This window comes from Triticum aestivum, chromosome 3D, assembly GCF_018294505.1.
Source record: "Triticum aestivum cultivar Chinese Spring chromosome 3D, IWGSC CS RefSeq v2.1, whole genome shotgun sequence".
In the NCBI taxonomy this organism is placed as follows: domain Eukaryota; kingdom Viridiplantae; phylum Streptophyta; class Magnoliopsida; order Poales; family Poaceae; genus Triticum; species Triticum aestivum.
Genome location: NC_057802.1, coordinates 25102081 through 25173495, shown reverse-complemented (window position 1 = coordinate 25173495; position 71415 = coordinate 25102081). Strand labels below are relative to the sequence as shown.

General features: G+C 46.3%; 2 protein-coding genes, 1 long non-coding RNA gene and 1 other non-coding gene across 7 annotated transcripts; 2 read left to right on the top strand and 2 right to left on the bottom strand.

The window, feature by feature from the left end:
* Positions 1-28504: 28504 nt before the first annotated feature.
* On the bottom strand, positions 28505-31907 carry LOC123077029 (uncharacterized). Its single transcript, XR_006436352.1, has 3 exons — positions 31368-31907; positions 31106-31263; positions 28505-29786 (listed from the first exon to the last, which is right to left on the bottom strand). It is a non-coding gene; the product is annotated as an uncharacterized lncRNA (long non-coding RNA).
* A 7190-nt stretch (positions 31908-39097) lies between these two features.
* Positions 39098-42239, top strand: LOC123077028 (mitochondrial substrate carrier family protein B). Of its 2 annotated transcripts, none has more exons than XM_044499208.1 (7): positions 39098-39444; positions 40163-40339; positions 40434-40571; positions 41225-41326; positions 41394-41464; positions 41571-41638; positions 41725-42239. In XM_044499208.1, exons 1-7 carry the CDS (start codon positions 39259-39261, stop codon positions 41970-41972), a joined length of 990 nt encoding a protein of 329 aa, XP_044355143.1. In that variant the 5' UTR covers positions 39098-39258; the 3' UTR covers positions 41973-42239. The 2 variants fall into 2 exon arrangements, with proteins under 2 accessions (XP_044355143.1, XP_044355144.1); XM_044499209.1 differs by having other exon boundaries at positions 39214-39444; positions 40170-40339.
* A 1396-nt stretch (positions 42240-43635) lies between these two features.
* Positions 43636-43738, top strand: LOC123081129 (U6 spliceosomal RNA). The gene has a single exon (XR_006438642.1). It is a non-coding gene; the product is annotated as a U6 spliceosomal RNA (small nuclear RNA).
* Positions 43739-46825: 3087 nt separating this feature from the next.
* On the bottom strand, positions 46826-51886 carry LOC123077027 (myosin-17). 3 transcript variants are annotated; one of them, XM_044499207.1, is made up of 20 exons: positions 51578-51886; positions 51197-51469; positions 50930-51057; positions 50587-50828; positions 50393-50512; positions 50091-50312; positions 49812-49951; positions 49591-49708; positions 49437-49514; positions 49297-49353; positions 49052-49213; positions 48819-48962; positions 48521-48724; positions 48300-48437; positions 48147-48217; positions 47946-48045; positions 47754-47867; positions 47573-47653; positions 47378-47472; positions 46826-47257 (listed from the first exon to the last, which is right to left on the bottom strand). In XM_044499207.1, exons 3-20 carry the CDS (start codon positions 51030-51032, stop codon positions 47146-47148), a joined length of 2301 nt encoding a protein of 766 aa, XP_044355142.1. In that variant the 5' UTR covers positions 51033-51057; positions 51197-51469; positions 51578-51886; the 3' UTR covers positions 46826-47145. The 3 variants fall into 3 exon arrangements, with proteins under 3 accessions (XP_044355142.1, XP_044355141.1, XP_044355140.1); XM_044499206.1 differs by having other exon boundaries at positions 50930-51103; positions 51197-51491; positions 51578-51885; XM_044499205.1 differs by having other exon boundaries at positions 50930-51103; positions 51578-51885.
* Positions 51887-71415: the final 19529 nt, after the last annotated feature.

Below are 71415 nucleotides of genomic sequence, written 5' to 3'. Positions count from 1 at the left end.
GTTCAAACTAGTTACTGTGGCGAATTCTATAACAAGGGCTAAGTATGTTGACGCTTTAGAAGCGACAAAGAAGATGTTGAATCATATAGTTCATTCATGAACTTAGTATGGTTCCAAGATGGCTTTTGACAATGGGACACTACTGCAGGTAGTTGCTCCATAACTCAGTCTGAGGAATCCAGGTTCGACCTGTGATTCACATACATACAAAGCCAAGTCCACACAAAATATGAATTTTGTGAAAACGTGAAAACGCGAGGACATGCAAAGATACACACGGAGCTGAAGTCGTCAGATCCGTTGGACATCAGGCTATACCACAAGCGAAGCATATTTACACCGGTGTGCCACAGGTGTGAAGTGCATTAGCATTAACTAGATTATTGACTCTAGTGCAAGTGGGAGTCTGTAGGAGATATGCCCTAGAGGCAATAATAAATGATATTATTTATCTCCGAGTTCATAATTATGTTTATGTTCCATGCTATAACTGCTATGATTCTCGAGTCTGCAATAACCACGAGGCTCGGAGGAAGACTCATATGCACGTGTGGAATAATAAACGGTAAGAAGTATTCCTAGTCTGGCCTCTAAGACTAGCTCAAGTGTTGCATGATGGTTCTGTTTTCCTGATCATGGGCATGTCTATGCCAGCAACTTTGAGGGCACAATGTTAAGAGAACATTTGTGTTGAATCGACCCGGATTGATGTTATGCTATGAGATTCATTCGTCACAAGTTTATTGGTACATAACACAGAGATGGTTAACGTTTGCATGATTCCTTAGACCATGAGAGTATCGAGTTTCTTCATGCTTGCTTCATGAACTTTGGGGTTTGTTAAACGTCATCCGTAAATGGGTGGCTATTACGGCGGCTTACGGGTTCATGGAAAAGTGTGTCAAGTAACTTGATAGCTCAAGATTGGGATTTGCTCCTCCGACGATGGAGAGATATACTCGGGCCCTCTCGGTGTTACGGTGTCCATCATCGTCTGGCCAGACACTTTGTGATTTGATCACGGGGATGCCGGAACACGAAACGAGAAAAGAGAACAAAACCGGTAACGAGGTAACTAGCATAGTGGACAAGTTGTTGATCCACGGGAATGCCAACATGTCTCACCTCGGGTATTTGTAACATATCGCGAAGCAACAGGAATAGCACACGGCAACTGGAGGTTCACTCGAATATTTATTCGTGTGGGTATAGGGGTCAATATGGGTGTCCACGGCTCCGATGTTGATCATTGATCGGAAGGGGTTCCGGGTCATGTCTATACTTCACCGAACCTATAGGGTCACACGCTTAAGGGTCATCTATCTGCTGAATACTAGACAGGGAGTCTGAGAGAAAATCACCGAAAAAGTTTCGGACAGCGGAATCGTACCGCAGAGAGAGGTCATCGGATAAGTTTCGATGATACCGAAAAGTTGTTTCGGGATACACCATTAAGTCAAATTGGTTTCGGCACATGCCTGATAATTCTTGGAGGATGCCAGAATCATTCTGGAAGCTTTTTGGAATTTTCTGAGATAAAAACCGGAAATGTTCCGGAGCTGCCGGAGCCACTTCAGATGCGTTTCGCAGATGAAAATCACTAAAACCGGAATTGTTTCGGAACGCGTTGAAAATCATTTTAGTGGGTACTGGAAATGTTCTTAGCCCACATAAATATTTTCAGTTCGATCAGACGCTGAAAAATGTCGTCGTGAATAGTGAAAATCAGCTTTATGGTTACTTTATGGAAAGCCACCTTTTGGGGCTTTGCTCCAAAAGATCTTGGGGATGACATGGATGGATAGGAGCCATTTTTTGGGCCCCTCATGGGGGTGTGGCCGGCCACATGGGGTATCCCCCTTGGGGACCCTCTTGTTCATTGGTTTCACTCCTAGGTCCTTGTGGAAGGACTTCATTCATGTGCATTTTGGGTTTTTTGTGAAACTACCCTACCCCCTTGGGATTTTCTATAAATAGAGGTGGAGGGGCAGCCCTCCACACTCATCCCTTCTCACATACAAGTGTCATGCATGATCTGGCTTCTCTCTCCCTCCCAGCGAAACAGTTTCGTAGGGCCGAAAGGCTATCTGGGTTCCGGCAGGAACTAGTTCTGGACGGCGAAGCCCTGCCGGATAGATGACACCGTATGTGTGCAACTCTGTAGAGAGATCGTAGTTTCGGTCTTAGTTCGTGAGTGCCTCCCGAAGGGCTGTCCGTGTGACCGTCCGAGTTTCGAAGGTCCTCCCGAAGGGCTGTCCGAGTGACCGCTCGAGTTTCGAAGGTCCTCCCGAAGGGCTATCCGCGACACCGTCTGGGGGGGGCTGTTCGACCGCCTCCCGGAGGGTTGTCTGAGGAGCAGATGAGGGTATACATCCTCGCGGTTGGGAGGTTGTAAATCCTAGCTACGGGGATCTGCACTGCCGATCGTCATCGACTCTACTTCCCGCTGCGCTACGAGTCCGTAACGAAAAGATCAAACCATGTATGCAGTCTCCATAGTGGTCCTGGGATGGTGCGTAGGTCGGAAATTTTTTGTTTTCTGCTGCGTTACCCTACAGTGGCATCAAGAGCCGTGCTATGCGTAGATGCAGGTTTCGATCTAGAATACATAGAGATGTATGGGTATTGCATAATATAATTAGGTAGTAGATGAGATCTATTGCTGAAAATTATTTATGCGGGTGACAGATGAAATCTGTTACCCGACGTTCTTGTTGCTTCCCTAGAATTTGCGTTTGCTCAATCTCGAGACAGCATGGTGGAATTTGACAAAGTTCTGGCAGTCCGTGATCCTGATTGATCATGGAAGTGCTATCAGTTCTTTGGGTTCTGCCGTAGTCAAAAGAAAGATGAAATTCACAGATGAAAGGGCATTGCAGATATGATCTGCACGGGGGTCATGCGTATGACGAAGTTTAGTATGGGGCTCGAGATTTAATTATCTCGTGTTTCATACACCCCGAGATGTTAATCTAGCAACTTGAATAATCATACTTGATGATAAAACGTTGGTAGCTGCGGTTTAAGTCAAAACCTTAGAAGCCACGGAAAATAAATTTTGCATAAACCGATTAGAGGCGTCTAACTTGGTTTTGCAGGATGTGCATGTGATGTGGTATAGCAATGCTCATATTCAATTTGATTATGTATGAGATGACTATATGATGTAATTAACATGACCTGCGTGTCATGATTCGGCATGATGGCTGGAGCCATATGATTGTCACTTTAATGACCTGCGTGTCAACCTTAAGTAATGCACTTATTTTATTAGCTATAGAGATAGCAATATTATCTGGTGCATCGACAAGGTGGTGGCAATCTTCGCGAAGGTGAACACCGACGCGAATGCCGAAGACGAAGAAATGAAAGACTTCTCCGTCAGAAAGGGCTATACCATATCATGCTATTATGAATTGCCTGAGATGTTTATCCCTTATGATGCACCCTTCTTGATTGTGCGGTAGTCGCTTTTTATTAGGGTGATCTCTCACTTAAAATATCAAAGTAGTTAGTGTTCACCCAAGTGTAGCACCGTCTGAAATTCGTATCTTTTCGGGGTGTGCCATGTACACATGAGCACGAACGAAACGAGAGGAATGAGGCGGGTGAGGTCAGACCTCGCAGCAAGATCACTTGGTTGTCTTTGACGTTCAGGCAGGAGAGTCCTGAGCTCGGAACACGCCCATCGAAAGATGAACAAGAATCACATAGAGATGTGATCGGCAAGTTGGCCTACCGATTGAAATTCATGTCATCAGTGATGAACCCGTCAATGGCATCGAATAGAAATATGGATCTTGAATCACTCTAAATCAATTATGAGAGATATTGATTTGAGTGGGAGCGCACTGTTGAATTAACATGTTTAATTCTCAGTGCAGTTAATTATGAACACTGTCTAAGTGTTTCTTGCAAAATAGTTGTAGAATAAATGGCTCGCGATTCCACTTTCCCTGTTAAAATTGAATAGCTGTTAAATATCTGGTTAAAACTTTACGATTGGTAACGTAATATGAGGATAAGTGCCGAGAAGGACTTTGTCCTATCGCATGCTTTCCGTATCCTCCCGCTAATGCTATGGATCATGTGACTCTCGTCCTTCGATCCAAAAGCTAGAATTCTGTTATGGTCAAGTGGAATATGTTTGCTTCCATGAAACCCAAACTTCGAAAGTTGGGATAGTTATATGATATTCATGGAACTGAAAATTATTTTCAGATACAAACAAAGCAATGTTTGTTTGCAAGTATTAGTAAAAGTGTTTACTATGCATTTGACTGTTGGGAAAGGGATCCAGAAGAACGCCTGTCATATAATGAAAGGTGAATAAAACAACAACTTAAAGAGAAAGGAAGTGTCCAAAGGGTGTTAGTATGACTTACACGCCTAGGAAGTCCGGGGCTAACGCCACTCTTAAGTTGGGTGCTTCTTTTGCGAGTAGGAGAAATACTAAAAGTTAAACTGTTAGAAGTATAAAGGCAGAAAGAAAGATGACTGGAATATCCAGCTCATGTATGAATGTCATACAAGTTTTTGATGTATAGTAGGCTGGTCAAAGATATAGTTCTTGGGAATTATGGTTAAACATGTTAATCACTAATTCTTGGGTATTGTGAGTTAATCACAAAGATACCCGCTCGATTGCATTCATTGCGAATCACTGTAAGAGCTACTATGGCCTAAAAAGACTAGCCAGAAATGAGGTTAAGGTATACACAGGGAACATAGTAAATGTTACTATACCTTCCATCGGTGTATTGCCGTCTGTATTTATTTTCATAATTCATTTAGAGTTTTACAAACTCTAGCCCATTGCATAAGGTATCTTGCAAGAAGGTTGTTCATAAGAGAACTTTTTATGTTCGATGTTATGAATAACACAAGGGCCATACTTTCATTATGAATGAGATGTATGTTATGAATATTGATAATAATACAATACCTCTGGGTTTACTTTCATAATTCATTTTAGAGTTTCATACACTCTAGCCCATTGCACAATGTTTGTTGCAAAAGAGTTGTTCATAAAAACAACAATTGTTGTTAAGTATTATGAATAACATAAGGGCCATACTTCCATCATCGATGGGACGTATGTTATGAATGTTGAGGGTAATATGATACATCCATAACACTGACGCTAAATGTCGCAAGACTAAAAGAATACCACACAAGTGTGGCACTACATTTGGTCACATTGGAGAAACCCGCATGGAAAATTCCATTATGATGGATTTTGAAGTCTTTTTGATTTTGAATCATCTGACACTTGCAACTTTCCTCCGAAAAGTGAAGTGACTAAAATACCGTTCACAAGCCATAAGGAACGAACAACAAACTTATTAGTAATCATACATTTGATGTGTGTAGTCCGATAAGTGTTGTTAGTGGTGGATTTATTTATCTTCAGAAATGACTCAAGTAGATATATGGATATTTACTTGATGAGGCGTAAGTCTGGATCTTTTGAAATCATTTGAAAGGTTCTCAAAAATGAAGTAGAAGTTATTGTAACAAGAAAATTATGTTTCTGCAATTTGATTGCACAAAGGAATATTTGAGTTACATGTTTAGCGAATTTCTGATGAGTTGTGAAAGGGGATTCATAACTTGCACCTCCCGGAACACCACTGCAAGTGGAAAGTCCGTGGAGATGTAATCAAACCATTTATGACATGGTAAGGTCAAAGATGACATAAATAAATTTGCCATTATCCCTTTTAAAGAGTGATGCTTTAGAGACTACGGCTTTTACACTGAAAAGAGCTTCATCAGGTCTGTTGAAATGAAGCCATGGTATGGTACGCCCAACCATGTTGTATATTTTCTTAACATTTGGAATATGGGGCTTGTGTAAAAGGTTACAAACCTATTCCAAATCAGACAAGTGCTACTTTGTAGGTTATCCCAAGTCATTGGGTATTCCTCCCTCACTATACCGAGGCAAATAGGTTTGCCACAAAGAACGGTATGCTTTAAAAAGAGAATGGTTCTTTCTAAAGGGTGAGTGGGAGAATAGGGCAACTCGACGAGATAAACAGTATCTTCATCAGATCAAAGGAAAGAGACCTTGGAAGAAATTCCAGAGTTTCCTACTGCGACTGATACGGAAGTCTCTACAATAAAATGTATGAACTTCAGTCGAACTTGCAGCTGAACCACGTAGGCAAGGCTCGTGCAAACCTCTCAGGTGCGCAAACGAGATATTGTTGTTAGACAACATTATACCTACGATACACAAGGAAGTGTTGATAGGCCCTGACTCCGGAATTGGCTAAATGCCAATACAACCCGAGTTAGTTTCCATATAAGTGATTCAAGATTAAAACCTTGATACACCTTTCGGAAGACTTAGAGTCTAAGGAATATTTATGGAACTTAAAACTGATACAGATAAAAATGTTTTATCCATAAAGCTCGACTTGTTGAAATAAGTTCAAGAGTTGACTACGATGAGGTTGTTTTCATCATAGCGATGCTTAAAGTCGGTTCGGGTTGAACTAGCAATTAATACATATTTCAATCATGACATATGAAACATGGATGACAATAGGATTTCCATCTGATGGAAATGAAACCAAGGACTTGCATGTGTTACAGTCCAAGGCATTTTGTCTATCCAGAGGATGCTAGTAAGGGTGCAAACTTCAGAGTTCCAGCGATGGACAGAAGAGAGCAAAATGGAGTTGGAATCTTCGTGCTTTGATGAAATGGTCAAAGGGGTTGACTTCATCAATGGGTAACGAAGATGCTTGTAATTCAAGAAAGTAAGTGGGAGCATAATAATATTTCTAAAAACCTTGTGTGCTTGACACATTGTTAATTGGAAATAAATTTCTTGACACGAATTAGGACTTCATTTGAAAATAGTTTTTTGATGAAGTGCTTAGGCTAAATAGCCTCAATATTAGGCATAATGATCTATGGAGATAGATTTACCTAATAGGGCTAAGCAATGAATACATATTGCCAAGGTGCTAAAACCTTTTAGCATTTAAAACCGCCAGGGAGTGATTCTTGCCGGAGTCACATGGAAGAGTTTTTTTTGCAAGACTCGGTGTCCCAAAACACTGATGAGCAAAATACATGATGCAGATTCCACACACTTTTGTGTTTGGATTAATCATGTATTCCATGGTATGTAAAACAACCAGATATGTCCGATACTCCCAAGGTGTTGCGAGTATGGATACCAAAGTGATCAAATTACTGATCATGGGACAACAGTGAAAGATGTCACAGAGTACTAGAGTAAGTACTGATGACATGGTTTCCTCGCAAGCAGAGATCATGAAGAGTTCGTTGTAAAATGTTACATCGATACAGTCTTCATCTTTTCTCCATGCGATTTTCGATTTAAATTAAGGGTTTTGTGTAACACACAATGTGGTGGCACAGTTAGTTGGAATTTGTTCAAACTAGTTACTGTGGTGTATTCTATAACAAGGGCTAAGTATGTTGACGCTTTAGAAGCGACAAAGAAGATGTTGAATCATATAGTTCATTCATGAACTTAGTATGGTTCCAAGATGGCTTCTGACAATGGGACACTACTCCAGGTAGTTGTTCCATAACTCAGTCTGAGGAATTCAGGTTCGACCTATGATTCACATACATACAAAGCCAAGTCCACACAAAATATGAATTTTGTGAAAACGTGAAAACGCGAGGACATGCAAAGATACACACGGAGCTGAAGTCGTCAAATCCGCTGGACATCAGGCTATACCACAAGCGAAGCATATTTACACCGGTGTGCCACAGGTGTGAAGTGCATTAGCATTAACTAGATTATTGACTCTAGTGCAAGTGGGGGTCTGTAGGAGATATGCCCTAGAGGCAATGATAAATGATATTATTTATCTCCGAGTTCATATTTATGTTTATGTTCCATGCTATAACTGCAATGATTCTCGAGTCTGCAATATCCACGAGGCTCGGAGGAAGACTCATATGCACGTGTGGAATAATAAATGGTAAGAAGTATTCCTAGTCTGGCCTCTAAGACTAGCTCAAGTGTTGCATGATGATTCTGTTTTCCTGGTCATGGGCATGTCTATGCCAGCAACTTTGAGGGCACAATGTTAAGAGAACATTTGTGTTGAATCGACCCGGATTGATGTTATGCTATGAGATTCATTCGTCACAAGTTTATTGGTACATAACACAGAGATGGTTAACGTTTGCATGATTCCTTAGACCATGAGAGTATCGAGTTTCTTCATGCTTGCTTCATGAACTTTGGGGTTTGTTAATCGTCATCCGTAAATGGGTGGCTATTACGGCGGCATACGGGTTCATGGAAAAGTGTGTCAAGTAACTTGATAGCTCAAGATTGGGATTTGCTCCTCCGACGATGGAGAGATATACTCGGGCCCTCTCGGTGTTACGGTGTCCATCATCGTCTGGCCAGACACTTTGTGATTTGATCACGGGGATGCCGGAACACGAAACGAGAAAAGAGAACAAAACTGGTAACGAGGTAACTAGCATAGTGGACAAGTTGTTGATCCACGGGAATGCCAACATGTATCACCTCGGGTATTTGTAACATATCGTGAAGCAACAGGAATAGCACACGGCAACTGGAGGTTCACTCGAATATTTATTCGTGTGCGTATAGGGGTCAATATGGGTGTCCACGGCTCCGATGTTGATCATTGATCGGAAGGGGTTCCGGGTCATGTCTATACTTCACCGAACCTATAGGGTCACACGCTTAAGGGTCATCTATCTGCTGAATACTAGACAGGGACTGAGAGAAAATCACCGAAAAAGTTTCGGACACCGAAAAGTTTCGGACAGTGGAATCGTACCGCAGAGAGAGGTCATCGGATAAGTTTTGATGATACCGAAAAGTTGTTTCGGGATACACCATTAAGTCAAATTGGTTTCGGCACATGCCTGATAATTCTTGGAGGATGCCAGAATCATTCTGGAAGCTTTTTGGAATTTTCTGAGATAAAAACCGGAAATGTTCCGGAGCTGCCGGAGCCACTTCAGATGCGTTTCGCAGATGAAAATCAGTAAAACCGGAATTGTTTCGGAACGCGTTGAAAATCATTTTAGTGGGTACTGGAAATGTTCTTAGCCCACATAAATATTTTCAGTTCGATTAGACGCTGAAAAATGTCGTCGTGAATAGTGAAAATCAGCTTTATGGTTACTTTATGGAAAGCCACCTTTTGGGGCTTTGCTCCAAAAGATCTTGGGAATGACATGGATGGATAGGAGCCATTTTTTGGGCCCCTCATGGGGGTGTGGCCGGCCACATGGGGTATCCCCCCTTGGGGACCCTCTTGTTCATTGGTTTCACTCCTAGGTCCTTGTGGAAGGACTTCATTCATGTGCATTTTGGGTTTTTTGTGAAACTACCCTACCCCCTTGGGATTTCCTATAAATAGAGGTGGAGGGGCAGTCCTCCACACTCATCCCTTCTCACATACAAGTGCCATGCATGATCTGGCTTCTCTCTCCCTCCCAGCGAAACAGTTTCGTAGAGCCGAAAGGCTGTCTGGGTTCCGGCAGGAACTAGTTCTGGACGGCGAAGCCCTGCCGGATAGATGACACCGTATGTGTGCAACTCTGTAGAGAGATCGTAGTTTCGGTCTTAGTTCGTGAGTGCCTCCCAAAGGGCTGTCCGTGTGACCGCCCGAGTTTCGAAGGTCCTCCCGAAGGGCTGTCCGAGTGACCGCTCGAGTTTCGAAGGTCCTCCCGAAGGGCTATCCGCGACACCGTCCGGGGGGCTGTTCGACTGCCTCCCGGAGGGTTGTCTAAGGAGCAGATGAGGGTATACATCCTCGCGGTTGGGAGGTTGTAAATCCTAGCTGCGGGGATCTGCACCGCCGATGGTAATCGACTCTACTTCCCGCTGCGCTACGAGTCCGTAACGAAAAGATCAAACCATGTATGCAGTCTCCATAGTGGTCCTGGGCTGGTGCGTAGGTCAGAAATTTTTTGTTTTCTGCTGCGTTACCCTACAGTTATGAAGGTAGATTTTGGTTGGGTCAACCGAAATGGCATTGGCTCCTCCAATTCAGAAAGATGTTCACTGGGCCCTCTCGACTGAACAGATTCAGAATGCCATGTGACTTGGGTTTAAGTGTTAATCTAGTTCTAGAATTTGTATCACACTTTCGATAAGAGAGGTTGAGCTACCAACAAGGGTGCCAAGTACTGGCCTTAAGCTTGATAACACATATTGAGAGACAAAAAAATGTTGCACATGACACATTGTCAAGGTTCGTCAATATTACTTTGCGCGGAGTTGGCACGTTCTGCTAGGAGCCGCTACTAGTTATCGACTCTAGTCGTGTCCATCTAGTTTAGAAAATCTGCTGGAAACTGAATGGAAATTCAGTCTACAAAATCGACGAAACAAAAAAATATACAAACCTATCAATCTAGTGTTGTGGTTTTCTTGTCTTCAAACCATAGACCAATAGCACAAGTGAACATGGTTAGTTAGTTGTAACGACGTCCGAGAAACTTACAACAAATTTCATTTATTTTGAATGAATGCTCAAGACAAGTCTTGCTTCCAATTAACAAAGCCATCAATCAGCCAAGAAATTACAACATAAAAGTGCTTGTGTGTGTGGGGGGGGGGGGTCCGGGGATACCCTTTGAACTATGTTGCAATGAACAAGTAACAATGTGATGAATTGCTGATATATATGTCGTTATGTCGCCATGAAGTATTGACATATACGTTGAGTTGTTGTTGTGAACAACTTGTGATATATACGTCGAATTGTTGTTGTCATCAATTTCTGATAAACCCCTAGACCCTAACCTTACACTAAAAGCCTTGCCTTCGAAGACTCAAATATTATAGAACCTAACCTTAACCTAAAAGCTCCGTCTTCGACGACTTGACTACCCTAGACCCTAACCCTACCCTAAAAGCCCCAACGTTTGATGACTTGACAACCCTAGATTGTAACCCTAACCTAAAAGGCTTCCCTTCGATGACTTGACACCCTAGATCCTAACACTATCTTAAAAGCATCATCTTTGACGACCGGCAATCCTAGACAGTTAACATCTCACATAACTACACCACTAATAGATCACCTATAAATGGATGCAAACATTAGTAAATCTGTCCGTTCCAGCATTGAGATAATTAAACATGCACTGGAATCTAAATTTAGGACTTGGGTAATTTTCCATTTGTATTGTACTCAGAGTGCACCTGCTTCCGTGGTTTGTATCAATGAATGTATGCGGATGATCCCTCGGTCTTCTATATTATGCCTTCTAGTCAACTTGCGCCACCTTAACATGATCCTTGCCATGTAGGCCTTGGTCTTTGGCACTTCAACTCCATAATTTACCTTAGTATTTTCCATGATTTTATCAACCCCATCTGAATGTATGCTCACATGCTCCAACCTTTATGCTTTCTCTCCATGCACACCACAAGTGTGCTCCGGGTTTATCTTCCTGATGCAAATGGTCTTCTTATGGGCAACCTTAAAATCAAAGAGTGAAATGGACACCCTTCCTCTGTGAACTTGACAATGACCCTATCTCTACATTTCATGTGATACTCAAAGTTTCTCAAAAGCTTTATTTGGTAATCCCTAAGTGGTCATCTAAACTGATGGACACCGCCAAAGCAGAACTTCTTGAAAAGTTGTTCGTGTGCATCAGGCAATGTCTAATCATAGCACCTCATATCATTCATCTTCTTTGCCCTGCTCTTCCTTCCACTAGGTAGTGGAAAAGGAATTACGCTATCATCTTCATCACTGCACTCCAAGTCACTAGGAAAGCACTCCTTGTCTGGTGATGGACAAAAAATCATGCTCTTTGCCATAGTTAGCATCAATGTGTGATCTTGTTGTTGGGCCAGGATTTTTGATTGGCTTAAACTTATGTGGAAGTGTAGGCTGATGTCCATGTCCAAAATCTAGGTTCTCTTCATGTGTGCACATCTCTTCCACTTATGCATCTCCTTCAAAGTGAAACAAAGTATCACCCCTTCGCCTCTTGATTTCTTTAAGCCTCTCAACGATTTCCATTTCTTATTCCCTTTGTTTTTCACATTCTTCTTCTCAGTATCCACACATGTCATTGTGAAAATCTTCTCCATATCCAATATCTTGAGAGATAACATGCTCCGATATAGTATTTTCTTTCTAAACGTTGCTACTTTGTGTGTGCTGAGATAAAGGAAACTGATTTAATATATACTACCCATTCCCTGAACCTATAGTAACATGTGTCTCAATGATGTTTGCTTAAATTCGGGGGCTCATTTGCTTTAATCGTAGTAATATTCAATATTTTCTCCTCCTCAAAATGCATAAACCATCTCTTCAACTATTCCATCACCATCTATAAGCTCCATCCCTTCCTCCTACACATAATACATGTAATCATTTCTTCCCTATCCCTATGTTTCAATAAGTGCCAACATATATTAACGAAACTTATATATGAGAGGGACATAGTTCATTCCAAACTGTCCCAGCCTTGGGATGAAACCTTATTTCACACATATCACATTCCAAACTACATAGAATTATCAGTTTAAAAAATATTTCATAAACCTTAATTCCCAAAGTGACTTACATGATAAATAACAAAATTCTAAGAAACCCTGAATTACCAAATTGATGCACAAACCCTAATTATACAAACCCCTAATACCAAATGGCATAGAAACCCTGATTCTTGATTACTAATTTGCCTTAAACCCTAAACCCTCAAATGGAACCCTGGATTCCTAAATCAGAGGGGAAATTGCTAGCTGAGAAGGACAAAGGAGGAGGACTCACTCGACGCCATCGAAGTGGGAGGCCCAGCGATGGCCTTGCGTAAGATTGGCCACCACCGCACGTGCGAGAGTTGCTGCCTTCGCATGCACCGGAGACCGCAGACGTGGTTGTCCGGGGAAGATTGCGCTCCCGAGTCCTAAGTTAGTCATCCACCTTGTAGTCATTTCCCTAGCCAGTGGTCCCTCCTTTGGCGATTAAGTCCCGCCGCTACCATCGCCGAGCGCGAGAGCGGGCGGGGGAGGGGGGGGGAGAAAGCAAGACAAAGGTGAGGTGGGAGATGTGTGAAATGAAACAGTAGCTTCCGATCGAGCTAGGTAACAGTTGTAACCGCGCAGCATGCGGCACACGCCCTATGCTACGCAGCATGACACATGGGGCGAACTGGCTAGAATCACCGTTAAAATGTGCTTACTGCCTCACTAGAGTTTCTGAGAAAAATTACGTGGATGCCGGTTATTTCTGTAGTGAAACCCAATTGTGGTGGCATTCGGTAACCCTAAACCCTCACTAGCGGTTTAGAAAAAAAATGAACCCTCACTAGAATTGCCCACACGCATATTTGACCACCTTAGTTGTGCCATCACGCTGCCGAGCGCGTCGCCAGTGCGCAACAGTGAGAGCTTGCACCCGCACCTCCACCATTAGTCGCGTGGATTATTTTCATAAAATGTACAAGAGGAGCTGTCTACTTGTCCTTGGTCTTGAACTGCAGTGAAGCCAACTTCCCAGTTTTCCAGGCGATTGTCCCCTAAAGTGTCATCGGAATCTGCCGCACCTTGAGAGAGGCTGCTGCATGTGCCTCCACACTTCCTGCTACAGGTGCCCCCAACATCTCGTAAGCTTTTTATACTTGCAAGTAGGAAAAGATGTGAGGATGATGCCAGAGTAGTTTGTCTTTTGTGCCATTTGCCATTTGGCCATGCCGTACCCTTCCTATATAAGCATGGCAATGCCAAAGCAGAGGCAGAGCAATCCAGTATAGCAGCAGTGGAAGAGCGGAGCAGGGAGCCTTTCTTCCAGCTCACCAGCTAGCTCAACCACCACCTTCTTGTTCAGCCAGGATGAACAAGGTGAAGAGCCATGGCGGCAAGCACACGGGGTCAGCAGGAGGAGGAGGGATCAGCAGGATGCTGAGGCAACACAAGGCCAGGCTCTACATCATCCGGCGATGCGTTGTCATGCTCCTCTGCTGCCATGACTGACCCTACATTGGTGTCCTGTTCTTCGTTTGATCCTCTCTCGTTTGTAGCTAGGCTAGCTAGGCTTAGACAGATTCTCTGTTGTGTGTATGTGTGCATAGGGTAGTTTATGTTTAGATAGATTTCGCTGACGGTTAGTTCGGATGTTGAAGTTTTGTGTGGTGCCATGGTTATACTAAGTCCTGCAACGGCAAGGATGTGCATGTAGTATCTGAGATGTTTGGTCTTGCCATCTTTGTTCTGAATTTGCTCCATCAGTAATGGAAGGTTCTCAGAAAAGAGAAAAAGAAAAAACAATTATTATGAAAGTGCTGAGCAAAAGATTATCTCTTGGCATCGTCCAATTGTACCATAATTGTGACCTGTGAGTCTCTGATTGCTAACGCCATACATGCGTCCTTTTGGGGTGTTCTTATTTCGCTCGATTAGGTCAGTTGTTGGGACGATTTCACACACAAGGCCATCTCAAAGGAGTGCATTTTCGGAATGAATTTGCAAAGTTACTCAGGAAATTGGCACCTAATTAATATTTCAGGGAAAGGCCACCATTTCAGGGCAAAATTTGAACATGTTTTTTTCCGCAGAAAATTTCTATTTCTGATGGTAACCTCACACTTAGACATTGAAAGACTCATTTTATCTTCTGCCCAGTATGCAGACACACTGAGCGACTATCTACACACAGCTCCTTGCCATCTTTGTTCTGAGTTTGTCTAGGAAATAGCCAGCTTTAAATTTCTGGTAAACGGAGCAGCACTGGACCAAAGAAACGAGAAGCTTCAAGGTACGTACGTACAGTACTTGCAGTATTGTTTGGTGAGATGTTGCTGGGTATACTCGCCTCAACTTGAATCTCAAGGAGGCACTTTGGGTTTAGTGCAAGATGGCTCTCTTGTTCTTTAATCAGCCCAGAGGCCCCGTTTAACCCGCCATTGGAGGCTGCGTAAGAAATGCTTTTATCCTGCGACCCCACTTGCCATGTAATTTCTTCTGGACTCAAGTCCAGGTTCAGATCATTCATGTAAATTATGGCTTGGAACAGCTTAACTGGTGCTAATCAAGGTGCTAGTTGCTATTTACTTGGACCAGTGGCTCTGAAGTCCGGGCGGTTTGCTGCAAACCACGGATGTGAAAACCGCGGTACCACTACCTCCACAGCGGTGGGGCGTCGAGTGTCGGCGCTGTCTTTGGAACCGAATGGGGAATCCAGTTTACAAAATCGACCAAGCAGAGAAATGTGAAAAACATGTCAATCTAGTGTTGTGTGTTTTCTGGTCTCCAGACATAGACCAGTAGCACAAGTCTGAACATAGTTAGTTGCTGTAACAACGTCCAAGAAACTCGCAACAATTTTTATTTTTTAAAGAATGAAAACTCGAAATAAGACCGGCTTTGAATTAACAAAGTCGTTAACCAGCCAGAAAATTACTACATAAAAGCGAAAAAAAACTGGGGAAAGCAGCTTTGGATTAACTATGTTGCTCTGATGAACAAGTTACAATGTGATGGTTTTCTGATATATGTATATATGTTGTTGTGCTGTGATGAACTATTGACATATTTGTTGGATTGTTGATATGAACAATTTGTGACATATATGTTGGATTTTTGTTGTGATCAATTTGTGACAAGCCCCTAGACCCTACCCCTACCCTAAAAGGCTCCCCATCAACGACTCGGCACCGTAGACCTTAGCACTAACCTAAAAGCCTTGCCTTCGATGACTCGACAACCCTAGATCCTAACCTAAAAACCTCATCCTCGACGAGTCAACAACCATGGACCCTAATCCTATCCAAAAAGTCCCGTCTTCGATGGCTCAACAACCCTATACAGATAAAATCTCACATGACTACACTACTACTACCTCGGTCCAGAATTACTTGACATGAAATGAATGTATCTAAACCTAGGTCTAGATATACATCCATTACACGTCAAGTAATTCAGACGGAGGGAGTAATAAATTAGCTACAAATGGCTTACACCCACTAAGAAATCCCTCCTTTGCAACAACGAGACATACACTACATCAGAAGTTGTATCGAGGATGGCACGATCACCGTCAAATTCATCGACACCGACGTTCAGTTCGCGGATATCTTCACCAAGGCATTTGAGCGCGTTCGTCCTCAGCTGCTCCACGAGAGGATCAAGATCATCGAGGTGAAGTAAAGCGGCTGCAGCTGGCTTAGGGGGGAGATTGTCCGCAGCTCGTTTTGCTTGCCATGGCAGCGTTTCATTACTGACCCTACATGGGTGTTCTGTTCTTCGTTTGGTCCTCTCTTGTTTGTAGCTAGGCTAGGCTAGGCATGGCTGTTTCTCATGCCGCATATCCCATGAGTAGTTAGCTAATTGCTAATAATGCATATATACGCCCTTCCGGAATGTTCTTGCCTCATTTGGTTGGATCAGTTGTTGGAACGATTAATTTCTCATGCAAGGCCATCTCAAAGGCGTGCATTCTGGGAATGAATTTGTCGCATATATCTCGGGGTGCACTTGGCAAGATTAGTATGTATCTTCGTTCAAAAATTCAAATAGTTGTACATAGAACAAAATAATAAAAGTAGTGATTATGATTTCTAAAGATGGTAGTAACATTTCCCTCACACCGATAACTTTACTCGGAAAATAGGCAGCGTTGTCACGGGTGTGTTTGGTTAGTGCCCACATTGTCCTTACAAAATATTTGAAATAGTTAGAGCATCTCCAGCCGCGCCCCAGGAAGGCCTCTCCAGGCGATTTTTTCGCGCCGGCGCTGAAAAAACGGCCCAGTCGCGTCCCCAGGAGCCCGATTTTCGCCGGCCTGGGCCGAAATCAGCGCCGGCGGACCCAGGCCGAACCCGGCGCGCTTGGGGGCGCCCGGGGGCGCCGGGGCGAGTGGTTTTGGCGCGAAAAAGCCGCGGGCCAACCGCGTCAGCGACACCACGCCTTGCCTTCCCCAAACGCCTCGGTTCCCGCGGAGAATCAATGGCAAGGCCGCCGCCGCCGGTCAGCCTTGCCATTGATTCCTCAAGGGCGGCGCGTCACGGGACGGCGCGCCGACGCCTCCCCTCCCTCGCACGCGTACACACAGGCGCGGCGCGCCTATATAAGCCGGTGGCCTCGCTCGCCTGTGGCCACACCAGCCCAGCCCTCGCCGCCGAGCTATACCTCTCCTGAGCGCCGCCGCCGAGCCTTCCCTCTCCCTCTCCCGAGCGCCGCCGCCCAGCCCCTCCCTCTCCCTCCCCTCCCCGATGGCCGAGCGTTTCCCCGGAGACGAGGCGGCGGCCAACGGCTTCAGCCGCCGCACGCTCCGCGAACAGGAGTCCTGACTCCTATTCCAGGCGAACATCCCGGCGTCGCCGGACATGCGCGCCGGGCCGACGGGCTGGAGGCTCAGCAACGGGGGAGTGCCCATTCCCCCGTTGCCCGACGCCGTGGCCAAACCCTCCTACTTCGCCGACGAGGTCGACGTCGTGTGCGCCTCCCTCACCGACGCCCAACTCTCCCTCCCCCAGTACGCCGCCGACAACCACGCGGCTTGGGCGGCGTACTTCGAGCGCCGTCAGCAGCAGCGGATGGCGTCCACCAACGGCGCGCCGGTGGTCGGCGGCCTGAAGAACAGCGAGGGGCGCCACCTGTGGTGGGGCGTCCCCGGCCGCACACTCGAGGGCGTGCTGACGCACCTCGAGGGCGGCAACGACCCGCCGTTGGCGTACCCCCCGGCGAGGGCGGCCGCCCCGGCGCACCACCGACGCGACAGGCCATGGGCGCCAAGGAGGTTCGGCTCCTCCTCTTCTTCCTCCTCCTCGCGCTCTTCCTCGCACTCCTCCGGCACTCCGGCGCTGCTCGGCGTCAAGGCCGAGCCCGCGGCGGAGACGCCGCTCGGCCGGCGCACTCGCAGCGCCGGCATCGTCATCAACGAGGGCGGCCGGCGCGCCTCCTCGTCGGCTCCTCCTCCGCGCTTCGTCAAGCCAAAGACGGAGCCGGGGCTCGCGCCGGTGAAGGCAGAGCCGGGGCTCGCCGCCGTGAAGACGGAGCACGGCGAGGTCGAGCGCGACGACGACGCGGCCCTTGAATGGGCACGCCAGGACTCCCTCAAGATGGCGAGGGAGCGCCAGTGCGCCGCCCTGCAGCGCTTCGCGGAGCGCCGCCGGGGCCGCGACGAAGGAGGAGTCGTCGTCATCGACGACAGCGACGACGACGACGCGCCGCCGCCGCCACCAGTCCGCCATGGCGACGCCGGGTCCAGTAGGGGCGCCCGCGTCAAGGAGGAGAAGGCCGACGACGAGGATGGCGGCGACGACGGCGACTACTCGGTGTTCAGCCAATTTCTTTTAGATTAGTTTATTATATATTTGCTATGTAATGAAAATCGGCGAACTTTGTCGAAATATATGCCCAAGTTGGCCGAAATTTGTCGTGTTTAGCCGAACTTCGCCGAACTGTGCCGAAATTTGCTATACATTTTTAATTTTTAAACGCGCCTGGGGGCGGCCCTGGAGCCGGCGGCTGGGGACCAACTCGCCCCAGGCCCATTTTTTGTGCCGGCTCACCCCCAGGCGGCGATTTTACGCGCACCCTAGGGGGCCAACGGCTGGAGATGCTCTTAGCTTGCAAACTTTTTTGCCACATAATTCCTCACCCTCGTTTTTTTTGCGGGGATTTTCCTCACCCTCGTTTGGCCAACTATTTGGCAAAAATGTGTGAGAGGAAGGGGTGGACACCTATTGATAACTAAATTTTTGACTGCAAACCAAACAATGACCAATATTTTGATAGGAGAGTGGTTTTTCAGCTCCCGGGTGCCTAGGCACCCTCGATGAACAGTAAAATTAAAAAAAATGTAAAACTTTGCAACATAAAAGATGATCAAACTTTGTAGGCGCTTGCAAGTTTTCATGCCAAAAAACCTTTCTCTGCATGATATTTTGGCATGAAAACTTACAAGAACCTACAAAGTTTGATCATCTTTGATGTTGCAAGGTTTCAGATTTCGTTTTCTTTTTTCTTTTTCTTTTACTGTTCATAGAGGGTGTCTAGGCACCCGGGAGCTGTCACACCTTTCTCTTTTGATAGGCAGCCAATTGTTATGGCAGGGCTAGTATGGGCAGAAAACCAAACAGACCCATGTTTTAGCTTGATATTTCGCGGCAGATTTACTTTATTATTTCAGGGAAAATTCACATATTTTTGTCTGCCAAGAGGATTTATTTCTGATATTAACCTCACACTTAGAAATGAGAAGCTTCAACGTGCTTGAAATATTGCATACATGTTGCAATTCTTTTGGTCTTGATATTTTGTCTACGCAAAGCTCATAGCAGGTAGAGTCCCCTCAGATCTCACCCGGTGCCGTTATCATAAGTATTGCTCACGGTACTATATTATTGGACGACCAGGCAAGCTGATAATTAATAATTTATCCATGAAACATCCAGGTTTGTGCATAGCAACTACAATAATTTGGTGAAATGTTGCTCCCAAGAAGGTATACATGACATGCATGCACTTAACCTCCTTGACTCAAACTGAAACAAGCTTAATGGCCTGTTTTTTTAACTGTTCGAGGAGCCACTTTAGTTTAGTGCAAATTGGCTCGGTTGTTCTTTTATTAGTCCAAATGTCGGTGAGACCCCGTTTACCCCGCCATTGGAGGCCGTGTAAGAATATGCTAATCCTGTGACCACTTGCTGTGCTTTCTTCAGGCTTAACGTCCAGGTTCAGGCCGTCCATGTAAATTATTGCTTGGAACAGCTCAATTACTGCTGATCATGGTGCTAGTTGCTGTACTAGGACCAGTAAGCTCTGAATTCTGGGCGGTTTCCTGCAAACCACAGATGTGAAAACCGCGGCACCGCTACCTTCACAGCTCCCGCAGCCAGTGGCGATTCTACTAAGGGGGCTTCAATAGACTTAAGCCTACCCTCAAAAAAGACTATTACTATTTAGCCACCTAAACATATTGCTTGACAATTGTATTAAGGTGGCAGCGGCAGCCATCAAGCGTTGGCGGTGTCCGTCTTCAGAAACCGAAAGGAAATTCAGTATACAGAATCGACCAGACAGAAATGTGCGATGATGTATCTGCATGAACTGCGCAAAAATGTCGGTCAAGTATTGTAGTTTTATGGTCTCCATACCATAAACCAGCATCACAGGATGAGCATGGTTAGTTAGCTCTTAGCAATAACAACTTTCGAGAGACTTGTTTGCAAGATACAATGCTTTAGATGATGAGCATGATGCGACCAGATAACATTTCAAAGTGTCATTTTTTTTTTTTTTGCTAAAGCTCGTTTATTGCACCTCTCCTACACCGCAGCTCATGCAATATTGAGTCAAACAGTGTAAAAGTATCATCACTATCAGACAAGTTCAGAGATATGGAAAAAAAATGTCGGGGAGATAGGCCAAAAACTGGGAGCTAATTGCACAAAACCACCACATTTGGGGCTTCGTTTGCGGAAAACTACCTGGTCGCTAATTTTTTTAAAAATCACCGCGCATTCAGTAATCTTTTTTGCAAAAAGCACTGATCGAGTGATTTAGCTCGTTTAATCACTTTTTGACAAGTGGGGCCGGATTATCAGGAGCTGACTTGGCAAAACATTTACAAACACCCCCTTAGATCTAAAAAATAAAAGCAATCAAGCCCCTCCCCCTCCCCCTCCCCCTGCGGACAGCACCTCCTTCCTCAGGCGTAGCAGCAGGTGGGCACACCAGCTGGCGAGCCATGCGACGGTGCCAAAGATGTCCCCGCACGCGCTGGCCATCTTCGCAACCACGAGGGCCAGTAGCGCACTGTCGGCGGTGCCCACGAGCCTCCACACGCCGAGCCGCGCCACCTAGTCCTCCTCTAGCACACGCCACAACGTGGATCCAGGCAAACGGCGGCAGGGTTGACCGACGCCGCGGTCACGGCCATCCTCTTCCTCTCCGCTCTGTCAGCCCCCGCATCCTGCCTCACCGGCATCCCGCAACCCCGGCTGGATGAGGAGGATTGTAAGGACATCCGGGTGCCCACACATGGTAGCGAGGTGCAGCGTCGTGCCCCGATGTGCCGCCTCGCCCATGTCAGTGCCTCTGTCCAACAGCAGCAGCCGCGGCGCAATGCCGGCGCCGCTTCTGCAAACTTGCCGCCCCCACTCCTACTCCCTGCGCCTGCAGTCCGCTCCTTCTCCGGCGCCGTCTAGGAGTCGATGTGGTCGGGCTGGCCCGACCACCCCAGCAGCGACGCCCACCCTTGGATACCGACGCCCAAGAAAATGCCCACCACTTGCCGCCCCCGCTCCCCGGCGCCCTAGGATGGAGGGAGAACGTAGCGCGGTTCCTGGCGCGGCTGCCATTAGAGGAGGGAGGGGGAGGGGCTTGATTGCTTTTGTTATTCTAGATTTAAGGGGTATATATAAATGTTTTGCCAAGTTAGCTCTCCACAATCCGGCCCCACTTGTCAGAAAGTGATTAAAAGAGCTAAATCACTCGATCAGTGCTTTTTGCAAAAGGATTACTGAATGCGCGGTGATTTTTGCAAATAATTCGCGACCAGGTAGTTTTCTGCAAACGAAGCCCCAAATGTGATGGTTTTGTGCAATTAACTCAAAAACTGGCAATCCCTGTTTTGTTGCAACCACAGTTCAGAAATCCGTCTTGCACAGGATGGCCTTAATAGATGCCTCGACCTGAAACAAGCCTGCAGAACGCTATGATTAATCCGTTGGTCGCCTTAGTTTAGTCCAAATTGGCTTGGCCTCAAACATGCTGTTCCTTTTATTAGTCCAAAGGTCGGTGCAACCCGCGTTTAAGGCGTCATTGGATGCTGCGTAAGAAACACTTATCCTGCTGTAATTGCTGCACCCCCAAGATTCACGTCCAAGTTCAGCCCACTGTACGTTGTAATCTATATATAGCCTGGGGGACAGCTTCAGTGAGAATTTTTGTGCTAGCTGCTGTACTTTGACTAGTAGCTCTAAAGTTTGGCCAGTTGTTGCAAAGCCCAAGTATGAAACCTGCAAAATCAAGGGCCCTATGCTAACCTCTAAAATGGGGACAAATTGTAATAATGGAGTGGATGCAACTGGCAGATGCAGAGCACGGTCATGTAAGGTCATGTTGGCTTTCTAGAGTGCGCCGCTCTGCTGTCCGCATGGTGGCTGCGAGTCCACATCTGCCGCCGGCTGCCTTGGCGAGGCTGGTGGGGAGCTGCATGATGTCCCCTCGTGGCTCGTCGGCTTTTGGCGGCGCGGATGACCTTACATCCATGATCCGTGTGGTTTCATTTCTTGGATCGATGGTGGCGTTCACACCACGGTTGTGAGCGATTGAGCGTGAGCAGTTGTCACCAAAGGCTGCAACACACGTGACTTGGTTTAGGGGTGCTCGTCGACGACGCCGGGTACCAGGTCTTGAGCTCTATGGTGAAAACCCTAATTCTGACCTTAGGTAGTTGTACTTGTACTACCTGGTAATATGGTGTTTACACGTCATTTTCCTGGTTGAAGGCTTTGCTTGGAACTTGCTCGACTTGTTCTTCGAGGTGAAAACCCTTTTCATGGTTAGCTACGTACAGCGACGACAACCTTTGCATGTCGTTCTCTTTCTGATGGCGTTCGCTTTTAGGAGACCTTAATCATGGTCTTTCTGATGTCGTGTGCCGTTGATCACTTTTGCGGTCCTTTTGCTATTAAGGATAGTGGAAGATGCTTATGCTTATTGTTGTGTGTTGTTGACCATTTCCTAAGGCATTTTGGTGTCATCCCCTTTTATTTTACTGTTCCCTTTTCTCTTAATGATATGGTTGTATGCATCCTCAACGCCTTGACTCGTTCTTAACAATATATTATTGCAAAGGTCGGGTGTAATTGGTATCAGCTTAGTATAGCATCGTAATGACTTGCAAACACTGAAGCACCATGGATCGGTTAGGAATGGCATGTTACTGCCTTAACCCGCCGTGTGATCATATCCAAAGATGACCATTCTTTTGTCATGCATTTGTAGTTAAATAACTCACCCTACCTAACCATCATGTGTGGATTGCGATCTTAGCGCAACTTATTTGGTCAGGTTTAAGTCCTAGACATGACATTAGTGCTCGCATTTTCTTAGATTTATTTATTTTAGGATTAGCGGGTTTATTTTTTCAGTGGTAACCAATGTACCCGTTGATATATAGCAAGACGCCTATGATAACTTCGTGAATTCTGAAAATTTGCCGGCTCATTCTCTCAGTGCTCATAGGGATAGCATGTGCCTGTATGAGTTCATAAGGGTGGGTATATGTACATATTTATGAGTGTTCTGCGTCTGTATTGTGTTTTGCAAGAACAATTCTTTCTGAAAACTTTTGCAGAAACTGCACAGGACGACCCGTTTAGTTATCCTTGGTCTTTAACTGCAGCGTAGCAACTTCCCAGCTTTCTAGGCGATTGTCCCCAGCTGGAGCGTCATAGAATCTGCTGCACCCTATTACAATGTCTCGTCGGGTTTTTATACATGCAAGTAGGCAAAGATGTAAGGATCATGTGAGAGAGTAATCTGTCGTTTTGTGCCATTTGGCCATGACGTCCTTCCTATATGAGCATGGCAATGCCATAGCAGAGGCAGATCCACGTAGTATAGCAGCAGTGGATGTGCAGCGCAGGAGACCTCCTTCCTTCTCACCGCCTAGCTAGCTGCCTAGCTCAACCATCACCGTCCTGCTCAGCAAGGATGAACAAGGTTAAGAAGAGCCATGGCGGCAAGCACAAGGGGGCAGAATCGGGAGGAGGAGGGATCAGCAGGATGCTGAGGCGACATACGGCCAGGCTCTGCATCATCCGGCAATGCGTCGCCATGCTCCTCTGCTACCATGACTGACGTGTGACCCTACATGGGTGTTCTGTTATTCCTTTGTTCTACTAGTTTGTAGTTGTAGCTAGGCTAGGTTTGACAGGTCCTTTGGTGTGTACTTATATGTTGGATGGAGGGCTGTTGAAGTTTTGTGTGGTTTGGTTCTCCTAAGTCCTGCAACGGCAAGGATGTGCATGTATCTGAGATGTTAAGCCTTGTCATCTTTGTTGTGAGTGCTAACTAGTATTTGTCTTCTTGATGACCTCGCCCTAGCCCCCCCCCCCCCCCCCCCCCCCGGTCGTCTCCTCCGAGGCGACTCGGGGGCCTACCCTAGCCGCCACACTTTAGCCCCCTCCCCTCCCTTCCCCCCCTCCGCCGCCGCCAGAGGAGCACCTCGGCGAGCCCGCGCGGCTCTGATGAAGATGGCGGCGGGGATCTCGGCGGCTTCACCCTGTGTGGAGGGCCTCGGCTTCCGGGGCGGCAGCCCCAGACGGCGGCGCGCGACGTGGCCTGTGCGGCGGGTGGCGTCGGCGGGTGCAGGTGTGCCGCTTCCCTGACCGTGAGGGCGGCGCGGAGGCGGCAGGCGACGGCTGCTGCGGCGACTCCTCGCCAGTCGTTTGCGCCCTGAAGAAGTGGCGTCTTCAACCTCGATCTACTCCGATTCGCGCTGATCTCAGCCTCTGGCGGCTCTGGTCGCTGGATCTCGGTGTCGGGTGCGCAGATCTGGTGCTTGGGGCAGATCCGGGGGAAACCCCTGGCCGACGCGGCGGCCACACCGAAGGCGACGCCTTTGTGCGTCGTTTACCTTGTTGGAGGCTTCGGTCGGACTCCTCCTCCTCCCATCTCGTCCAAGAGCTCAGGTGAAAGCCTCAGGTCCCCTTTTCCTGGCAACAACGGCATTTTGGTGGCGTGTTCCTTCCTGAGGGTGTCGTCCGGGGATGACTCGAGTGGTGGTGGAGTTGGGTGTGGTTCGAGGGCGGCATGTGGTGGCCTGATTTCATCAACGGCATCCTTCTCTGGTCCAGGTGCGGAGGGTTCTAGCCGCTGGTTCGAGGGGATTGGGGTCCCTGCCTCCATGCCGGCGGTAGGCCTTCGGCGTGGCGATTCCTATCCTTGACCAGGGGCATGGTGTCGCATCCTTTTGGCCTTCTCTGAGGTTTCAGCGTCTGCGTCCAATAACTCTCGTTCGGTGTTTTGCCGTGCTGCTGCCAATGACGGTGTTTTGGTGGTCGGTTCTCCGTTTCATGTGGGTCTGTCCCTTGTGCCTCTCCTTTGGCAGTCGGGGCACTCTGATTTGGATTCTAGGGTGAATCACTCCGTCGGCCGCCGGTGCGGCACCCGTCGAACCCGGGTGGTAGGGTAGGGGCCCTTTGCGGCGGCGGAGTCAGATCATGTTTGCCCTGTTTGATCCCTTTGGTGGCAGCCAGCGACACAAATCCTGAATGGTGGTGCCCCCCTCCTGGCGCCTCCGTAGGTTAGCTAGTTATTGGCTTTGCATCGTTCGATGGCAAGAGCGGTGTGTGCTCTTTGCCTTCGAGTTGTTCTGCCGAGCACATTGTATCTTTTTCTTTCCACTTTCCTCTTTCTTGTTGTAAGTTGCAGTCTTGTACGCCTGGCCGGTTGTTGGCTTTGTTAATTCAAAGCCGGGCTTTTCTTAAGCCTTCGTTCCAAAAAAAAAAAATCTTTGTTGTGAGTTTGCTCCATCAGTGATGGAAGGTCTCAAGAAAAAAGAAAAGGTTATTTGTCTGTTCGCATCATCCCATTGTATGATATGTACTTTTGAAGCTTAATTATGAGTCTCTGACTAGTTGCTAATGCATATATGCGTCCTTTCGGAATGTTCCTTTTTCGTTCAATTCGATCCGTTGTTGGAACGATTTCGCATGCAAGGCCATCTCAAAGGCATGCATTTTCGGAATGACTTTGCGGTGATATCGACGTGGAACTCGAAAGAGTAGTTTGTGTCTTTGTTCAAAATTCAAATATTTCTACATGCAACCAAATAAAAGTAATTATTATGGCGCCGACAGCTTTACTCGGAAAATTTGGCGCGTTGTTTCCTGTTTTAGCTCAATATTTCGGGGTAAATTTAATCTGTCAGCTCAATATTTCAGGCCCAATTCTCATATAATTTTTTTCTGCAAAAAGCTTTATTTCACATAATAACCTCACACTTAGAAGCAGAAAGTCTTATCTTATGAGTTGCACAATTTGCAGACACACTGAGCGACTGTCTACACTATACACACAGCTCTTTGCTTATGGGATCCCCTAAAGAAAACTCCTCGCTCATGGGACTACTGGCGCCATTCTGGCAGTGTAATACAAATCAGTTTGTCGAGGAAATATATATCCAGCTTACATTTTGGGTAAACCGAGCAGAACTGGACCACAGAAATGAGAAGCTTCAAGGTACTTGCAGTATTATTTGATGAAATGTTGTTCCTAAGAAGGTACTGTACATGATATGCATGCACTGAACAGCCTTGACTATACCTGAAACCAGCTTAATTACATGCTTTGTTAAACTGAGGAGTCACTTTAGTTTAGTGCAAATTGGCTCTGCTGTTCTTTTACTAGTCCAAAGGTCGGCAAGACCTCGTTAACCCGCCATTGGAGGCCGCGTAGGAAACGCTTATCCTGTGACCACTTGCTGTGCTTTCTTCAGGCTTAACGTCTAAGTTCAGGTCATCCATGTAGATTATGGCCTGGAACAGCTCAATTACTGCTAATCATGGTGCTACTTGCTGTACTTGGACAAGCAGCTCTGAATTCCGGGCGGTTTGCTGCAAACCACAGATGTGAAACTGCGGCGCTCTGTCTTCAAAGCTCCCGAAGCGGCAGGCGCCAAGCGTCGAATGGAAATTCGGTCTACGGAATCGACCAGACAGAAACATGCAATGAGGTATATATCTGCATGGACTGCACTAACCCGTCGATCTAGTATTGTGGTTTTCTGGTCTCCAGACCATGGACCAGTAGCACAAGATGAACATGGTTAGTTGGCTGTAATGATCATCCGACAGGCTTGCGACAAATGATGTAGAATCCTGGTGAAATGACTTGTTTGCACATGATGTTGTGATGAACATGATGATGTTGCACATATAACATTTCACAGTATCAAATTCTTTGACTAAAGCCCGTTTATGACACCTCTCCTACTCGCTCCACTTATGGTCATCTGCAGGAGACAAGTTTAGACATTTTTCGACAAAGGGTGAAATTTTATTGGCTCAAAATGAAGCATCAAAAGAATACAAACACACAATGAGCATACACCCAGCCTCTGCATAGCTAAGATGCACACAGCTAACAGCAACACACGCACGCAAAAACACGCCATCAAATAGCAAAGTCATGTAAGACCAAAGCTATGCATGGGCGAGGAAAAAAAAAAGAAACCCCAAAGCGATCAGATCCGCGATCGGCAAACTATATTAATGACCTTATCCGCACCGACCATCTCAGACATCACACAGACAATGAGGCTCTTCAACAGCAACGCCTTCAGGAAGGGAGCAACACTCAAGTGTCGTCGTCACCGGATCCAACCACCCAAAGTCTGAATCTAGGTTTTCACCCCGAAGAACCACTCTGAGCATATCCGAGCAATGCCTTCAACAAGGTAACGACATAAAAACATCGTCATTGCCAGGTATAACCAACTCGGTTGCACCTAGGTTTTCACCCCAGAGCTCGAGAGCATGTGCTCAAGTAGCACAACCATCAAAGTCACTCATGTGTCGTCGCCACCATTTTTCCACGATCCCAGCAGCTACATGCTTGCGCGATGCGCGACTGAAGCACTGCACAATCATCCCTCTGCGTCAAGTCGTCGTTGATAGTTTGCTTCTCCCTGTCGAAGTCAACCATCGGGTCTAAAGAGAGGAACCCTCACAATGACCTTTCGATGGTCACTGCAATCCGTTGCGAGGCCACCACCGCAAGCCGAATGTCACCAAGGACCTACATCGACAGCGAAGCAAACCACCACAGACTACCACCTCGCCGAAGAGAGCCATGGCCAAAGGAGGCGGGTCGAAAAACCCGGCACGGGTGTAGTCCACCAGTGGAGAAAGCCGTCATCACCGGCTGCAACACACCTGGGCATAGCTGCCACCATCGGATGAGGCTTCCTTGTGATGCATCCGCACTCCACAACCTAGGAGGAGTTGGTTGGCGAGCAGCCGCAGCAGGCAGCCCCTGTCCAGATTGGATCTGAGAGAAGCCTGCCGCACCAAGGCCATGCACGGGACAATTACAAACTCCAGTTATGGTCCATGTACTGCAGGAGCTTCTTCAGCCAGCAGAGGAGGCCACACACCAGCCGCAGCACCGGCGAACACAGATCAGCGAGGGGTTCCCCACGAGCACCGCAAGATGGCGCCGGATGGAGAGAACTGCCCCGCCGCCGCCGAGCGCCGCGCAGGGCTTTGCCCCGGCTGCACTGGCCGGCGGCGGCGAGGGGTGAAGGGAGGACGAGGGGGTGGTTTCGCTGGAGGTGGAGGTCGCCGCCCGTGTCGCCCGATAGGCAACGCGGGGGCCTGAGCGTTTTTTCGGATCGAGATGAGGCCGTTCACACTAAGTTCAGACATATAGTTTAGAAGTGCATTAATTGTCTGTATCCAAGGATGTTTGCATTTTCAGAAATGACAAAAAATTGGTAATCCCTGTTACGCTGAAAATATCATTTCTCAGAAATTTCTCTTGCACAGAATGGATGCCTCGACCTGAAACAAGCCTGCAGTGCTAATTGGCTTAGCCCCAAACGTGTTGTTCTTTTTATTAGTCCAAAGGTCGGCCCAACCCGCGTTTAACAGGCCATTGGTCTTGGTCCTGCCCTAATTGTTGCACTGCCTCGAGGATTACTTTTTTTAGATCACCAGAGTTATTACATCGAGGCCAGCCTCTACCTGCCAATCTGTCAGCAGTCCAGTCTCCACGATTCACGTCCATGTTCAGGCCACCGTTGTAATCTATAGCTTGGGTGGACAACTTTTTTTTTAGGGGATCTTGGGTGGACAACTTAGGTGGTACTCCCTCTGGAAAGAATTATAAGACGTTGAGGGATTTTCAGACACAGCCGACAAAAGTGCAAATAGACAATTATGCCCTTGATTTGAATTTCAAACCAGTCGTCTTCTTCCTCACGTCCCCGCATCAGCCCCGCATCCAGGCGCTCGTCCTCGCCGCCCAGCTTCGGTCCCCAGGCCGCGCCCAGGCGCTCGTCCTCGCCGCCCAGCTTCGGTCCCCAGGCCGCGCGCAGGCCATCCTCTCCGTGCCTAGGCCCTCCCAGCCTCGCCCAGGCCCTCCCTTGCCGCGCCAGGGCGCCCTCCCTTGCCACTGCACCCAGGGAGCCCTCCCTTGCTACTCGCCTAGCTGATCCCCGCTGCGCCCACCTTGCTGCTCGCAGGTGCTCCCCGCTGCATCCACCTTGCTGCTCGCCCTGGTGCTCCTTGCAAGAATTCAGCAACATGATCAACAGCAAGAATTCATCATAGCAGCTGGATCAAGGAGTACAACAACAGCAAGAATAAATTCTCATCATAGCACAACAGCAGTTCAGGAGATCACAGGTGCACAACAGTAGGAAGAGCAGATCAGCAGTGTACAATAGCAGGTGTAAATCAACACAGGAGTACAATTTCTCAGTACAACAGCAGGTGCAAATCAGCACAGGAGTACAATTTCTCAGTACAACAGCAGGTGCAGGTCATAAAGTACTCCTTGATCATAGCAAGAGCACCAACAAGAGGAAAAGTGGAGCACCAGCACAACAGTGGAGTACTCATCATGCAGGAGTAGCACAAACAGGAGAATTTCTCATCATAGCAAGAGCACCGATAAGAATTTCTCATCATAGCAGCAGTAGCAAGAGGAAAAGTAGAGCACCAGCACAACAGCAGTAGCAACAGTACCTGAACATCACAACAGCAACATCACAGTATGGTGCTTCCAGATCTGAACTGCTCACCACCTGCAGAAGAAGATGTTGATGTGAATATGACCCAAGAAGATGAAGCAGATCTCCAAGAAGAAGCTGCAGCAGGAGGTACTCCATACACATACTCCTTGATCATGTTTCCAATTGATCATGTACTGTTTGTAACTGAAATTAAACTTGCTGAAATACTCCTTAATCGTGTACTGTTTGATTAAACAGTGAAATTGCACTAATTACTCCAGGGTATAGTACTCCTAATTTTGTGTATTTGCAGTATAAATGAACTTGTATAGCAGTGCATCTTCTTTTAGTTGTTGGCATATGCATATGCATCCTACTCCCGATGTTGTACAGGAGTACTCCTGATGTTGGCATATGCATATGCATCCTACTCCTAGTGCTTTAAATGAGAGTAACCAAGTCAAGTGTACTCCATTGTCAAGCTCTGTCAAGATCTGCCTCTGTTCATTACACTTGAATTATGACACTTGACACAGGGGCCAACAGCATATACTCGATGATACTGCTCATATGTTAGCAGTTTCTTTGCTTGTTGTTAACAAGATTTTGCTAGACTGATTAGCTTATCCAAGAGCATGATTTGCTGTTCTACAATGATTGGCTAGAATGACTAGCAGGATTAACCCAACCATGATTGGCTTATTCAAGATTTGCTAGAATGATTTTTCACCATAGATTTTCAAGATCATTATTGGATTATCTTGCTGATATGATCATGGTTGAAATGAATTTAGTTGAATTGATTTTTCATAGCTTTCTTATTCTACCACAGTTTCCCTAATTTTCCTATTTTTCTTTTGCTGTTGTAAGTGTTCATCAAATACGAAGGCAAAGAAATTCACTAACAGATGAGCAGAGATATGCTGCTTACATGGCAATGCTTACGTTGAATATGAGTAGGGGTGGCAAGTTCAAAAGAACTGACAAGAAGGATGTTGCTCGAATTTTTCAAGCTGATATTCAACTTATTCAGAGAATCTGGAGGACAGCAGAGCGACAAAAAGAACTTGGTAGGGGTGTATTCAACATTATTTATAGCGTATTACAGTAGAGCATTTTGCTCTACAACTTGTAAACTTGCTCAACTGGACTCCTAAATGAAATCCTACTTTGAGCAAGAACTCTAACTACTCTTACAAGGAGTACTTTCAGACTTCCAGTAGAGTACTCTAACTGCTCCTAACAGAAATCCTACTCTGAGCAAGCACTCTAACTACTGCTTGTACTCTACTACTCATATTAATCTAGCAGCACCAGAAGATATAGCAGCACAAGCACAAGCACTCTAGCAGTACAAGCAAAAGAACATGGGAGTACAAACAGCAACTCACTGTCGTCGGAGAGGAACCGCGGATCAGAATGGTTAAATGATTGTCCTTTCTTCTGCAGAAATTGAATGGTTAAGTGGTTGTCCTTTCTTCTACACCAATTTTGGGATGCTGAGCATCTTCTTTGGGATTGATCCTTGAATTGATTGTTCTCCACGTTCCTGTGAACATTCACATAATCAACATTCAGGACAAGGCATGCGAGAAATTCAGTCAGATCTCTGTTTCATCATCATCAGAGAGGAGCAAGTTTGCAATACTCAACAAGCATGCGGCAAGCAATTAGATCTACAGAGAGGAATGCTCAGCGACGGCGCCGACGTCCTCCTGCTCCTCCTCCACTCGTCATACTCAGCAGCAGATGGAGCGTCGCCTGCACCATGTCACTGCCGCCTCCGCTCCTCCTCATCTAAAACAGCCGCTCGCTCGTGCTCCTCCCGCCCCTCCCCCTCGTGCTCACAGTGAGACGACCAGCCGCTTCAGACCCAGCCGTCGGCATAGCTCCTCCCACAAGCTCTCGCCTCCCCTTCAGTAAAAAATCAAACTTTGTGGCGACCTTGCTGGTGCAGGCGATGCGGGCGAGAGTGAGAGGCGACGGCACCAGTGAAGGCAGCCCGGACGACGCGGGGGAGAGGGAGGCGAGAGGCGACGACACTGGCGAGAGGGAAGCGAGCAGCGACGACGCGGGTGATAGGCAAGCTAGCGGCGACGACGTGAGCGTCGGAGGCGAGACGAGCTAGGGATTTCGTCGGAGGCGAGAAAAGGGGAACAAGCGAGTCGAGCGAGAGGGAGGGGAATGAGTGAGTGGGAGGAGTGAGTGACGAGGGCAAAATTGGAAACTGAAGATATTTCGTAGCTTTACGAGAAATGAACGTGGAACTCTAAAACGTCTTATAAATCTTTCCAGAGGGAGTAATATTTTGTGCTAGTTGTTGTACTTTGATCAGTACTTCAGTAGTTCTGAAGTTTGGGCAGTTGTTACAAAGCACAGCTCTGAAACAAGAGCAGATTTTACAAAGCCCCAAAAACAATATCAAATGTGATCCAAAACATCTGAAAATTTTGCGGCATGAAACACGATCAAATGTTTGACGTTGTTGCAAAATTTCATCCACAAATAACATTAGCTCTCTACAGTAAAAATAGATATGAAGATAAAGCACATTTACAAAATTAAATAATAAAAAGGAAAAGAAAAAAAACAAACAAACGAAAAATGAAAAACAGGGGCGCCCTGCTCCGTACATGGACCAGCCAAAATACGTGCACGTTTGGCCATCTTGTGTCGGCCAACGCGCAAAATAGGGGCGGATCCTTTTCCGTGTGCGAGTCAAACGCGCAAAATAAACGAGAGCGACCGAACTTGCACCCCCCGCCCGTTTAGTCTATTTATGTCTGTCTTCTTTCATCTTTTATTGTTTCTTTGTTTTCCTTTTTCTTTTTATTTATCATTTTCTTTTTCTGAATATCACATTTAAAAAGAATCATAAACTTTTTAAAAATTTCAAAAGTTTATTCGAAATCGAGATCAATTTTCAAAATTGTAAACAAAATTTAAAATTTATGAACATTTCTAAAATTTGGTAACAATTTTTTAAATAAGTGAACCTTTTTTCGAGTCCATGAACATTTTCTGAAAGTTGCGCATATTTTTCAAACTCATGGACATTTTTCAAAATTCATGAGCATTTTTTAAGTCAGGAACATGTTTTTTAAATTCGTGAACATTTTCAAACTCGTGATTTTTTTTAAAATATTTAATATCTTTTGGACTTCACAAGCATTTTCTGAATTCGTGAGCATTTTTTGAAAGTCGTGAACATTATTTTAATTTTACGAAAGATTTCTTCAATTTGCGGGTTTTTTAAAATTCATGAACATTTTTGTAGAATTAATGAACATTGTTTCTTTTGCGAGACAGGAACATTGTTATTGAATTCATGAACATTTTTTGAAATCAAAAAATATTTCCAAAATTACAAAAAAAATAATGTATGAACATTTTGTTTTTCAAAAATGGAAAACAAAAAATCCAGAATTTGCAAATGTTCTAGTTCTTGAACATTTAAAAAAATCAGAACTATTTTGAAAGCCTGGATGTATTTTTAAGTGAATAAAAAGGGATGAAACTTAAAACAAAAAATGTAATGAAAAAAGAAAGAGGCGTTGGCCTCCGCAATGGGCAGGCCCAAAGTGTGTGGGTGGGTGCGCGTTTGCTCGTTTCCCCTCGCGGAATAGGAGCACTCCAAAATAGGAGATCCCGTCAAGTTCATCATTCAATGGTGTCATCCCCGGACAACGGTGGACTTGGTGTATGTTGGAGCTTGTGATAAGGCCGAATCTCAAGGTGATATGGGTCCTTGATTATTCGTCAAAAAAATATTTCGGGAAAGAGAGGATTTCGAGATCCAATAAAATTCCCTTGTTATTTGTTTTCTTGTTTATCTCTCTCTTTTATATCTTCGTCGCTCTCAGAAAATACTAGTTAATGTGCAAAATGAAGGTAAGATCATTTTAGCAGACCATTTCTATGATCAGCTTTCGGATGCGAAGGGAAAAACATTTCAATCAAAGTAGAATTTATGTTGTGGTTGTACTTCTATTAGTCATTGCTTGCTCGGCTAGAAACAAATAACTAGTTTGGAAAGGAAACAATGGGTCAAATCCTGAGTATAGCGATGCTGAGAGAGATAGTAACCATTCAATAGTTTGATCAACCTCAATTCCTAGAAAATAACTGAGAGAAAAATCAATCTGACATCTTGAATTGCTCACTCAACTTTTTCTTAACAAAAGCAATGTACTTCTGATCATCTCCAGTGATCGACATATCATCAATATAGAGAAGAAGCAAGGTACAATGGTCAGATGTATGAGTGAAAAGTGCAGGGTCATGCTCACGAGAAACCAACATCTTGAAGGTGGGGTAGTATATTAGTCCTTAATGGACACGTCCAATTGAAATGATGGGTCTTTGATGTAAAATGCTAGAACCCGAGTTATAATTCTCTCTCTCTCTCTCTCTCTCTCTCTCTCTCTTTCTCTCTCTCTCTCTCTCTCTCTATTGGGTTTTTGTGTAAAAACATTTCGACACGTTATATCTAATGCGTCGTTATGGGTCCTTTGGGGCCCTTCCTTTATTAGAAAACAAGACATCAATATTTTCAGTTTTACCATATTTCATTTTACCAAAGTACTTCCTCCGTTCACAAATAAGATGTTCCAATATTTTCTAAATGAGATGTATATAGGCACATTTTAGTGTGTTTGTTCACCCATGTAAGACCGTATGTAATCTATATTAAAATATCCAAAGTATCTTATATTTGTGGACTTATGGAATATGAAGTGTCTAGCGTAGAAATTGCAGAAAGACCCTAAGTTTTTTGGTAAGAACTAATACAAATAATTAATAGTTTAGAATTTTTTTAGCAAAACAAACATAAATAGAGTTCGGCAAAAAGGAGGTGAGCATCCCCTCTACGGCGTTGGGAAGGCGGTCATCAAGCATTTGAGTATTTGCAAAAAATATTGGGGTTTTATATGCTAAGATTATTTTCTCTTTAAGGACAATCTATATGGGGCGTGCTGCGTGTCGGTCGGAGGATCTTTATAGAGGTCCATCCACTCGGCAACAGATAGTGTTGCAGAACCCTTTTGCAACAAAGGATGTGTTACAGAATAATTTTTTCGCTTTCACCTTTTTGCAACATAGTTGATGTTGCGGAAGGACTTCTGCAACATGAATACTTTTGCAAAAAAAAATTGCAATGAAATAAGATGTCAAACCGTAGTCATTGTCGTAGCAAAACAAGAGTCTTATTGCAAACCTTCTTTGCAACAGATAACTTGTTGCAAAAACTATATCGTGTGGATAAGGATAGTCTAGGAAGTGTGACTGGTCCGAGTTGCAACGTGCGTGGGCCACAACCACGTGTCATCTGTGAGAGGCGCTGGGTAAAACCCGTGAAATCAGCTGGTGAAGCAAACCTTTCCCTATCTTTATTCCTTTTTAATGGCATAATGTATGTGTGCATTTTTCTGGAAGCTTTTAAGCCTGTTGTCCAGATGTTGCTGCCTCAAAGTAGTTCTTGTAAATTGTTTTCTTGTGGTCTTGTTCTCTGTGTTGCTATGAGCCAAAAAAGCTGAGGAGTTATCACCGGCTTAGGAGATCGTCAAAAGATGATGGTATTTTGCGGTCGTTGCATTGTTCACGATTGAGAAGAGAGCGAAAAATATAATGAAAGATCATGTTGCTGTCACTCAAGAGTCTTGAGCGATCATAATAGGTCCTTTGCAAGCTTTATAGTGAGATAATATTTTGAATTTGAAATGTATTAGAATGTGCATCAGTAAGTTTTTTTGGATGGTATAAGTACATTGAATGCACACGATGGTGGATTAGGTAGGAGGACAACATCTATCTCCGTGTTGAAATTGCAATTTATAAATTGCCCTCATTGCTATAACATATAACTTGAAGAATTGGTTTAGTAAAAATACTAAAACCAATATCATAATTTTGAGTTAAAATTGCAAACTTGCATTTATAATTTGTCGTTCTCACATTCGGGCAGCGATTTTGTTTATTTGGGATGTTTCACACCTTGTAAAAGTAACCTTTGTTAATTTATGTCTGCTACTAGTCCCACATGTGGGTAAAAAAATATTTATTTATCTGTATGGTCCCATATAACTCACCACTATAAATAAGTAGAAAAGATACATGAGAGGTAAGGTCAAAAAATACCCGAAGGCACGAATTAACATGTAGTTGGATGGTTATGAGGACAGTGATATTCTCAACCCATCAGAATTTAAGTCCTGTGCTTGCATATATCCTGAATTTACTTCAAAAAATTTGACGATGCATATTCAGTGGAAGAAGATATTTTTGTCGACACGAGACGCCTATAAGCGCTAGGGTCTGTACCTGTTAAAAAGAAGGACGCGTCTAGCGAGATTAAGATCCGCTTTCACTGTTGGAACCCTTACGACGTGTTCTTCAAAACTAGATCCTGCATGGGTATGTTTCGATGAAATTTTTTTTGTGCAATTTAGTACCTCGTTTTGTGCAACTGCCTAGTAGTCGATGTGCAACTAGCTGACTGTGACGCCCGGATAATTATGCTATAGTAAACCTACGCTAATGATGCCACGTCACCTCTGTTACTGTTGCTAACCTCGCGTTAGATCAAAACTTTCCAAAATCAAATTTGAATTTTAGGAAAACATTAAAAGTTTTTGAACATAAAATCTAAAATGTTCTATAGGTGACAAATATTGCATAGTTAATTATGGTGGAGAATACACATATTTATAAAATATTTAAGTGCACTAAAATGATTTAACCAGTATTGAAAACAATTAAATAAATGTCTATTGAATTTTATAAGATATCAAAACTATTTTATTATGGGCTAGGAATTAATCTGACAGTACTTCATTTATAAATACAAATTTAGATACTAGTGGTAATTTTTATAAAACTAAAAATAAAACAGAAAAGAAAAATAAGAAAAGAAACTGACAAAACAAATAAAGACAAAAGAAAGAGAAAACCCCCCTTCCTCCCTGGGCCTCGGCCCAGCTAGCCATCGGGCCAACCAGGCCAGCCTAGCTGCCCCCTATAACCCCCCTGGGCAAACCCTAACCCACTACCACCACGCACTCCTTCCCACCACTCGCTCTCTCCCCCCACTCCCCCGATCCAGATCGGGATCGGGGCGACCATGCCCCCGCCCCCGACAACCCCGCCGCCCGGATCGACCGCACCGCGCCGCCTCGACCACTCCTTCTCGCTGGACGCCTCGTCGTCATCTCCGCCGTGCGCCGCACCCCCGTGTCGCCTCCCCGCCGGACTGCCACCCTGTCGCCGTCGTTCCCGTCTACCTCCCCGAGCACCCCTGCCCCCGGACCCTACACCCCCCGTGAGCTTCCTCTCCTCCGGTCGCCCGCACTCCCGTGCTACCATCGTCGCCCGCACTCCCCGTGCTCGGGGCCTCCTCCCCCGCACGCGCCTAGGCCACGCGCCCCACCGTGCCCGACCACCGCGCTCGCGCTGACCGCGCCCCGCATCGCTCCCTGCTCGCGCGCGTGGTCGCCCCGCTGTTGCTCTGCTACTGCCGCTGCTCTACCTCCCCCGCAGCCCCGCGTCCCCGCCACGGATCGCGCACGCCCCCGCCGGCGCCGTTCGCCTCCATCGCGCCGCGGCCAGCTCTGCCCTACCCCCTGCTCCCCGTGGCCACGCACTGCGTGCCGAGGCCGCCGCCGCACTTGCCGTCCCGCTCCGCCGCGGCACTCGCCCTGCGCCACTCCTGGCCCCGCCCCTCACCTCGCTGCCCCCACTCGGGCCGGCTGCGGCCGCCCTGCCATGGCCGCCGGCCAGCCAGCACGCGGACGGGGCCAGCGCCCCGCCACGGCCAGAGCCCCGTTCGGGCGCCCCGCCCGCTTCGCCCTTTTCCGCTCGGGTTCGCCCGCCCCGCTGCACGCTCGACCCGTTAGAGCCCCGTTCGGGCAAGCATTTGATCTCTTCATGATGCGTCACTTGAACTTGCACACCACAACATCTTCACAAGTCCATTGTCACCACAATGGACGGCAAGCTTCAAGCATTTGATCTCTTCATGATGCTTCACTTGAACTTGCACACCGCAACCTAACCCCACAAAGAACTCTCACGAAGACCATGGGTTAGTACACAAAAGCGTAATTGACAATGCTTACCATACCATGGGATCGCTTGATCCCTCGGTACATCTTGTGCGCTTTGTGTGTTGATCAACTTGATTCACTCTTGACTTAGTCTTGATCAACCTTGACTCTTTCCAACTCTCTTCATTTAGATGATGTCTTGAAGGTAAACATGAATGATCACACAATCTTCTTCTTCAAGACATGCTTGCAATAAGCTCAACTCTCACATGACCAATCTTTGGATAATTCCTTAATAACACATTGGTCACCACATAAACTCCTGAAACCACCACATGGACTTCAAGAAATGCCTATGGACAAATCCTTCAAATATAACTCAAGGCAACCATTAGTCCATAGAGATTGTCATCAATTACCAAAAACTAAACATGGGGGCACCGCATGTTCTTTCACCAACTACCTAGCAGAGTATGTGCAACTCTGTTTGTTACCCCCGCCAATTGAAAATACATGTCCACAAATAGGAAGGGGAACGAGTTGCACATTGACTAATAGGCAGTTGGCTTGAACAATAGACTAAGTTGCACAAATCGCTTGCAGGGGAGATGGGAGTAGGGTGTGCCGACAGTGAAAAACTATGCATCCACGAGTAGGGAGGAGGGTTGCACAACGACTATTTGATAGTTGGCCGGGATAGTAGACTAGTTGCACATCAAAGTTGTCACGGTTGCTACATTGCAACCTCATAAAAGTTGAATCATGCAGATCCAAAAATTAGTTTGAAAAAGTTGCACGATGTAGTATTAAAGTTGCACAATACAGTAATAAAGTTGCATAATATAGCACGAAAGTTGGCATTGAAAAAAATTCGTCGAAACATGCCCATGCGGGGTCTAGTTTCAAAGATCTCGTCACGGGGAATCCGGTGAAGACGGATCTGAATTTCGATTTGTGGTTTGAAAGATATGACGTTTTAAAAAATTGAAAGTCCAAAATAAATACACGTGGATCTGTTTTTCTATTCACATGTGATAAGTCTGATCGCATTTAATGCCACCAATTACATGCACTAAGAGACAAAACATGCTCATGCATGCATTCCATAAATGACGAAGGCAGCGTGATGTGCGGACAAGACCCGGCCGCTTGATTTGTCTAAATAATGCGTAAGCACTTTTTAGATTTCATGTAAAAAAATACCCGGAGACCAAAATATAAGGAAAAGAAAGAGCCCTGGCCCCGGCCCCAAGAAACGAAAGAAAATCTCACAAGGAAAAACTATGGCCAGCGCCTAGCTGGAGTACTAAAAAAACAATAAACGTGAGGAGGCGGAGCGGGCTACGCACCACGCACGCACGCACCGTCGCCGCTTTCGAACTCCGAGCGCGGACGCACGCACGCGTCCGTCCGCCATCCACACCGCACCGCCCCGCGAACGACCCAACCCTAGCCGCAATCCCCACCCGCCGTCCCGCCCACCCTCCCCGCCGAACCCGCCGATGCAGACGGAGGCGCGGGTGGGCGGCGTGGCCCTCGACGGCCGCGGCGCCGTGTCGGCCTCCCCCCGCCAGGAGCAGCAGCAGCGCCACATCGGCACCGCCGCGCACCTCGCCGCCGGGGGCTTCGCCGGCGTCGTCAGCAAGACCTGCACCGCGCCCCTCGCCCGCCTCACCATCCTCTTCCAGGTACAAAAGGCTTCCCCCACCCCCTGCTTTCTCCCGCGTTCTCGTGTGTGTGGACGGATTGGGAGCTCGGAGGGGACAGGGGAGGGTAGTATCTTGCTTCCGCGCCTGCGAATTCGTGGCCCGAGGCGGGATTTCAGAGCACACGAAGCACCGGCGAGGACTAATTGAAGCAGTCCTTTCGATTTTGCGAGATTCTGTCTCTAGGACATGAATTGACCTTAAAAGGAATCCCCCTTTAAATGTGCCCTGACCTCTGATAAGGAATTGGGAGCTAAAAAGGCATGGGGGTAAAACTCCGGTTGTAGCAATTAATGTGGTTATGTGAGCGTGAAGAGGGTTCTGACTTCACATGTAGGCTCTTGAAAGGAATTGGATGCTGATAATGTCAACTTAGTTCCCTGAGTGCGATTTATAGATTCTTCCCTCCTATAACTGATTGCTCTGAACTGTACATCCCTGGTTGACAGCCATGAACTATTATTGTTGTTATAATTTACAACGCTGCACATATAGTGTCCAATCACCTTCCAAACTCCAAAGTTTATCCTTGCCTGTGAATTTATTGTACTCTATGCTGCTCATAATATACAAAATCGCAGTCTCTTGAAATGGTCTTGAATGCAAACCCAGCAATATAATTTTTTGTGTCACCTAAGACATAACCCATATGTTGATGATAAAATTTGTTATACGAGCTTGTGACATACTGATCCGACAGGTGGCAGGTATGCATTCAGATGCTGCAGCTCTAAGGAAGTGTAGTATATGGCACGAGGCTTCACGTATTGTTCGAGAAGAAGGGTTTGGGGCATTTTGGAAGGGCAATCTTGTCACCATTGTACATCGATTACCTTATTCGGCCATGAGCTTCTATTCATATGAGCGATACAAAAAGGTCAGCACTAAGTTTCAGTATGTTAACCTGTAAGCTTGTTCATGACTTTATGCTTTCTTGTTACAGTTTGATGATTTTTGAATAACGATTGCAGCTTCTCGGAATGGTGCCTGGCCTGGATGACCCAAATTATGTTAGTGTCGTACGTTTACTTGGTGGTGGTTTAGCGGGAGTGACAGCTGCATCTGTAACTTACCCGTTGGATGTTGTTCGAACTCGTTTGGCAACACAGGTACACTTTTCTTCTTTCTATGAATGACACTTAACCAATCAATCAACCAATCTAACTTCCAGTTAGAAGTTAGGGCATCCTTAGATTCCATTTTCACGCAATGCAGCTTTATAGACCAAAGGAACATGATTTATAGCAAGCAAGCTAGCTAATTAATTCGTTTTGTGCTTTCTAATTTTCCAGAAGGACAGGCCGCCTGGCGCAGTGGTGAAGTATTCCCCACTTGTGCCAAGAGGTCCTGGGTTCGACGCGGCCTCTCTGCATTGCACTGTGCAGGGGTAAGGCTTGCCTCGTATAATCCTTCCCCAGACCCCACCTGGTGTGGGAGCTTCTACCACTGGGTCTTTCCTTTTTTGTCCTTCCTAATTTTCCGCAGAAAATCACTAGGTATTACAAGGGCATCTTTCATACAATGTCTGCAATTTTTAGAGAAGAGAGTGGCAGAGTATATTGTATAAAGGCCTTAGGCCTTATATTCAACGTAACCAATGATGTTTGTCTTCTTCTTTTGAATAACACTTAACCAATCAACCAAATCTAAATTCCAGTTAGAACTTACAACATCCTTAGGTTCAACTTTCATGCAATGCAGCATTACAGACCAACGGAACATCATTTGGTAAGCTAACTTTGCCCTGTCTAATTTTCTGCAGAAAACCACCAGGTATTACAAGGGCATCTTTCATACGTTGTCCACAATTTGTAGAGAAGAGAGTGGCAGAGGATTGTATAAAGGCCTTGGGGCCACGTTATTGGTAAGCCGTACGTTTCTACTGAGAATCGTTTTTGAGCTGACTTGCCAGTAACTTGTATGAATTACAGGGAGTTGGACCTGGTATTGCAATCAGCTTTTATGTATATGAATCCCTGAGGTCTCATTGGCAAATGGAAAGGTGAAAATCATTATTTTGCTTTGTTGAACATTTATCATTCCCTTGGCTTCCATTTCTTTCTATTTTGTCTGATTCCATCTGATGGCTGTGGGCTTATTTGCATCAGGCCGAATGATTCCAATGCTGTTGTGAGCTTGTTTTCTGGGAGTCTATCTGGTATTGCAGCGTCGACAGGTAAGTGGCATTTGATACCTAATCACCTTTTTCATTGTATATCTTGCATGACTCAAATCATGTACTCCAACGTTTCAATATTGCAGCTACATTTCCTCTTGATCTTGTAAAGCGACGGATGCAACTACACGGGGCGGCTGGGGCATCACAAATCGAAAAATCAAGCATAACTGGAACCATCCGCCAAATCCTTCAAAAGGAAGGTCCTCGTGGCTTCTACCGAGGCATAGTCCCGGAGTACCTGAAGGTTGTTCCTAGCGTTGGAATCGCCTTCATGACCTATGAGGTATTGAAGAGCATGCTCTCCAGCATTGATGGGGATGATGAGAACTAAGCTTGCATTACCTTTTTTGCCGCCCTAGGTTACTACTGTAAGACTACAGTGTATGAGAGTGATTACAACATGCCTTGCCAGGCAGTTTTGTAGGTGTTGGTAGGATAAAGCAAGCTTTACCTGAGGTTATGTTGTACCATATAGGCTAATTAAAGAGCAAACGATTGAATCTGTTTTTCTGTGAGCTTTATGCTCTGATTTGTCATGGAATGCAATGCCATTTGCAAGGAGAAAACTCCAAAGGTTTAATGGACTGTGTAATTTCAACTGCAGCATTATGTTTTCGTGGAAGCAGCAAATGTGGCTGCAGTTGTATAAAGAAGAGATAACATTTGACTGTCAACTTGCAGCTGAAACATGATACATGTTTGTTTATCAGTTCAGACTAAAAGTGCTACAAAGATAGAAAGAACATAATGATGTTGTATACATTCAACTTGTTAAAGGGAGAGAGCCTCAACCAGAGGTCTAGAATTGCTGGAACGCGCGTTGCATGCATTTGTTGCGTGGAAATCCATCATGTGATTTTTGCACAAAATTCAAATACTAATTGTAATGCAAAATTGACAAGGCTAAGTTTACATCCATTCTTCACTTCCATGATATTTTCAACAGTTTTTTAAACTTAGCAGTTTTTTGTGATTTTCTTATATAGTTATTCCATTCCATAGTTTATAAGGTGAATCATGTGTGACTTCAAATTACATTGAAAACTACTTTCAAAAATGTTTTTTTTTTGCGATGGTAGCACTTTCGAATATATGAATTTAGTGTAATAGTTTTGGTTACACATGACGCGCATTTCCTTTGTAAAATTCATGGTCGAACTTGATTCTCAAAAACGTGTGCACCTTATAAACTAGAAACAGAGGAAGTAGTAAGAAGTGTTGGAGATTAGGGACCAGCAGTTCAATTATTCTACATGACAAACACAAAGGCCGGTAATTTGCAAAAATGGCTCTTTCGGTGGTTCATATGAATTTTCTGAGAAAACGACCAGGCAACACGAAAACTCACATTTTGAAGGTGATCAAAATGACGACCAAATAAGGGAAGAAGTGTGTCCGTCACGTAGTTCTTCTGGTTTTGGCCCCTCTTATGATCTTATCATTTACTACCTCCATTCCTAAATATAAGACGTTGGGGCAGTTCAATTTAAACTGACCCAACATCTTATATTTAGGAGTGGAGGTAGTATAGTGCACGGTTAATTAAGAAGAGGCATTTGTATCACAACTAGCAGTTCATTGGAAGCCCAATAGCAGTAATATCATGAATTCATAATGCATCTCAAATCAAGAGCGACATTCTATCTGCGGCTGCAGTAATGTACTTTTTTTTGGGTTGAGAAACCTGCCACTATTTTTTTGTTTTTGTTTGAGCGTAACCTGCCACTACTAGTACTAGCATAGGGCCTGGTCTGATTTTTTGTTTTTTGAGAACTGGGCCTGGTGTGATATGTATGTGCCAGTTCGATTCCAAGTTGGGCCGTCAGAAGAAAAACCACCCTGCACGCAGTCGCGGCCCACTGGCCCATTTGTGCCACCCCGCGGTTCCTGCGGCTCGCGGGACAGGGAGACAGCAGCGAACTCCAGATTAGTACCACCTCGCCGAGCGACAGAGCTTCGTACCAGTTTATAAGCGCAGCTCTTGCACCCCTCTCGTCCCTTCGGGGACATCCGATAAAATTGGAACGATACAGAGAAGATTAGCATGGCCCCTGCGCAAGGATGACACGCACAAATCGAGAAATGGTCCAAATTTTTTTGAGATTTAGCGCGCCAGTCCCTGAGTTCCTTACAGATACACCCCTGGGAACTTTTTGGTTATGCGGTTGTGCCCTTTTCTTTGTAAGCGGGACCTTCCACTCTTTTCTTCCCCTTTCTGTTCATGCCCCTGGCGTTGATTAGTTGTCCACCGTGTTCAAGAATTCATCCGATTAACCAGTTGACTTGCCGATTAACCCCTACTCGTAGGGTCACCGAGTAGCCGATAAACCAATAAATTGTTTGATTAATTGATTAAATGGCTGACTAACTTGCCGATTAGCCTATTAATCCCCTACTCGCAAGCCAACCGAGCAGCTACAAGTTAATGATTTCCCCAACAATGGTTGTCCATTAAACCTTTTTTTTTTCATTTTGGTGCCTGACTTCCTGTTGGGTGATATTTCACATATACCCCTGGTCTGTGTTGATTTCTTTTCCCTCAAAAAAGTTCTGCTATAGTGTTGTGCTTTCTCCCCGTTTGTTCTTTTACTGATACTCCCCGTTACCTTTTGTTAAACCAGTTCAGCATAGATTTTCACCTTTCAGTATTTTCGGGTGGTTGCGCGGAGCACATTAATAATTACTAAAAGCTACACATACTGTGACGGATGACACTAGTGTCGCTATTCTTCATGAGCATTGCTATAGAGCCGACACTTTTGGCACGATATTGAGCCGGCGTTTCCATCAGGCCGCTTGTAAAGTTGATGCTAGGTTATCTCACGATGCAGAGTTTGTGTCGGCTGCGCATTGGGCATGCGGTGTTGTGTGCGTATAAATTTCGATTCTTCATCTACATTACTGTTACACCACTGCCACAACTCTCCTCTGGCCAACCCAATGAGTGCTTGTGAGTTCCCTGTTATCGTGATCGCTCATCCTTTTTTTTTTGCAAGTGGATCATGACCACTTATCTATGCGGTGGCCGGTTCTACATCGATCACATCCCGATTTTGCGACACAGTCTGTCGTATAATTTCCGATGAACGCTCACGTATATGAACAAAAGAATTGTGTTGATATATTTCGGCAAGATGCGCATGTACAAAATCACAAGTAGGCGGCTTGATTTTTTCTATTAATCACGTTTCATAAATCTTATTAATTCTTAATTTAGTCAGATTTCGTTAAACCGTGCCTACCCATCGGGCCAATGAGGCCATTGACTATTCTTTGTATGGGTTGACCAGTGGCCTCTTAAATTGGCCTTGGGGCCACGGGGGCCGAGTCCAAGGCTAGGTCTAGGTCAGCCTGTACCCATCCTGAGCCTCAAGTCACATATGCTAAAACGGCAAGGAAAAAAATACCCGGTTGTAATGGAAAAACTAGCATTACCACTTCAATACCTTGACCACAACACACATGGCAATGTACACATATGCAACACACCAAGGTATGCTTGGCTTGCAAGCATCAAGCTCCTCCGCGACCATCAAAACCCAAAATCTCTTTCCTTGTTTTCCTGCATGTATATATAGTTATCATATACACCTTACTTTTGTACAAGTCGGCACACGCAAATGCCAAAATTAGTCTGATAGACAAACATTGCACTAGTGTAAAGAAAATATGTACATTTTGCTTTTTTTGGGGTGGGTGGGGCGGGGGGGCATGACCCACCTCCGCCACTGCTCATGGCTACTACTGCAGATTACCTTGAGAGTTATTGGGGAGCCCCTCTATCCTGGATCGGATGTGATTTTTTTTAGCTCAAGCTCAACCCAAAATATTGAGAAGAAAATATGAATTCTTTTTGTGACAATTTTTGCCAAATGTTTTGAGTGCTTGCGAAATTACATCAATGAATCGAATTGGTGGAAATCGTGGCAAAAAAATGATGCTAAAAATGCTATTTTTGAAAGCGTTTTGGTGTGTTGATTTATCCACGACGAAACTTTGCAACCACCGAAAACATTTGTCAATTGTTGCCACAAAATAAATTCAGATTTTTTTCTTTCAAATTTTCATATTTTACTGTTCATCACGAGCTCATTTGAATTCGTGGGCAGAAGAGGACTTTCATGATGGTTCAGAGTGCATGGTTTACGTAAGCATTTAGGGCCTCACTTTTGCTAGGTGCGATTGTAGATGCTCTTATCATGTACAGTGCACAACTCAAAAAAAAGAAGAGGCATTTGCATCATAGCTAGCACGCCATGAACTTGATGAAGCTCTTTCTTCTTCTTCTTTTTGCGGAGAAACTTGATGAAGCTCAGTTGCAGTAACACCATGAATTCATAAGACCAAGAGGGACATTCTATCTGCGGCAGCAGTAATATACTCTCTTTTTTAAGAAACCTGCCACTACTTTTTTGTTTTGCTCGAGGATAACCTGCCCTTTTGTTTTTTGAGGGTAGCGTAACCTGCCACTGCTAGGATAGGGCCTGGTCCGATATGTTGTGCCAGTTCGCTTCCAAGTTGGGCCGCTGAAGGAAGAACCACCCTGCACGCAGACGCGGCCCACTTGCCCATTTGTGCCACCCCGCGGTTCCCGCGGCTCGCGGTAGACAGCGGCGAACTCCAGTTTAGTACCACATCGCCAAGCGACGGCGATTTGTACTGGTTTATAATGGTAGCTCTTGCATCTTTGTCGTCCCTTTGGGGACACCCGATGGAATTGCAATTACAAAGAGAAGGGGCCGGCGGCCCAATCAAAAGGATGCAACTTATTTTTTTTAGCTTATTATATGCGGCTATGCCCTTTTCTTACTGTTTGCTTCTCTTTTCCATCCAAGCCCCTGGCATTGATTACTTGTCCTGCTTAACCTTTTTTTTCTTCCAAAATGATAAGTTCCACACGTCTGGTGCGTGGCATTCTGCCCTGATGTTTTTCAATGGCCCTTATGTGTCACATGTCTGTCCCATGTTATCATGATGGTCACTAATCCTTTTTTCTTTCTTTGTGGGGGGTCATGACTACTTATCTATGCGATGACCGGTTCGACATCGATCACATTGTCAGGGTTAGGAAGCAATGATAGCCTGAGCCTCAAGTGACACATGCTCAAACGGCGAGGGTAAAAAAAACACGGCCGTGATGGAAAAACATCACCACTCCAATACCCTGACCACTGTATATATACATATGCAGCACAGAAGGGTTATGCTTGGCTTGGAAGCATCAGCCTCCTCAACCATCATCAAAACCCAAAATCTCTTCCCTTGTTTCCTGGATGTACATATAGTTACATTACATATACAACTCACTTTTGTACAAGTCGGTCGGCACACGCAAACGCAACCAAGAACCACTCAAAATCCAAGACAAGGAAAACAAAACCAAAACAAAAAACCAGCCAGAAAAGGGAAAGAAAACCGATTTTTATGTACCCAAAAAACCAAGCCAAAACTGTGGTATGTATGTATATATATCACGCGCTATGTATGTACATCACCAGAACCGATCATGCTTCAAACGGGGAGCCATTCTTCTCCTGGATCAGCGGCGGCAGATCCATGTCTGCTATGTCCACGTGCACCATCAGCCTGGCGATGTCGTCCACGGAGAACGGTATGCTGCATCAAGAGATAAACGGCGATTTTTCCGAACGAATGAGGAAAGCAGATTCTAGCATTCCAAACAGGGCTAGTGAAGTGAACAGAAAAGAAGGGGGAGGGTGATGCTTTGCTTGGAACCTGAAATCGTCATCCAGGAGGAAAGAGTTGATGTCGTCTTGCACCGATGGGCTGTTCGATCCTCCGATCATCTTGGCTCGCATGCTCGCAACGACCTGCGGTGTCAACGGATCATTATTATCCACTCCAGAGGAATGATAAGAGATGCAACCTGCATATTCATGTCAAGATCGTGTGTGTGTTGGAGTAGCTTACATCTGATGGGATGCCCAAGGTTCCGAACTTGTCGTCGCAGTACATCGTGCTGATCCGGTATAGCTGCTGCATGCTGAGTGCCTATTTGCAGGGCAGAGACGTAGTATCCAAGAAAGTTAATGAAATGAGAAGGATGATTATGATTAAGAAAGCAGCAAGGATCACTAAGGTCCAGACTTACCGGGCAGAAATCGTCAGTGATCTCTTTGAGCGACTTGCTGTGCTTCTCTTCGAGTATTAAGAGCGTGACCGCCTGCCGAATATGCTTCAGTTCATCCCAGGATGAACCTGCATACTGTTTACAGACGAAGGTTGGTTACCAGCTGCTTCCTGTGAGATCTCTAGTGAAACAATGGGGGAGAAATGTTGTCACCTCTTCCGTTAGCCAATGGCACCAATGCTCCAGCTCATCCAGCCCTGCTTTGACATACTCCCCATTACTGAATGAGCAGCACTCGCGCCGTAGCAGGAGACTGCAATTGACCCAAAAATATATATCATTTCAGTTAATCTGTTCATGGCACTAGTTTTGACATACATGAATGAAGAGTAGCAGTACAGATGCTGCACGAACCTGTTAAATAGTTGCACATTGATGAATGAAAATACTTGGGTGAATAACTTGCAGATCAGGAATGGAGGCACCTGCAAACGCGACACAAAAGAATGTGAAATGAGACGTGTTTCGAATAGCAACGGTAGCCAGTGATATAGCTCGGGTGCATACGTAATTTGATTTTAAAACGTTGAGGGAATTCGTCAGGATCTTGATAATGCTCTGCCAATGTGCCATGGAGGCTTGTTGTGCCATGTCTGTTCCTTGAGAGCCTGTTCCTCTGGGGCTGACGACGAATGTTCTCGGTGCCTAGAGAAGGTATTTAATTTCATCACTTAGTCTTTGATCTTCCATCAAATACTAATGAGAATTAGCAGACGTGCAGTGCTTACCTGAATGCACAGCCCAAGCAGAGACGACAGCTCCTTCTTGAGGTCGTGCCTGATCACTCCATAGACCTTCTCCAGCAATGCCGTGAGCTGTTGCTTGAAAGCAAGAGCTGGGTACTTGGCTTCAACCTGGGAAATGTCAGTCAGGGCACCGACCAACCGCCCATCGGAAACTGAACGCTCAGGGTGACCAGGAGCTTGGTTTTCCTGGAATTTTCCAACTCGACATTAAGTACATAATTCCAAGTTCATTGATAACACCAGCCAACGATGAAGCTGAGAAGTTCTACGACATGATTACCTTTGGTGAGTTGAGTGACGATGTTCTTCGCCTCTGACGCGCCGAAGCAGCTGAACCACTGGTTTTCAGTGTCCTTTGGAGAAGCAGCAGCAGTGTGCATGAATTGGATAGCCAATATGCTAATTTTTCATTGCTGTCCCGCGCCTTGCAGGAGAAGACAAAACATCATGTCTCCATATTTCTTATGTCCATAAGAAGCGCCAGTTATGTGTACCATTGTCAATGTCACGTACCTCAATTGCAGCACTTATCTTCTGAATAATGCGGTCAAAAACTGTGGTTCTGTCCTCTTCAAATGATCTCCAGTGGACCAGGCAGCGATAGATGAGGTATGCAGCGATAGGCCTTCCGGTCGAGAATCCCAGATCTTCAGATATGCACTTGATCAGCAGCTCCTAGATTTTCAGAAGCAATTAGAAATGTCATAAATTGCGATGGTGTTCCAAGCTTATCCAAGAGTTCAGAACCTGAATCCTACCTGCTGCTGCTTCTCAGCTTCAGCATCATTTGAGGCAGGCAGTTCAGCATTGTCATCCTAGTTAAGAGATCCCACAGGGTCAAATTAGCAACGCATCCCACTAAAAACATTGATCAACCTAACTGTAGGACCATACATACGTCGTGAATATCGCCGTTCCTGTCCACTATCATAGGCTTAATGGCACCATTTGTTGTTTTCTCATTCAATGGAGTTGCCTGTCAACATGCACAAATATGTTTTAGTATACCGATGATCATGATTATAGATAGAATGCTTTTTGATTATACGTACCTGAAGATCATGTGCTCTGTGGTTTTCACTAGATGGTGACTTGACCGAAGGGATCGATGCAACGGCCTGTCTAAGCATCCTGTTTTCCGCTTCAAGGTCGGAAGCTTTCTCCTCCATCCTGTTCAACAACCGTGCAAAATATCCGATTTCGTGATCGTTAACTCACAGGAAAGCTAACATGCATTGTGCAACATGGTAAATGTGAGAACAAAAATTGCAACCTTTTGACGGAATCTTGCAGCGTTTTGTTCTTAATCTCCTGCACTCCAAGCAACCTAGCCAGTTTTTCATTCCTCAGTTCAGCCTTTGCCAGGGCCTTCTTGGCGTCAATGGTGGCCTGCATTTCTGCTCCCAGCAACCCCTGCAGCAGATTTTTTTTTAAAGAGCAAGAGCACGTTAGTCTCTGTATTTATCTGGACTGACCACAGATCAGAGATTCATATGACTGAACCATAGCACATTGTGCAATCTCTGGATGGAGCATTGGCATGAGAGATCACCTTGAGTCGGTCGACTTCGGCGTTCCACGAGTTAACCTTGTCAGCATCCTCCACCCACACCACAGTCTCCTTGATCACCGGAGGCGCCTCCGCTATCGCCTTGACCGCCGCCTCCCGTTCGGCGATGACCCTCACCTCCGCGTCCTCGACCGCCTGCTGCAGCACATCCACCATCTCATGCAGCCTGCAGAGCTCATCAAGCCTCTCCCTCTCGACGTTGGCCTGCACATTTCAGCAAATTCAGATGACCAACCACCACTCAAGCGACGAGGAGTGGAAGATGAGGGGAGTCAGGGCATGACCAGCCTGAGCTTGCCGAGCTGCCTCCTTGCAATGCTTTGCCTCCAAGCGCACTGGCAGATCACCGAGGCCCTCTTCATCTCCAGATAGCTCCACAGCGCCCTGCGCGCGCGCCATTGCGCCTTTTACGAAATGATCATTGTAAGAGAACTGTGATAGTTGACTGCATCGTGTATTCATCATGTTAATTTGTTACCTGGATGTACAGAGCTGCTCTGGTCCGCCGCCGGAGAAGGAGGTCGCGGCGAGCCGCCATGGCCCGGAAGGCTGCCTGCACGGTGACGGCCGCGGCGGCGCGCCGCTGCAACCGCGACTTGTGCCATGACAGGTAGGAGCGGCGCAGGTTCTTCTGGACCAAGAAGGCCAAGAGGAGCAGCAACGCCGGGCGCCCCGCCACCTGCCACCTTGCCAGCCAGCTATGCCTCTGAACAAACGCCTCTGCGAAACACAGACCAAGGATCGAAACGGGTCACGAGCGAGCTCGATCGACGGCGGCAATCGATCGATCAAGAACGGTCTGAGATCGATGGATGACTCACTGAAGAGAAGTTGCAGCCAGGCGATGAGACGCCGCGCCGGGCTGTCCTGCGCGCGCGCTGGCCGGGCGATCGCGGCCAGCTCCCTCCTCCGGTCTCCGTCCATGATCTCGATGAGGTTTCTTCTTCTTCTGATCAAGAAGTTGCGGGCGGATCATGGACACATGGGTGTGAGATCTGGGCGGTCAACAGACAGAGTTACACGATCGACGGGCAGGTAGGTGAGGTGAGCATGAAAACATGATCGGTGATGCCTGCTTGCTGGCTTACCAGCGTGTGAGATGAGATGCGATGCGATGCTCGATCTCATGAGCAGAGATCGCACCGTCTTGCAGCGGCTGGCAGCTGCATCCTGCCAGCCTCTCCCAGCTCAGGTGGCTACTTTCCCTTCCCTTGTCCTGACCCTGACTTTCTCTTCACGATGGAACAATGACGTGCCACCTCAAAACATTTTTTTATTAAGGGAGAAAGGGGCAGAGAAAATCTCTGGTTCCAGACTGCGGTGGAGCCAAGGAGCGTCAGGGACGCGAGGAGCTGCCGGGTCTGGACAAATTCAGAATTGGTACTGAAAATCTAGTCAAATTCGATGTAGGTTCGTCTAAATCGGAGATGCAGAGCAGCCATGGCGGGGGGATCAGGGTGGTGGGGTACCTCTCTCGGAAGAAGGTGGCGGGCTCAGCGGCCGAGCGCCAGAGCGGACCGGGCAGGCAGGCCGCGGGCGTCAGGGCGGTCCGGCGGTGGCTCCGTCCGGCCGGCGACGGCTCGGCTGGCGGCGGATCGAAATCGGAGCGGAGCAGTCGCAGCCTGGCAGGGGAGCACAGCAGGGTGGCCGGCTCGCTGGGTTGACCCCTGTGCGCGGGCCTGCGTTCGGGGCAAGCAGAGGAGCAGGCAGCACAGCAGCAGCGTAGGATTTTGCTTGCTGGGCAACCACCTCAAAGCATTATTGCTCCAATGGAAAAAGGCGGAAGGCGAAAAGAAAATGTCATGGACATCCACATTCCCATGGGAGAAAGGAAGCTCCAGGCTTGCGTGGCGCGCGCCGACGGCGAAATCCACATTCTGATTATTTTATTTAGCATACAATGGAAGCAGAAGCTTCTCCTTCTTGTCCCAAAGAACCATACGTAGGAAGAATTTTGCCAAAGTTTTGGTATCCGTCGTGCCGCCCGCCACTAGTGCTGCCGCTCGCCTCGATCCGGTGTGCTGCCGGCGCCGCTATGTGCTCAGGTGGTGGGGATTAAAGATGTCATTTTCCATCTTGTTTTTCATACACGGAATGGAGTATCAACCGCTATTCAAGAAGATGTGTATGCAATTGAAGCGAGCAGCCATGAAGATTTTATCTAACATGGATGACAACATATATAATTTCCGGATCAGAGCACTACCTTCTTCGCCATAGGTGCTGTCGGTCCTATATGACTATTGTTCCCGATATGTCTTTTTTGTCAGAGTTTCGACGTTTGGCTGTGTGCATCTTAGGTATGTAGAGACCAGGGTGTTACTCATCATGCTTTGGATCTATTTAATGCTACTTATGAGTTAATAAAAGCGATTTTTATAAAAAAAATGAAGGAATTGGTTTGGACCATAGTCAAACGAGAATATAGACTATCGGATAGAGATACTCTTAGAGCATCTACAGCCGGACTCCTCAAATTGACCTGTTAAGCTTAATGCATTAGCCAATAAAACCAAAAGTCCAAACTGATGGAAAGGCCTAGACAATCCGCATATACACTTCAACACCCCCTCTCACGCGTGACGCGGAAAGTCAACACGTGGATAGACTCAGAGATATGGCTCCATAAATTGCGAAAACTAGGACTTGAACTCAAGACCTTAACTCTGATACCATGTTAAGTTTCATGCACTAGTCAACGCAACCAAAAGTTTGAAATGATAAAAACGGCTAGGCAATCCACATATACACTTCAAAATAATGGACGGACAAAGGACCTCTCAAAGCCTCCTTAAATGCCCGCGCTATCCGACACTCCTCATATTGCCCTCATATATAAGATGAGTATCAGGAGTGCCCTGACATGTCCGGTCAGTGGTTCTGCATCCGCCGCATTTTATTTCGCCCACCATGGAGTATATTTTCTTATTATTATTTCCTTTCTTTCTCTCTCTTCTTTTCCACCAATCACATGCATGAGACCAGACGTATAAAAAAAGTGAGGAACATGATTGCGTGAATAAACAAATAGAGAGTCAAAACAGACATGCCAGGACATTGACTGGGCGCGTCCGCGAATGTCTGAGGGACGATATTTGCCCAGTCTGACTGTGAATGCCCTTATCGTTGCAATCGTAAACCTTTCGAATTATAACTACTAAAACAGTAGTCGAATTGGTAATTATATAATAATATTAAAATATCAAAAACAGTAAACAAATATGACGTCATATTTTTAGGCATGACAAATCTGACGTTTTTATGGCAATTTATGTTGGCACGACGATGAAATATTTAGTTCGCAAGCATGCCAATTTTTTTAAAAAATATAAATAAACTGTGACAGATTTGTTGTGCTCGTCAACTAAACTTACCATACTCGTGGAACATACTTTTCCACGAAAACCGTTTGATTTGTCATGGAGTCTTAAAATATATGAGAGACTATAGACAGTCTATGTATAGGCAATTTGCTAAAATACTGGCTGTGTGTATATGAGTGAATCTTTTTAAACCATAGTGTATATGAAAATTTGGACAACGAGTGAAAGAGATATACACATGCTGTTGAAGAATGCTCTAATAATAAATACTACATTGGATCAAATAATGCATCTCAACTAGACCGATTTATTAAGGCACGTTAGGTAGGTAGAAGTGACCCTCACATCTCATCATCCAGCTGGGATGAATGCTTCGGACATTTTATTATTATTTTACAGGAAAGGGCATTTTATTTTCTTCTTCGTATACTAGTATTACTCGAGGTGTGCCCGTGTAGTCATTTAAAAAAAAACCAACGCTAGTTCATCGCCAAAAAAGAAAACAACGCTAGTTGGTACATTCTGTAAAGTGAAAAGAGAAACGGGGTGGTAGGGTCACAACAGACAGGCGATGGAGATGCAGCAGCACGGCTGGCTTTCTTGGAAAAGAAAAGGAAAAAGGATGCTGTACGCCGTAGAACAGGGAGCGGCTAGAACAAAATCTAAGCTTCAGGTGCAAAAATATAAAAAAGAATTCTGAACCGTCCGTTGGGAGATGAATGGCACATATTCTGAGGAGTGGTTCTGCATGCACTGTTGCATGATCATGTGCAAAGAAGTCCCCCGTTTTTTATTAGTTTGCTTCATGTACCTGAAGCATGTGCCAGTGCCTCCTTCAAGCATCCTCTCTCCTTTCTCCTACCGACGGACGACGTGGCGACGGTCTTGATCCGACGAAGCAAGGCGACTACACTCACTGGTGGTGCTCCTTGCCTCCTCCCCATTCTAGGATCTAGCAGCAGCTCGACACATCGCGTGGTAGACTCCGCGGCCATCCCGCCTTCTATAAGGAGGTGCTCAGCTTCAAACGCGCCAGTGCCCCCAACTAGCAACTACTCTGGCTCCCAGGTCACCTGGCATTGCCTCCCGGCAGCCCGACGTCGCGCTCCACATCATCATCCCGGACTTAGCTTGTTAGAATTGTGTCGAATATTATTGTACAAGGTAGGTTACAGTTGGACTTGGTTTTGAACTGTGTGTAAACAGGGTAGGAGTTGTGTCCTAATAGGACACTTGTATCCTAGGCCTCTCATATATATCGGGGATAGACACACGATGTAACCTATGCCAACATAATAGCACGGGCACGCGGGGGGAGCCAGCGGCGTGTGCCGGCGCCCGGGCGGCCGGGGTGCGGTATTGTAGCGGTGTCATGGGGAGAAGCGCCCGTAGTCAGGCCCCGGGGACGTAGCCATGATGGTGAACCTCGTTAACAAATCTCGGTGTCATGCTTGTGTGATTGCTTGGTCCTCGATAGATTGACGGCGCGCTTCAGATTTATTCTAACAAGTGATATCATGAGCAAGGTTCAATTTGAGGTCGTGGAAGATTGATCTAGAGGTGGATGCGTCATGAAGCTTCGGTGACGACATGCGAAAGAATTAATGGTTGAAGCCTAGGCTGATCGACGGGAGAAAATTCCTTCGGCGGAAGTCGTGAAGCACGGAAGCTATCGACGAGATCAAAAAAAGAAGCAATCAGAATCATGCAAGCGGCAGGCGGGACTTGCAGCGATCGATCGGTGGATCGACAGGCGAGCGTACAACCGAGGCGCATGCGGGCAGCGCGAGGCGTTGGTGCAAGTCTAGATCGATCAGAATCAGCGGCGGCGGAGCGTCCAGGCAGCGGAGTCTTGGCGAGATCATCGATCGAGTCGATCGAGATCGGTTCGGTACGAGCTGTGCAGACGTGAGCGCAGGTGGGCTGAAGCCCAGGCGGGGCCAGTGTGGTCAGGACGTGGACTGGACCATTTGGGTCAGCGCTGGCAGGCCAAGGTGGAGCTGGCTGATACCGATGCAAGTTGAAATGTGGAGGCGCTTGCGTACAGGTGCATGAGATTTCTTTATAAAAAAGAGCTACGCAACGGAGACCGGTGCTATCCATCGGAAGAAGAGATAGGAAAAGCTAGAACTACAGCCTACAGGAACACATGTGGAGTGGGGAGTTTATTCCATTGATCTTCACGAATAAGTGTATAAAGGAAGGCTCATGTGGTGGACTTTTGGCTCTATTTCTTTGTACACAGGTTGTGTATGTGGATGGTAGCGTGATGGTCTATGGTGCAGGTGGCAAGGTTGGCGACGTGCGTATAAAGCTCCGAGGAGTCTGGAATGCGTCGTGGCAGAATCATGCATACACATGACGTCAAGCAATGCACGGATGTGCGGGTGAAGACGATGCAGGGTGGAGCATGGTTGCAGTCGGACATACACGGCTGGGTCGGACTGGATTGTCTGATGGACTGACGTGGATGTTGGTCAAAGCAGAAGATGGCGGTGATTTCAGCGATGACGACATAGGAGCGTGATGCTGATAGTGGCCGACTTCTGGGGCGTGGAAGCACGTGGTGCAGGCTTGAGGGCTTGTGCGGCTTCGACAAACTATGGCGCGGGGTTGATTCAAGACAGTGCACATGAGAGCTTGGAGTCGACAGGGCGCGGGAGGGTGGCACGTACAACCACCATGGAGTCATGTTGAAGGTGGAGCTGGAGTCTAATGGACGACTTCACTCTGTGCTGATGGAGGGGCTACGGCATAAGGATCCGGAGAATCGTAGCTTATTTCAGCGGGAAGGTGAGAGACACGTGGTTCAGACTGGGTACCAGTGGTCTGATGAAGACGTGATACTCGGCATCGGTCGGTGATGATTGGTGGTTCTCTGCAGTGGGGTTTGAGTTAGTGGGGGCTAGCTACCCGGGAGACTCGACCAGGACAATAGAGGCTCGACAGACGGTCAAGAAAGAGCGGTGATGTTGAGTTCAGGTAACTCCTATATGTGGCGTCCAATACGTGAGTTGTTCACTTTCACGCAGACAGTGGCCGATGTGTGATGGCGTTGAACGGATTCTCCGGAAGTTGGGAGCACGAACTAGAGTAACAAGGAACTTAATTTTGCTCGAGTGTTGACTGTGGTCAAGAAAAGGAGGGACTACAAGTTGCAGATAGAGTCACATGCAGTCTGAGAGTAGCAGCGGTGCTCATGGCGTATCTCAAGTCCAATGTACATGGAGGTTCGATGCATGGATGAATTCAAGGTGGTGAAGAATATTCGCCAAGGTGGAGTTTGTTAGAATTGTGTCGAATATTATTGTACAAGGTAGGTTACAGTTGGACTTGGTTTTGGACTGTGTGTAGACAGGGTAAGAGTTGTGTCCTAATAGGACACTTGTATCCTAGGCCTCTCATATATATCGGGGATAGACACACGATGTAACCTATGCCAACATAATAGCACGGGCACGTGGGGGGAGCCGGCGGCGTGTGCCGGCGCCCGGGCGGCCGGGGTGCGGTATTGTAGCGGTGTCATGGGGAGGAGCGCCCGTAGTCAAGCCCCGGGAACGTAGCCATGATGGTGAATCTCGTTAACAAATCTCGGTGTCATGCTTATGTGATTGTCCTCGGTAGATTGATGGTGCGCTTCAGATTTATTCTAACATGCTGCCGCCGACACGATCTCCTTAGCAAGGCAGCAGAATCCGATTCCCACTCGCGCAACGGCCCAGGAGGCACAACCCGGCCTTCTCCATGTAGGACTACGATGGCTTCGTGATTGGACTGTGCCCGAGTATTCTCCACACACCTAGTTCCACCATCGCATATGCCGGGAAAGAAAACTCCAGTCTTCAGGTATGCTTGTCTGTGAGGTTTCTCCCAACTTTCAAGTCAATTCTCTAGCATAATATGATTTTTTGTCCAGCTTATACTTCAACATGCCATATCATAAAATGTTAACATTCTGTAAAGTTAAAAGAGGAACCGAGCAGTAGGTGGTGCGGAGGAATTATTTGTAGCTTGGCTCCCCCACGCCCCTCCAAGTTGGCCGTGGTTGCTCTACCCGCTATAAGTAAACGCAGAAGAAGCAATCATATTCTAAAAGCAACTCTAGCAGAGTCGCTAGATTAATTACGCCGTCCTGGGACATAATCTTACCATCTTGCAGTTGCGTGACTCATGGACGTCTCCTCTTTTCCTCATTCTGATCTCTGGTCATTGTCTCCCGGTGCCTCCTCCGCATCACCCAGTTCTTCTCCTGTTCTGACCGCCATGGTGGGGCATTGTAGGGGGCCTACGCAGGGGAGGTAGGCAGGAGGGATGTGTGGTTAGGCCACCCGTCACCGGCAGGGGTGCCAGTCGAGGTATTGCGCCGCTTCTCCTCCTCTCCCTCGTCCCCGGCCTGGTGCCTCCAGATCTAGTTCTAGCATGGTGGAGGCGCGGCCGTTGGCGGCTCCGGTCTGGTAGGGGTCTGCTAGTTGGTGGAGGCCCATCCCTTTGGATGTCTGATGGGTTGTCCTGATGCAGGGCGGTAACTCTATGGTGGGAGCTACGGTGTTCGTGGGCAGTTCTCGCGGCTAGGGTACGGACTGGCAGCCTTGGTCATGTGGGCGACGGGGTGGCTGGGACTCGGCGGTCCATGTGGTGGTGCTGCAGGTCTCTCCTGACTCATCGCTCACTGAACGGAGGTGGAGCATGTGTGCCAGGGTAAATTCCTTGTCTGGTTGTGAACAGACCGATGGTGGCGGCGTTCACGGTTGTCATCCTCTTCCTGAAGACACCGTTGTGGCTGCTCCTGGCCCTTGGTTTGCTCCAGGTGAAAATCTTGATCCTTTGGATCAGATGGTGGCGGTGTTGCGGTGCCGTACACTTTCTTTTTTTAAACCATGCAGGAGGACTGCATGTCTAATATTAAGATAGAGAGAAAAAATACAACCGCCCACCAGTCCACATGATCTAGCTTACTGAAGGAAATATGCCCTAGAGGCAATAATAAAGTTATTATTTATTTTCTTATTTCATGATAAATGTTTATTATTCATGCTAAAATTGTATTAACCGGAAACTTGATACATGTGTGAATACATAGACAAACAGAGTGTCACTAGTATGCCTCTACTTGACTAGCTCGTTGAATCAAAGATGGTTAAGTTTCCTAGTCATAGACATGAGTTGTCATTTGATTAACGAGATCACATCATTAGAGAATGATGTGATTGACTTGACCCATTCCGTTAGCTTAGCACTTGATCGTTTAGTATGTTGCTATTGCTTTCTTCATGACTTATACATGTTCCTATGACTATGAGATTATGCAACTCCCGAATACCAAAGGAACACTTTGTGTGCTACCAAACATCACAACATAACTGGGTGATTATAAAGGTGCTCTACAGGTGTCTCCAATGGTACTTGTTGAGTTGGCATAGATCGAGATTAGGATTTGTCACTCCGATTGTCGGAGAGGTATCTCTGGGCCCTCTCGGTAATGCACATCACTATAGGCCTTGCAAGCAATGTGACTAATGAGTTAGTTGCGGGATGATGCATTACGGAACGAGTAAAGAGACTTGCCGGTAACAAGATTGAACTAGGTATTGAGATACCGACGATCGAATCTCGGGCAAGTAACATACCAATGACAAAGGGAACAACGTATGTTGTTATGCGGTTTGACCGATAAAGATCTTCGTAGAATATGTGGGAGCCAATATGAGCATCCAGGTTCCGCTATTGGTTATTGACCAGAGATGAGTCTCGGTCATGTCTACATAGTTCTCGAACCCGTAGGGTCCGCACGCTTAACGCGGTATTATGAGTTTATGTGTTTTGATGTACCGAAGGTAGCTCGGAGTCCCGGATATGATCACGGACATGACGAGGAGTCTCGAAATGGTCGAGACATAAAGATCGATATATTGGACGGCTATATTCGGACACCGGAAGTGTTCTGGGTGATTTCAGAGAAAACCGGAGTGCCGGAGGGGTTACCGGAACCCCCGGGGAAGTATTGAGCCTTAGTGGGCCTTAGGGGAGAGAGAGGGCAGCAGCCCAGGAGGTGCCCCCCCCAAGGGGAGTCCGAGTTGGACTAGGGGAAGGGGGCGCAGCCCCTCTTTCCCCCTCCCTCTCCCTCTCTTTCCTCCCCCCTTCCTCCTCCTAGTTGGACTAGGAAAGGGGGAGTCCTACTCCTACTAGGAGGAGGACTCCTCCCCTCCTTGGCGCGCCCAAGGGCCAGCCGGCCTCCCCCTTGCTCCTTTATATACGGGGGCAGGGGGCACCCTAGAAGCACAACAGACATTGTTCTTAGCCGTGTGCGGTGCCCCCTCCACCATAATCCACCTCGGTTATATCGTTGCAGTGCTTAGGCGAAGCCCTGCGCCGGTAGCTTCATCATCACCGTCATCACGCCGTCGTGCTGACGAAGCTCTCCCTCGACACTGCTGGATCGTGAGTTCGTGGGACGTCACCGAGCCGAACGTGTGCAGATCGCGGAGGTGCCGTACTTTCGGTACTAAGGATCAGTCGATCGTGAAGACGTACGACTACATCAACCGCGTTGTCATAACGCTTACGCTTACGGTCTACGAGGGTACATAGACAACACTCTCCCCTCTCGTTGCTATGCATCACCATGATCTTGCGTGTGCGTAGGAAATTTTTGAAATTACTGTCCAAACAACCTTAAACTAAAGACTAAAGCAACATACCAAGGCTGCAACAAATGACCAAAACTAGAAGCAGCAGCTAGTGGAGAACAAAACGACCCATGCTCGCTTCTGTCCATAGCTTGGCATCAGTAATAACTTGACCAAAGATCTTCATCATTGGCATGTGAGAATTCTCAAAAACCCTACCATTCCTCTCCCGCCATATGCTCCAGGTGACTAGCAACACCAAGGTGTTTAGGGAGTTTCTTTTGGTTCCTTGAACTCTGGCATCTTGCCACCACTCTTGTAAATTCGATCAGGCTGAAGTAAGACTTCATTTATCCCGGCCCAATGAAGGACCAGACTCCATAAAATTGAGATTACACTGCAGCCCCAGAACAAATGGTGTGCAGTTTCTTGAACCGCATTACAGAAGCAGCAAAAGTCATGGTGTGGAAGTCCTCGCTTAGCCAGGCGATCAACCGTCCATATACACGACCTCTAACGACCAACCAGAGGAAAAGCTTGCATTTCAAAGGCGCCCAAGATTTCCAAATTGTGCAAGCCGTGCTACAAATGGTCGAGGTGCTAACATGAGCCATGTAGACCAATTTTGTCGTGAACTCACCCTTGGAATCCCAAGTCCAAGTCCACTTATCCTCCATTCCTTGCACCAAGTGAACTTCTGAAACGATCGCCCACAAACCCAAAACCTGGTGGAATGTGCTAATGGTATATTGTCCCTTAATATGCTTAATCCATGCTGCATTAATCATGGCTTCGACCACTATTCTTCTAGTTCTAACAACCGTCGAAACTGCCTGAAACACGTCAAGTGCGAGCTCCTCCACGACCGCTCTGTGAACCCATCTATCAGTCCAGAAGAAACATCTAGACCCATCCCCTAACTGAACCCGTGCCTTCGGATTGAAAAGTTGCCTCTCCGACTTTTCTAACGGATCCAACAAGATGTTCCAAGCACGATTCTCCGCGGATCTTGCCTTCCATGCCCAACGCATCCGAAGATACAAACTCATAATCTCAAGGCCCAACACACCTAAAACCTCGGTTTCCTTAGGACAACAAATTTGCTTCCAACTGACCAAACATTGTCCTCCTTTAACAACATCAGTTCCTCTCCATAAGAAGGCTCTGTGTATTTTATCAATCGACTTAAATACCCATGGCCAGTGGTCCAGGGACATTAAGTGGAATATTGGAACTGCCCATAGAACTGCCTGAACAAGTATCAAATGACCACTCAGCTGGAGAAAGCCAATGCGCCAAGGACCCAACCTACTCCTAAGCTTCTCAATGAGACACTGGAAGTCTTCTTTGCGGAGTTTCTTGAGACTCAAGGGTAGCCCAGATAGCTAATCAGCAACTTTTCAACCTTACAACTAAGGATGTTACCGAAGGTTTCAATCCGATCTTCCTCACAGAATATAGAGGACAACGAGCTCTTGCTAAGATTACATTGAAGTCCTGATGAATAACTAAAAATATTCAACAGCAGTTTAGTTGCAGCAACTTCCTTACTTTTAGCTTTCAAAAATAGGATAACGTCATCAGCGTATATGGACATACGTTGGGGATAGAGTGTCTATTGCTGAAGGGCTCCAAAATACCGCTTTGTTTAGCCTTGTCAAAAAGTTTGCAAAGCGAATCCACGACAATAGTAAACAGCATGGGTGAAAGGGTGTCTCCATGTCTTAAACCACGACCATGATAGAAGCTAGTACCAGGGATGCCATTTAGAAGTATCCTGGTGGATGTCGTCCTGAGAATCGTGGCAATCTAATCACACCAATTAGGTCCAAAGCCGATATTTTTTAAGCAATTCAAGCAAGAACTGCCACGTGACGGTGTCGAAGACCTTTGCAATGTCTAATTTCAGCAGAATGCTTTTGCATCTCCTTTCCTTTCCTTTAGCAAACTTGGCTGATTCTCGTACCATCTTGTAATTCTCGTGCAATGAACGACCTTTCAAAAATGCGCCTTGGTTTTTCCCCACGATCAAAGGCAGAACCAGAGCCAACCTTTTGGCAAGGACCTTCGAAATGATTTTCGCAAGGCTGTGAACGAGGCTGATCGGACGGAAATCATTTGGTTCAGCAGCCCCAACTTGTATAGGGAGCAAAATAAGGTGTGCCCCATTGATTTTGTAGCACCCCAAGGTGCTGCGTGTATGAAGGTAGTTGAAGACAGCCATTAGGTCTTTCTTGATTACCTGCCAACACTTGCTGTAGAAAGTGATATTATACCCATCCAGCCCAGGTGCTTTCTCCTTTGGCATGTCCATGATCGCCTCCCTGACTTCCTCTTCCGTGAAAGGCAATTCCAGCCTGCTCAAAGTTTGATTTACACCCAAGAAATCAAGATCTAATGTTCCTTGTCTGGCTGTTGGGGTCCCAAATCTCTCGATGAAGTGTCTGCGCAGGAGATCTTCAATCTCTCTGTGAGAGGAAACGACCGATGACCCATCCGACAAAGAGCCAATGAAGCTCTTCCTTCTCCTGTGATTAGCTTGAATGTGGAAGTACGAAGGCACCGTCTTGGAGCTCATAGGCGCCGACGACACTCCGGTGTCATACACTTCCTGAAAGCACCGTCTTGGAGCTCATGGGCGTCAACAGTCAGCTTGGTTCCTCGCGGTGGCTAGTTCACGGTGGAGGGATCTGTCATCCCTGGCCCGTAGATTAATGTTCACCCTTTTAAATATATGTTGAACAACTGTGCACTCTTATATGCTGAACAAGTATATTAAAGAGTACATCCATTCGCCAGTGATCATTAAACATAGAAATTGATTTGATGTAGTTGAATAACTGATGAACTGATTTGTTATCTTACTTTCCAAATATATGTTTAACAACTGTGTACTCTTATATGCTGAACAACATATATTTAAGAGTACATCCATTCGTCGGTGATCAATAAATATAGAAATTGATTTGATTTAGTTGAATATCTGATGCACTAATTTGTAACTTCACTGTTTATACATGTACATTGACATGTTATATCTGTGATTCTGAAGAAACATTTATGCGCCACTCTAACATAAAATCCTAGCTCGGCGTGAAGGTTAAGATATCATCGAATATATTGATCTGGTAGAAGCAAACAAGAAAATGCATGTAGGAAAAGGGGTGAGTACCACAAGATGCTGAGACCAAAGCCAAGTCCAAACTCCAAAGCAACGGTAGATAAATAATCCATCCTAGTGTACAATTAAGAAAAGATTCTGTAAGCGTCTAAAGAGATGAGTACTATGTGGAAGGACTATAGGTCTATCTTTCTCTCCTTAATTTTCGACCAGCAGCTCCATTCATTTGTGTCGGGTCGAGCAGGTATGAAGCTGCAGGCATAGCTAACATGTTCGGTAATTGGTGAGACTAAATGTAAATTCTCATTAGTTGCAGTGGTCCTATCTTGCTCCGTGGCTGTACATAAATGAAGTCATGCGTTTTTTATTATACATTGAAGCTAGCTCTCCTACCACACTCACAAAATTTGTGTCTATATAAAGTCCAAACATAGATAGAGCTCACAATTGGCAACAGGAGCAAAAGAGAACTGGTATCCAAGTGTATACTACTATCATTCATACTCGATGTAGCAACCAGTCAGTCACTACCGTATCAGTTTGTATTTATATAGGAAAAGGAGGCACCAGGAAATCTGGAGAAACAGCATGGCCGGAAATAGGAACAAGGAAACCCACAGAGTCCACACCAGTATGTATCTCCTGCCCTGTGAAGCGTGAAGAACCGTCTTCAAAAGGCACCTCACAGCCTGCAACTACAGCTCCCCGTGAGTCTATGTTATTGCAGCCAGCACAATGGGTGTAATTAGGACAGCTAGGCTGAGATACACGAAAATCGACCGTCCCCAAAGTAACAAGTGGTAGTCGAAGCTCCACAAATTAAACTGCCTTCAGGCAACAACGCCGCTTCTCCGCCCATTGAACGACCCACCTACCAAGTTTTTTCCCTTTACTGTTTCTGTCGCCAGGTTATTTCTACTGAATTACTAAGGAGAAACAAGATGTTATGTTTAACCCTTGTTAGAGGCCAAACCGCAGGGTGTTGAGCTGGATGACCGGACAATTAAAATACCCAAGGATGCAACTTTGGAACCTTTAGGGTACCCTCCGACCCTTGTTAGTTCAACTAAGTGAAGTAACTCTTAGAATTCACACTATTTTTTAAATTTTAGTTCATTTGGTTGAACTAAATAGGGTCGGAGGGTACCCTAGAGGTTCGAAATTTACATGCCGAAAAATACCAATTATAACTGTACAAATTAAACTGCCTTCAGGCAAGAGCAGAAGCAAAGAAATATACTGAGAGCGTAACCATCATACTCTTGCAGAAAACGGTGTAAACCCATGAAAATGCAGTATGGCTCCCGAGCTCATTTGCTCCGAAATCTGCACCGATAAGATTCATGGAGATTTGCACACGTCGCTGTATTACGAGTCATATTTCCAATTGAGTTGCCCTTTTCCCACGGCCCATGTGGCCAACCTCTGCCATGTCAACAAATGCAGAGTAAATTGCATAAAACCACCACTTTGAGGGCTAGGTTTGCGAAAAACACTAGGATACATTTTCTCTGCAGAAAGCATCACATCTTGCGTAATGGTTTTGCAAAAACCACTGATCGGCGGATCTGGCTCTGTTAAGTGAGATTATGACAGATGGGCCCCTTTTTTGCCTCCGTGGCGTAACATTTGGTGCCGGTCAATTTTAGTCTAAATTTACAAACTAGTCCACAAATTTTGCACAGACACCCCTGAATCAAAAAGAAAAAAAGCAATCAGGTCCACCTTCCTCTCTCTTTCCCTAGCCGGCGGGGGCCTGCATCCGCCCACCTCGCCCTTCAACCTCCCAGCCGACCGGCCTGTGCCGCACATGTGCACGGGCGCGAGCAGCGGCGGCTGCCGCCGCACACAGGCGTGAGCAGGGAAGTACACGCGCGCGTACCAGAGCAGCAGGAGGTGCACTGGAGCAAGTCCAGCGGCCGCCGCGCACGGGCGCGAGTAGGGAAGAAGCCGGGGCACGCACCGGAGCAAGCAGCGGCGGCGGAGCTCCCGCACCCCCACCCCCTCGTATTCCCGCCACGGCTGCCGTCCTCCGGAGCTCGAGATTGATCCAGGGAGACAGGGGAAGCAATGCGGCGATGGCACAGGTGGAGCAGGGCGGCGGTGGCGCGGCAGGCAGAGCGGCGGGCGCGGGCAGAGCAGGGCGGCGGGCGCGCGGCCGGGCAGGGGCGGGTGCGCGGCCGGACAGGGGCGTGCGCGACCGGGCAAGGGCGCGCGCGGCCGACAGGCAAGGGGCGTGGCCGGCAGGGCAAGGGCGGGAGCACGGCGGCGCTGACTATGGTCGCTGGACAGAGAAGCCCCTGGGCGACACAGGGGAAAATTGTTGGGGGTGTTTTTGCTTTTTTACCCATCTAGCATTTTTTTTGGTAAAACGTTATGCCACGTCAGCGAGAAGTGGGACCCATCTGTCATAAGCGCACTTAAACGAGCCAGATCCGCCAATCGGTGGTTTTTGCAAAACGATTACGCGAGATGTGGTGTTTTCTGCAGAGAAAATGTATCCTAGTGTTTTTCGCAAACCTAGCCCTCAAAGTGGTGGTTTTATGCAATTTACTCACAAATGCACATATATCCATTTGCTTCAATCAGAACATATGATTGTTAACGTCTGGACCATTACGCGTGACAAGAACTAAAATATAGCCACCAATTCAATGATACCACACGTGATTGCCCGCACGGTTAACATGATTGATCCTCATTACAATACCAGATCGATCAATCAAGAAAATGCTTTGAAATTCAAAGCACAGAAAGATTATCACGATAGATTGGCCTATGAAACACTTCAACAAACTGGAAAGAAGAAGTGCACAACCGTGTGGTGGCCGGTCCTAATGACGAAGAACAAACGGTTTGCGTTTGGCGTTTGCTGAGATGGGGAGGGAGCAAAGACTGCACTAGTTACGTCGGGTACTTCCTGCATCCCAGGGCGGAGAGCAGGACAGGTCCTAATTTTTCGGAGACTCGGGGCGAACCAAAAAAATGGGCCCAATAACTATTGTAGATTGAAAATTTTCACAAAAAAGCATTGAATTTGAAACATTTAACTGAATAGTGGTAGCAAGAAATTTCATTAGCAAATAAGAATTTTCATAATGCACCATGGATATGCACGGATGCAACAAGAAAAATGTCTTAATTCCTAACCCAGGGAAGATAGAATTTCTAACAACGCTGAAAAGAACAGAGAAATAAGATGTATCCCTAGCAGGGGCACTTCAACAATGATCAAGAGAGGAGCATTCTTGCTGAGAAATATAAAGGACAAACTTCTAGTTCACTGATGTTTGGTTTCCAGAATTGAAAGTATTTCCGTGTTCACTTGAATTTGTAATAGCCTAGTTAGGATCTTTTTCAGAATCTAATATTTCAACATGTTGTTCTTCTCTTCACTATGAACATCTAATTCCTCAAAATTCTCACCGACGGCATTCCTAGAAACAAAAGTGTGCATAATACCCTTTACATATTTAATGGACTTATCTGCTGGTTTCCTTTTCTTTCTTTTTCTATGAGAAGAAAACCAGACAGATGGTTTGAGGTACTAACATTTTTACGAGAAAGGAGAAGAAACACCTAAATTTGTTGGGGTAAAATTATCCAACATCTCATGTCTGGCTATGGTCCTCGCCCCGTCCTACGTTCCTTGTCTCCTCCAAAAAATACTACATGTGTAGAAGAGAGAAATTAAAAAAAAATATATACAAAGATTACAATCAAGGGTTAATTATCCTTTTGCCCTTAGTGGTGTCCATGTGCTCAGTTTTGCCCTCAGATGCGAATCGTGCTTAGTTTTGCCCCTAGTCCGTGCGCACCAACTCGTTCCGTGAGTATTGCCGTCTCCGTCAGGTCAACCTTTTGACTCGGCCCTTACAGGTGGCACCAGGCGGCAGAGACGTGCTAGACGATCAGACCGTTGCACGCGTGGCTTGTGGGACCCAGCAAAGAGCCGTTGCGGGTGTGCTATATAAGCGGGCGTCAGAGAGCGGCGGTGACCACGGCGATAGAGAGAGCGGGCGACAGAGAGCACGGCGGTGACCACGGCGACAGAGAGAGCGGCGGTGGGAAGATAGCTGTGGAGGGCGCGACGGCGTTGAGATCCCCTTCGGCTCCGAGCTCCATGTCTTCTTCAAGCTCCCGCGCCACCTCGTGGATGCAGAGCCCGGCGCGTGGAGATGCCTATCTTCGTCAGTCCGCGGTGCCGGGCGGGCGTTGATCGCAGGGTTTCTCACACATCGAGGAACCAGAATCGTCTGTTCTACGTGTGCAGCGAGAATGGGGTAAGAATCGGGCCAATTGCACCATTTTCGTGGTCGGGATCTTTGAGCAATGGGTTGATCTGTTTGGCGTTCATGCAGGTGAAATGCTTCTTTGTTTGGGTCGATGCTCTGGCCAAGACTCCGATGAATGAACTGCAAGAAGAGCATGAAGAATGGTTGCGCATGCTGCCACGAACGGCAGTGGCCGCAGCACGAGCTCCGGAAGAAGAGATGGAGGGCGAAGCACGCAATGACAGAGAGCTAGCTGTTGAGCTTAGTGAAGGAAATATGCCCTAGAGGCAATAATAAAGTTGTTATTTATATTTCGTTATATCATGATAAATGTTTATTATTCATGCTAGAATTGTATTAACCGGAAAATTGATACATGTGTGAATACATAGACAAAACAAACTGTCCGTAGTATGCCTCTACTAGGCTAGCTCGTTAATCAAAGATGGTTAAGTTTCCTGACCATATACATGTGTTGTCATTTGATGAATGGGATCACATCATTAGAGAATGATGTGATGGACAAGACCTATCCGTTAGCTTAGTATTATGATCGTTGAGTTTTATTGCTATTTCTTTCTTCATGACTTATACATGTTCCTCTGACTATGAGATTATGCAACTCCCGAATACCGGGGGAACACCTTGTGTGCTATCAAACATCACAACTTAACTGGATGATTATAAAGATGCTCTACAGGTGTCTCCGAAGGCGTTTGTTGGGTTGGCATAGATCAAGATTAGGATTTGTCACTCTGTGTATCGGAGAGGTATCTCTGGGCCCTCTCGGTAATGCACATCACTATAAGCCTTGCAAGCAATGTGACTAATAAGTTAGTTGCGCATTGATGCATTACGGAATGAGTAAAGAGACTTGCCGGTAACGAGATTGAACTAGGTATGGTGATACCGACGATCGAATCTCGGGCAAGTAACATACCGATAACAAAGGGAACAACGTATGTTGTTATGTGGTTTGACCGATAAAGATCTTCGTAGAATATGTAGGAGCCAATATGAGCATCCAGGTTCCGCTATTGGTTACTGACCGGAGATGTGTCTCGGTCATGTCTACATAGTTCTCGAACCCGTAGGGTCCGCACGCTTAACGTTCGATGACGATTTGTATTATGAGTTATGCGATTTGATGTACCGAAGGTTGTTCGGAGTCCCGGATGAGATCACGGACATGACGAGGAGTCTCGAAATGGTCGAGACATAAAGATTGATATATTGGAAGGTTATATTCGGACACCGGAAAGGTTCCGAAGTGTATCGGGTATTTTTCGGAGTACCGGGAGGTTACCCAAACCCCCCGGGGAGCCTATGGGCCTTATTGGGCCCTAGTGGAGAAAGAGGGCAGCAAGAAAAGTGTGGGGCACGCCTTCCTAGGCCCAAACTGAATTGGTTTAGGGTTTGGGGGGCCGACCCCCTCTTTCCTTCTCCCCTCCTCCTCTTTCCTCCTTCTCCTAGTAGGAATAGGAAAGGGGGGGGGGGGCAAACATACTTGGAGTAGGATTGCCCCCCTTGGCGCGCCTCCTCCTAGGCCGGCCTCCTCCTCCCTCCCTCCTTTATATACGTGGGGAGGGGGCACCCCAAAGACACACACGTTGATCTTTTAGCCGTGTGCGGTGCCCCCTCCACAGTTACACACCTCGGTCATATCATCGTAGTGCTTAGGCGAAGCCCTGCACCGGTAACTTCATCATCACCGTCACCACGCTGTCGTGCTGACGAAACTCTCCCTCGGCCTCAACTGGATCAAGATTTCGAGGGACGTCACCGAGCTGAACGTGTGCAGATCGCGGAGGTGCCGTGCTTTCGGTACTTGATCGGTTGGATCGCGAAGACGTTCGACTACATCAACCGCGTTACTAAACGCTTCCGCTTTCGGTCTACGAGGGTACGTGGACACACTCTCCCCGCTTGTTGCTATGCATCTCCTAGATAGATCTCGCGTGATCGTAGGATTTTTTTTGAAATACCGCGTTCCCCAACAGTGGTATCAGAGCCAGGTCTATGCGTAGATGTTATATGCACGAGTAGAACACAAAGAGTTGTGGGCGATAATAGTCATACTGCTTACCAGCATGTCATACTTTGATTTGGCGGTATTGTTGGATGAAGCGGCCCAGACCGACATTACATGACCGCGTTCATGAGACTGGTTCTACCGCCGTGCTTCGCACACAGGTGGCTAGTGGGTGTCTGTTTCTCCAAGTTTAGTTGAATCGAGTGTGACTACGCCCAGTCCTTGTTGAAGGTTAAAACATCACACTTGACGAAAAATCGTTGTGGTTTTGATGCGTAGGTAAGAACGGTTCTTGCTTTAAGCCCGTAGCAGCCACGTAAAACTTGCAACAACAAAGTAGAGGACGTCTAACTTTTTTTTGCAGGGCATGTTGTGATATGATATGGTCAAGACGTGATGAGATATAAATTGTTGTATGAGATGATCATGTTTTTGAACTTATCGACAACTGGCAAGAGCCTTATGGTTGTCTCTTTATTGCATAAGATGCAAGCGCCATGTAATTGCTTTACTTTATCGCTATGCGATAGCAATAGTTGCAAAAGCAATAGTTGGCGAGACGACCATATGATGACACGTTGATAGAGATCAAGATGATAGAGATCATGGTGTCATGCCGGTGATGATAGAAATCATGACGGTACTTTGGAGATGGAGATCAAAGGCACAAGATGATGATGGCCATATCATGTCACATATTTTGATTGCACGTGATGTTTATCTTTTATACATCTTATTTTGCTTAGTTCGGCGGTAGCTTTATAAGACGATCCCTTACTAAAATTTCAAGGTATAAGTGTTCTCCCTGAGTATGCACCGTTGCGACAGTTCTTCATGCTGAGACACCACGTGATGATCGGGTGTGATAAGCTCTACGTTCACATACAACGGGTGCAAGCCAGTTTTGCACACGCAAAATACTCGGGTTAAACTTGACGAGCCTAGCATATGCAGATATGGCCTCAGAACACTGGAGACTGAAAGGTCGAACGTGAATCATATGGTTATGATCAACATAGTGATGTTCACCATTGAAAACTACTCCATCTCACGTGATGATCAGACATGGTTTAGTTGATTTGGATCACGTGATCATTTAGATGACTCGAGGGATGTCTATCTAAGTGGGAGTTCTTAAGTAATATGATTAATTGAACTTTAATTTATCATGAACTTAGTCCTAGTAGTATTAGCATATCTATGTTGTAGATCAATAGCTCGCGATGTAGCTCCCCGTTTATTTTTTATATGTTCCTAGAGAAATATAAGTTGAAAGATGATAGTAGCAATAATGCGGACTTGGTCCGTGATCTGAGGATTTTCCTCATTACTGCACAAAAAAATCATGTCCTTGATGCACCACTAGGTGACAGAACTATTGCCGGAGCAGATGCAGACGTTATAAATGTTTTGACAAGCTCGGTATGATGACTACTTGATAGTTTAGTGCACCATGCTTTACGACTTAGAACCGGGACTTCAAAAATGTTTTGAACGCCACGGAGCATATAAGATGTTCCAAGAGTTGAAATTGGTATTTCATACTCATGCTTGTGTCGACAGGTATGAGACCTTTGACAGTACTTTGCCTATAAGATGGAGGAGAATAGCTCAACCAGTGAGCATGTGCTCAGATTGTCTGGATACTACAATTGCTTGAATCAAGTGGGAGTTAATCTTCCAGATAAGATAGTAATTGACAAAGTTCTCTAGTCACTATCACCAAGTTACTAGAACTTCGTGATGAACTATAATATGCAAGGGTTGACGAAAGTAATTCCCGAGCTCTTCGCGATACTGAAATCAGCGAAGGTAGAAATCAAGAAATAGCATCAAGTGTTGATGGTTGACAAGACCACTAGTTTCAAGTAAAAGGGCAAGGGAAGAAAGGGAACTTCAACATGAATGGCAATCAAATTGCCACTCCCATG

Bases quoted from the DNA above. Each gene is read 5' to 3' on its own strand.
- LOC123077027 (XM_044499207.1), bottom strand. From the start codon at position 51,032: ATGGACGGAGACCGGAGGAGGGAGCTGGCCGCGATCGCCCGGCCAGCG. The intron at 49,709-49,811 runs GTTGCAATTTTT...GTTGTTGAACAG, and splicing joins CTGCAAGATTCCGTCAAAAG to GATGGAGGAGAAAGCTTCCG. The intron at 49,354-49,436 runs GTATGTATGGTC...TCTCTTAACTAG, and splicing joins GGAACGGCGATATTCACGAC to GATGACAATGCTGAACTGCC.
- LOC123077028 (XM_044499208.1), top strand. From the start codon at position 39,259: ATGCAGACGGAGGCGCGGGTGGGCGGCGTGGCCCTCGACGGCCGCGGC. The intron at 41,327-41,393 runs GTAAGCCGTACG...TATGAATTACAG, and splicing joins GCCTTGGGGCCACGTTATTG to GGAGTTGGACCTGGTATTGC. The intron at 41,465-41,570 runs GTGAAAATCATT...TATTTGCATCAG, and splicing joins TCTCATTGGCAAATGGAAAG to GCCGAATGATTCCAATGCTG.